Raw genomic sequence first — 72,089 nt, forward strand, 5'->3', positions numbered from 1 at the left:
TAAACTTCCTTCTCCTCTCACCCATCAATTGGGGCCATGGCCTTATTTATAGAGCTTTCTATCGCATGTTGCTATCCATGGGTATGCAGTGCGAATGAGAGGCCTTCAACGTGATTGATGTTTTGTGGATCAGCACTTATGTCATCCTCTTGTTTGTAAAGTGTAGCAAGTGGCTTGCATGTGGGGAGGAAATGTCATGAGTTCAGTGGGGTGGCGAGTCTCAGGTTGTCCCCCCTTCTTATAAGTGACAGCAAGCAGCTTACATGTGGCAACTTGCAAACAAAATATGGGTATGCATGGTCCTCATATCCTAGTGGTTGCACCATGTAGACCTCCTCCTGTAAATCACCATGTAAAAATGCATTCTTTACATCCATTTGATGTAGCCATAGCAATGATTGCTCTCACACAATTGCCACCCTCCTGTAAATCACCATGTAAAAATTCATTCTTTACATTCATTTGATGTAGCCATAGCAATGACTACTCTTACGATTGCCATCCTGAAAGTCTCCTCATAGTCAATGACATCCTAGAAACTGGGATAAAAATCTCCTCTTAGTCATTGCCATAATGCCATAGGTTTATGTATATCCTTTGGCTACCAATCTTGCGTTGTACCTGCAAACCCACCTAGATTTCCATCTAGGTTCTACTTTACTTTATAGACCCACTTGCATCCAATTGCCTTCTTCTCCTTAGGCAAAGGCACCAACTCCCATGTCTCATTTACATCCAATGTAGCCATCTCTTTGCCCATGGCATCTTACCAACGCTTATGTCCAATTGCCTCCTCAAAAACATGTGTTCTTTATCTCTTGTATGGATTTGACCATATATGCACAATGATGTGTTGTATACCCATGATGTGCCCACTAGATATCTAACCCTCATAGACCTGTGTACACCTCGATCACTTCTAGGTGTTCTCAACACTGCTTTGGCTCTTTGTGTACACACCAAGTGTAACAACAATCGGGATCCCAAACTCCTCATTTTTAAGGTTCTGCTGTTCTAAGCCACTATCCTCATCAACAAAGCAATGACCTATTGAAACATCGGGCGTTATCAAAGTCTGATCCACCTTCTCTTTTCCATATGTGATACATGTGAATTTGTAAAAATTTTAACACATAGTATCACTAAATGATGCAGCATAATCCCTCGCATTTTGCCTCAACCTTCCTGACCAAGGTTGACAATAGACCCATAGCTGGTCCACTAAGCATATGTAAGTTTGTGTTGTCATTCTCTACAACCATATTGTTGTTTACATTAGCCTCTATGGAATCCTTTACTAGTGTGTACCAGCTACTCATCTCATCAAACACAAGGTCCCTACTCACTTGCATAGAATGCAGGGAAGAGGGAGAGCTTTAGTTCCTTGTAAGGAAACACACATAAACGAGAGCAAGACACAAGAGAGAGATGGTGGCTGAATTCTCTTCTCTATAACCATTAACATAAGAAGTTAAGAGTACATACTATAAGGGGGAAAGTACTCTCCTACTATAATATACAATGGTCGGTCCATAGTGTGAACCCAACTATATGAGTTGGCACTATAGCTATGCTATAACTCTAGTACTCCAAACTGGCTATCACATAGCCTATAATCCATTAGCCAAATATTAACCATAATCTCACCAACCGTGCTAGTGGCATAAGTGTGGAAGCTATCACGTGTCCGTAGCACTAGTTGAGCTCAATATCTTAACACTCCCCCTCTAGCTCAACCCCTGACACATTGCACTCCAAGTAAGCTTCTAAACATGTGGAGCTTCTCAATTCCCAATGGATTCGTGAAGATGTCAGCCACCTGATCCTCTACGCTGACATATATTAGATCTATATCACCAAGTAGCCCTCAATGTGTATGGTATACTAGAATTGTATACTACCCATATTGTCAGAATAAATGATAAACAGCCCTGTCCATGGGCTCAGCCATATCACCAAGTAGCTTTTGAAACCAAGCTACCTCACAAGTTGCCATCAGTCCCCTTGTGCTCTGCCTTTGTACTCAACAAGGAAACTATCGGTTGTACATCCATCTGATGTAGAGACCAACCCTTTTGCTCTGTAACCATACAAGAAATGTGGCTGCATCATCTATACTCCATGCAAGAAAGCGTTCTCTACATCCATCTGATGTAGAGACCAACCCTTTTGCTCTGTAACCATACAAGAAATGTGGCTACATCATCTATACTCCATGCAAATCACCATGCAAGAAAGCATTCTTTACATAGGTCTCCAAGCTCTAAAACTCCTTGAGAAGCAATTCCACCGCGCCTCCCGCGAGTGTTATCACACCACTGCGTTGCACTACTGGTACTCGTCCCTCCTCTTATCTCACTTCACTCACACACACTCACTAGAATGTATTAGGAAGAGAGCCTTTATAGCAAGAGCAAGACTCAATTGCATAATGGAAGAGTATGTCGTATTATGAGAGAAATTCACTTATATACATAGCCATAAGTGTTCACACTCACTTACTGTGGCCGATCGGGCACTTTAGGCTCATAAGAGGCCTAATGCTATTACAATGACTACTCTCATAGTATATCCATGAAGTACATCACTTAGGACTTCATCCTATCTTGCTACCACATGCTCTTGAAGCGAAAATCACCATAAATACTCCTTCACACCATTACGAGCACCTGTCCAAGTTGTAGCTTAGACACTATTACTTCATATCTTAAATGTATGACCCTTTGGTGTATCTATCATGACTCCTTGATGTAAGATAACGGCGGTAGATCTTGTTAACCCTAGAATTGGGCTAACATCCCCCCCTTCCTGATGGCGATCGCGTCCCATGAGATCACGTTGAAGACCTTTGTGTGGGGAGAATGGACAAGCTTTGTTGATAACTTTGATGTTGAGTGACGTTCCTCCGGAAGGAATAAGAAAAGCTAGTTAGTGAATGAAGAGGTTGGTGGTTTATTGGAAATTCCTAACGGGGTGGGGGAGGCGGGGTTTGTTGCGAATGATTACATTTTCATATTTATGTGAGCCCTTTTTTTTTTCTTAGTTTGTTTTTGACAATCATAAGCAAGGTTATATGTGATTTTTGTTAGTGGGGATACTAAGAGATGTTAATAATGGGAGAGAAGAGAGGGAAGGATCCAGAGGAACGTAGACTTAATCATCAGAACGAGATGGTGATTCTCAGTTCCTCATTTGATTCATTGAAGGTGACATTCATCATTTGAAGACATTGGCCTTCAATGATGTCCCTTTGTGGCAGGATTCTTGTCAAATGTTATTGAGTAGAACTTGTTCTTGTCTTCTTTTGCCCATGTGCTTTTTCTGTTTTAATGAATATTTAAGTGCTCTTATGAAGTAGATATACATGAAATACAAGAATTGAGTCATATAGACTCTTATTGAACTGCTCTGGTGTTGAAGTAGCCATTTGTTGGTGAGGATTGAAAGAGTTACGTCGACTTCCGAGGCTAATATAGATATCTTCACTACGGATTGTAGATCATTGATTTGTGAAGATGATAGCGTTGTTTGGGGAGGTATTTAATTTGAAGAAAAATTTCAGGCGATGGGTTGTACCATTGACCAAGCTTTCGCCCACCACGGCCCGGCCCATCTAGAGATGTACCTGGAAGTTGATGGGGTGAGGTTTTGGTGCAAATGTTCTCCAGTGCATGAGTATAGATATGTACTCATGGAGAAGCTACTATAATAATTTAGCCAAAAGAATAGTAAGAAATAAGCTTAACAAATATATAATGACAAAGATCGTCTAGAAGGTGTTAATGCATGAGATGGCTTAATCCGTGATATGGCGTAAATCGTGACAGTGCAAGTTCTTAAGTCATCAAACTCTAAACTCGTGCAAGACCTGAACTCATGAGATTGCAGGTTTGTTGGCCGTGAAGGGATATTTCGTGAAATGGCCTAATCCCGTGAGATTATAGGTTTTTAGCCGCCGTGAAGGGATATTCTGTGAAATGGCCCAAATGCGTGAAATGGTGTTTATGTGAAAGTGCAGGCCGTGAGATGAAATTCCGTGAGATGGAATTCCGTGAAATGGTGTTTCCGTGAAAATGCAGGCCGTGAACTGGAATTCCGTGATGAAGGGTAATTCCGTGAGATGGAATTCTATGAAGGGTAATTCCGTGAGATGGAATTCCATGAAGGGTAATTCTGTGAGATGGAATTCCGTGAAGTGTAATTCCGTGAAGTGGAATTCCATGAAGTTGCAGGTTTTGATTTCGTGAAGTTTCAGGTTTTGACCTCGACGGTTTTTGATTTTTTATGGGTCAGTTAGGGCATGACTTGTGAGCAACAGCTTCTTGTGCACTTATTTTTCACATCCAGAGGGGTGACAAGATCTTTGTTATTTTGTCCTTGATCCGCTCATAAGTCTCCGTTGCAGACGTGGGTATTGATTCTTGAATTTGTTGCTCAAATGTTGTCAAGGCAGAAGGTAGGACTACTTGTTGTTTGCTTGAACACTTGCTACAAGCTCTTGTGTTGGTGCTGAATGCACGAGAGTGGTTGAGTGATTTTCTTGTTGTTGTGTGGGCCTCTATTCTTGTCAAACTTTAGGTGAAGCTATTGGGGTTAAAGTCAGTGTGGGTCTTTCTTCACATTGTTTGATTTTGGCAACCATATGATGGGATTTCCATCATAGTATTCTTGTTATTGAAGCACATGCATAGACACCCATCTTTGATGAACATTAGAAACAGATGGAGGATGTGCTTGGTGCTGAGGCTTCCTTCTTTGTGCAAGCTTAGGGGACTTTGTGATGCGCTTGGGAATCCAAGCTTCGTTAGTATTTATTTGGTAGTACCCTTGTGCTTGCAGTAGTGTTTTTGGTACCCACACTTGTTGACTTGGTGGAGTTCTTTGAGGAACTCGCATAGGCTTTGGTGGACGGTGTTGTGGAGTACTTTTCTTTTTGCTTGGCCTCTGAGTGTTGCGTTGAGGAAGAGGCTTTGACTGTCGAGGCACCCAAATTTGATTGGCACCTTCATAGTAGCCTTGAGCTACAAGTAGCTACTTTTCCACCCACCTCTTGATACCATTAAGATACCTTGATCTTGGCTGTCTTGTTGGAGTTTTCCTTTGGGTTGATGTGGAAGGTTTGGGACTCTCCTTGACTTCGGTTGGCGCAGAGGCTACAGGTTTGAGACTCAGGGGCATTATTGACGATGAGGCTAGAGTCTCTTGTGGAGTGGATCTCGATGACGAGGCCTTCAAGCATGTGGTTGTCTCCTTTGGTGAGGTTTGTCTTCTCGATGAAGAGGCATAGATGGTTGCGTGGGAGGAAACTTCTTCAAGAATGGTTGTTGATTGCGAGGTTTTGGCATTGAACTTCGTTTTGGTGAGAATGGGGTTGAAGTCGTAGATGCTTTATCGGAGTCGGTCGTAGATGCTTTATCGGAGTCGGTCGTAGATGCTTTTTATCGGAGTCAGTCGTAGATGCTTTATCGGAGTCGGTCGTAGATGCAGATGGTAGGTCATTGTGTAGAGGGGACTTCTGTGGAAGAGGCTTGTAACTTTTGCGTTCAGCATCATAGAAATCCATTAAAGTTGGATCATCTTCCTTGCAATATGGTATTGTCAACTTTTTATCGTTGACCATCATAATGACTCTATCACCAGCAAAGCACAGTGGTGCTTGGGCAGCAATAGTCCATTTATGCCCTAAGATCAAATTTGCTTCCAACACATACTCAACCACAAAAAACTTACAAGTAAGGGGGTTAGTTTCAATATACATTGTATGTTCAAAGTACCCCAAACTTACAAGTAAGGGGGTTAGTTTCAATATACATTGTATGTTCAAAGTACCCCAAACTTACAAGTAAGGGGGTTAGTTTCAATATACATTGTATGTTCAAAGTACCCCAAACATGATTATTTTTTTTGTGTAAAGGAAATTCTTTGAGGATATGCCATGTGTTGGTTGACCTAACAAATGCATAGCTCGAGGGTCATGAGATTGTGTTCTCATGTTGGATAAAGCTATGCTTGAGATGTGGTGATTTTATTTGAAATTTCCAATCCAACCAGAATCCTATGGATCCTTTCAATAAGATATGTTGGAAGTTCCAGCTCCTCTATGGTCTCGTTCTCCCGTAAAAGCAATTGTACAATGTCTGCACAGGAGTGTTCAAGGTGACTGTTTGCATGGATTCATCTATTGAATACAAGGATTCACCTATCCAAGTTCCACCAAGGACAACATCATACTCAAGAGAATCTAGGGTAACATGGAATGTAAATTCCATATCGCCACCGATTGTTTGAGTAGTATAGCTAAAGTAACCTGGAACTTCAATGTTTTGTCCATTGGCTCCTCTTGCAAGACTATTGTCTGTAGGGATGAGTTGAGGTTTTTCCAATGACGCCGAAGTGTCTATTGTCATGATGTTCTAACTAGCTCGAGAGAGCTAATCAATGCACATTTGCGCTTAACATCATTGCTTGTAGGGAAATCCAACCATACCATGATAGAATCTTCCAAAGGAAGTAATACTTCTCTCTCCGCTCGCTGAAGCTCCCGTTTCCACCCTGCTCTGCGCACCCTCGCTCCCCCCCCCTCCTCGCGCCCTTTTTTCCTTCCGCCCCTCGCTTGCTCCCCTCTGCTCGCCGCTGCGCCCCCCCTCTCCTTCCTCGCTGCTGCGTCGCCCCCCCTCCTTCCTCGCCGCTGTGCCCCCCTCCACTTCGCCGTTTCGCCCCCCTCCCCTCTTCGCCATTTCGCCTTACCCCCCCGCTGCCGCCTGTTCGCCTTCCCCCACCGCTGCTGCCTGTTCCCCCCCCGCTGCCTGTTCGCCATCCCCCCCGTTGCCGCCTGTTCGTCATCCCCCCCCCGCTGCCGCCTGTTCGCCCCCCCGCCTCTTCGCCTCCTCACGCCCGTCTCCATTCAGCAGCGCCCCGCCCCCCTCCTTCTCGGGTTTTTTTTTTTTTTTTCGCCGCCCCCCCCCCTCCCTCCTCTGTCGTGCCGCTTTTCACCCCTTGGGGGTTTTGGTTTTTTTTTCCCTCTTCGTCATCCGTCTTTCCGCCTCTTGGTGTGCAGCCCGCTTCCTGCAGGTTTTTCGCTTTCGCCTCGCCTTCGCTTGAGCTTCAGACTCTGATGGAGACTCCTCCCGCCTCGCCTCAGAGGGACTCTTCCGCAGCCCCCTCGCCCGCCCCCGAGGTCATCCCCATCAGGCTTTCTCTTTCGCCGGAAGAGGAAGCGAGCCTCACCGCGCAGAGGTGGAACGCCTTCAGGCTCACTCCACCATCTGCCGTATAGTCGGCACTCGCCCCAGCAGAGGGGAGATCAGGGATCTACTTCAGGCTCGCCTTCTTGCAGATGTGGGCAAGATCCTTGATGTACAGCTCTTGGGCCGGGGACATTATCAGATCGAGTTCGAGGCCGCCCAAAGCGTTGCCACGGTCCTTGCCATGAGTCCTCTGGATATCAGGGGTGCTCGGGCTTTCTTCAGGCCTTGGCAGCATGGATTTGACCCAGCTGCGGCGGAGCAGGGAGAGCGCCTCTTCCATATTACAGTTTGTTTCCCTGGTCTCCGCCGGGAGTATCTTCCGCTCCTCTCCAGGCTCGGAGCATTGGTGGGCTCGGTTCTTGAGACGGGCCCCTCAGCAGCTTCAGTGGTGGCCAGAGCAGCTGGGCTACCTTCGGTCAGAGTGTTGGTATCTGACATCTCCTCCCTTCCTAAGGTCATTCAGCTACCTAGGATAGGGGGGGGGTGGATAGATCAGAGAGTGGAGTTCTCGGGGCTCCCGAATCAGTGCTTCATTTGCAGACAGGTCGGTCATTTGGCCAAGGCCTGCCCTCGCAGGAGACCTCGGCCCTCACCACAGCAGCAGGCCACGGATGGCCCGCCCACAGATTCGACTCGGCAGGCTGCCTCAGGGACACCTGCTCAGGCCACAGAGACCTCGGAGTGGCAGCCTGGACAGGGGCGCCGTCGAGGGAGACAGCCACAGCAGCACGCCCAGGTACCGCTGCAGCAGCAGCCACAGTCTCAGCCTCACTGGGTTCCCGTGAGGAACAGATTTGCTCCCCTTCAGGAGGAGACCCCTGCAGCGACCGAGGACCAGGAGATGCCAGCTCCCCCTCCTTCACCTCCCCCACACCCATCCCCTCCCACCGCCTCGCTTCCACCTTCGCCTCCTCCCGCCCCCGCCGCTCCGGTCTCGGCAGCGGCTCCCTCTCCTCCTCCCTCGCCTCCCCCTCCTCCCCCTCCGCCCGCCTCGCCTTCCCGGGAGGTCCTGGCAGCTCCCTGGCGCTCACCTGCAGTCCGGAGGGCGCTGAGCACTGACCTCGCTCGAGCATCACAGAGGAGACCTATGCCGATTAGGGCCTCACGGATTTCATCTATCCGCAGTCGGCTGAGCCGCCTCGGCATTCGACAGCGCTCGGCGGCGTTTGATTATACCTTCACACGGCTTTTTGGAGCAGAGGGCCCCCATGAGCCAGCACCCATCCGAGTGCATGTAGTGATACCTCCGGCCCGCGGGGAGGAGGCACTAGACTCATCGGTGGCCTTCTCGTTCCCTCTATGTGGACCTTGTGACCGGGAGTGGACTCTAGAGCTCGCTCTCAGCACGTTGAAGACTCAGGCAGTTGAGTTTTCTCATCACATGAGCGATTTGGAGGTTACAGATGTGCTAGGCCGACTTTGGGAGTTGGCTCATTTTGTCTTGGATCCCGGGGGTGTGGATACATCCGGGATTCGGCATTTGGTCGTGCGCATAGTTGCAGATTTGGCACGCGACCCAGGATATGTGAGTATTCACGAGGTTACTATGTCAGAGCAGGAGGCAGTCGCCATGGGTCACAGCCACCACTGGCGCGCCTGATCCGGGATTCTTGCAGTACACCGGGTGGGCAGACTCGCAGCCGTTCGGATGGGGACTACTCTCCATCCAAGCCGCTTGCGAAGGCCCGCCGTACGGCTGAGACAGCATCCACCTCAGTAGGACATCCATGAGGATCATCTCATGGAATGTACAGGGCCTTGGCGGAGCACACTTTATACGCTATCGAGGCTGCTTGAGGCAGGAGCTACAGAGATGCCTGGTTGGTGGCAGCATTGACATTCTGATGATGCAGGAGCACCACTTGGGTGAGAGCAGGATCCGGAGATATGGTTCGGTGATGCCTGGTAGATGGGACACTTTCTGGTCTACAGGGTTTGGTCCTTTGGGTGGACAGGGAGGAGTATGCATGGTTATTGCAGATGCATGGCGGCAGGCCATTGTGGATCGAGGGATCATTGTGCCTGGTAGAGCACAGTATGTCATTCTGAGGATGCATGATGAGCTATTGGGTGTGCTCAACATCTATGCGCCCAATCATGCTAGTGCCAGAGCAGAGTTCTGGACTCAGGTTACGGATGCATTGCCAGAGGCCGCACATTGGTGTGTTGGGGGAGACTTCAACATGCTTGAGGACCCGGCAGATAGGGTGGGAGGCAGTCATGTTACAGTGCACGGCACGGAGCTTGCAGCTTGGGACCGGTTTTGTATGACACTGAGGATCACTGATGCATGGCAGCATGGGGCTTTCTCCCGGTCTCAGGACAGTCTTAGTTTCTCTCGGTCGGATCGCCGGCAGGGAGGGACTAATCTATCTCGGATTGATCGCTTTTATGTGGGCGATTGGTGGGGGGAGCGAGGGGGCTCCGTCGGCATTCTTGCTGGCACCTCATTTTCAGATCATGCGCCAGTTATACTGACTTTGGAGGAGGGGACACGGGAGCCCAGCTTGCAGTTGAGGATCCCAGAGAGGGTACTTGCAGACCCCAGTCTCGCTGAGGACATTGAGAGGATCTGGCATGATAGTCAGTGCTCTGACCAGGATGCAGCGGGCCAGTGTGCCCAGGGACTCATTGATCTTAGCTCTTTTCTACACGCTGCAGCTTTGACACGACTGGGAGAGATTCGCGAGCGGGAGCAACGGCTGAGACGCAGCCTTGCTTCGCTACAGCGCCTTCAGGAGCAGCAGCCTGCATGTGAGTGGGTGGCGTCCCAGCTGAGCCAGGCACGCCAGGAGGTTAGAGAGGCAGAGGAGCAGAGACATGAGTTTTACTATCGTCGTCAGGCCTCTCAGTGGACGCAGCTTGGTGATAGAGTGACTGGGGAGTTTTTTGAGATCACTGGACCCCGTCATGCGCGAGCAGGGGTTCGCCAGCTTGGTAGACCGGATGGATCGATAGCTACTGAGCTCGGGGAGATCAGAGCCATTGCCACTGCTTTTTATCGTGACTTGCTTTCAGCGGAGCCAGCCACTAAGGATCGAGATGTATGCAGACAGACTGTGTGGGCCCATGTGCAGAGGAGGGTCACAGACCATATGCGCACAGTTCTAGGTGCGCCTCTGTCAGAGATTGAGCTTGCCGAGCCTTGAGGGTCCTGCCGCCGCCGCGACATAGTTGCCCAGGGGAGGACGGATTGACGCCGGCCTTTTTTATGCGCTATTGGGACCTTTTGGGGCCAGGCCTCCGCAGGGGCTTTCAGCATGTTTTGGACACTGGGGTGATGCCGCAGAGCTTTTCAGAGGGCTTGATCTATCTTATCCCCAAGGGGGAGGGAGTATCGGATGACATTCGGCATTGGAGGCCTATTACGATCCTCAATACTGTATACAAGGTCTTGGCAAAGGCCTTGAGTTTGAGGATCCAGCCCTTCCTGGGGGAGTTGATTCATGCTACTCAGACAGGATTTGTCAAGGAGCGCAGTATCCTTGACAACATCTTTACTTTCTGGGAGGCGACGGCCCGAGCTAGGTTTCTTGGCGAGGACTTGGTCGTGATGCTTCTCGATTTTGAGAAGGCATACGATAGAGTTGATTGGGGATTCTTAGAGGGCACTATGCTACGCCTGGGCTTTGAGCCAGGATGGATCAGAGGGGTGGCAGCTTTGTATTCCACAGCTCGCAGCCAGGTGCTGATTGCAGGAGGTCGGGGGCCGAGTTTTGAGCTGACCAGATCAGTCCGTCAGGGGTGTCCTCTCGCCCCTTTCCTTTTTCTCTTCTTTGCGGAGGCTATGAGTATGTAATTGACGGCAGAGGAGGTTGGTTTGAGAGGACTTCAGCTCCCAGTCCGGGGGGAGGATTTGCTTGATGCTGAGTTTGCAGACGACACGGGCTTATTTTTGCATGGCCAAGAGGCCAATCTTATTCGGGCAGAGCAGTCGCTCCAGGTTTTTAGTGCAGCTTCGGGAGCATTGATCAATTGGCGCAAGACAGTGGCCTTTTGGATCAGTAGTGCTCCCACTCCGGCATGGAGTCCGGACCCCGGTTTTAGATGGATTCCTCCCGGCACAGCAGTGCGGTATTTGGGATGCCAGATTGGCCTCGATTTGTCACCTGAGCAGCAGATTGCCCCGCTTCTTCTGAGCATTCGGAAGAAGCTATTGTATTGGAGTAGAGCTCGACTATCCTTGGCTGGGAGGGTGATGGTGGCAAATCAGGTGCTGTTAGCGACTATGTGGTACATTACGTCTTGCTGGATTTTCTCGAGCTCTTGCATCAGCCAGGTACAGAGGCTGATCAGGAACTTTCTGTGGTCTGGGCGGGACGGTCAGCCAGCTCGGGCAAAGGTTGCATGGGCAGTTATTACACTTCCGCTGGCTCAGGGCGGTTTGGGCATTATAGATCCAGTCGATCAGAGTAGAGCCTTATTGGGGAAGCTTATTGTTCGGGGGTTGCTTCCAGGCGCTGACCCTTGGAAAGAGCTCCTCTTGCAGCGACTGCAGGCCCGGGCGCCTCCTGCAGGGGGTACTTGGGCATCAGAGATTCGCTGGATATTCATAGAGATGAGGAGGACAGGCCTCAGTAGAGGATGGGAGGACAGATTTGCTTTGAGTATCCTGAGAGCTTGGGAGCTGCTGAGACCGGGGCTCTCTCAGCGGCCTCCGTCTTGTGTTGAGGAGCGGGCCAGGCAGCCGCTCATCTGGAGCCCAGCGGTTCGTACAGAGCAGGGTCATATGCTGGGTTCTCGGCCTCGTCTAGCCTGGGGACCTTTAGCGGCAGGCCCAGCTCGTAGTTTTGGAGACTGGCAGGCTTTCTGCAGTCTACCAGAGGAGACCCAGGTGGAGAGGCTGAGTCACTTCAGAGGGGGGTTGATTATGAGGGATGATATTCAGGAGGCACTTACAGAGGAGTGGTTCACACCTCTCGAGCCAGTGGCCCCACGGTGGATGGGTGCCTTCACACAGTTGGAGATCCTGATTGCTGTCAGAGCTAGCACTGAGGATGGCAGATGCCTCTATTATGAGATTCAGGATGAGGGCCGACTCCAGAGAGTGGAGGTGAAGTCGCCTTTGGTTGCAGAGTGCACCTTTCAGAGGATTCGGGTAGTGGCTGCCGCTTCTCGGAAGTGGCATATTGACCCCGACCCTGCTGACGTGCTCCCGGATTGGCGTATATGGGCATATGCAGCGCGCCCCTTGGCCCGGCTACAGTGGGACCCCGGAGAGTACGAGTGGCATGATCCTTATGCATCCCTTGAGGCCACAGAGATCACATTTTTTCAGTATACTGTTCGGCTGGGACGGCATATTTTGACGGCGAGGAGGATGGTTTCTCCAGCGGGCGGCAGCGGGGCATTGGCGATTGCAGGGACTATCACAGGAGTTCCTGGAGGAGTTCTGGGCTCGGCTCTGGGCTAGTCGACAGGCCCGCAGGATCTCGGCTTTTCAGTGGCTGGTCGCCCACAGGGGCTCAGTTGGCACTTGGCTTGTTTACAGCGGTCTTCCGGCGGCCTGCGTCCGATGCGGCCACCCTATGGAGACACAGAGACATTGCCTTTGGGACTGCCCTCAGGCACAGCAGATTTGGCTGCGGATGCTGCGTATTCTAGCCCCCCTCTCTCCAGAGGGTATGTTTACGTGGGGTGCCGCTGCTTGGTCGACTTCGTCAGGGCCTGCTATGGGCTATGAGATGGAGCAGGGCAGTCAGGCCATCAGATTTATTAGGGGCCAGCCTCGCCTGGTTCCGGCACCGGATTTCTCGTCCGCCAGCTGGACACAGGAGAGGGATTTACGATGGGAGCTCCTCAGCAGCCTCACCATCTGGTTCACCTGGAGGGCCCGGTGCTTCACGGCCTTTGAGGGGAGATTAGAGCCACCAGCAGAGACTGTTCGGGGGATTTGGCAGGAGTTGATCCACACCCTGCGAGGACAGTACGACCGCATCCGGATGAGGCGATTTTACGGCGCCAGGCCTTTCATACCACTTGGCGCTGTGGCCCTTTCTACACCCTACACACGGGATCCCCCCGCTGGCATTACAGGCCACCTGTTTGGCTCTTTCCCCCCCCCATTGTATGATTTAGCCGCTCAGTCCTTTAGGCTGATGCTTGTATTTTGCAGCACCTAGGGAGAGTCTCCCGGGCTGCCATGATGTATTCACTGCTCTTCTCTCTGTTAGGAGCAGGAGAGATCTCTTTTGTAGCCCTACGGGCGTTTTTTACATAACTAATGAAAGGATCTTTTCTCGGAAAAAAAAAAGAATCTTCCAAAGGAACCATGGATGTTTCAGTTTTTGTTTTAGCTTCGTATCCCATTTCTGTTTCATATTCCCATTCACTTTTATCCTCATTTTGACTCTCAGCTATTTCAAGAGTACTAAATATATACACTCGCACACTTGGCCCTCTGACAATTCTAAATGAGGTCTGTTTGGAAGCTTGCAAATCCTCACAATCTTGTTCTATGGAGTTCTTTATGTCTTGGTATAACTCATGTTAAGCCCTTAAAGGTGCAAGTGCTGATGTTATGCTAGCTTCACCATGAGAGAAGAGCATTCCTCCAAATGAGGTTTTGAGAGAATGCTTTAATCTTGTAAGGGAATTATCGAATTTCTCACGTGCTTTCTCAAGCGTATAGTTCGTGCAGTCTGTCTCAAAATGAATCTTCTGTATAGAGAGTATGTCTTCCTCTTGAAAGGGGAAGCAGTACTCCTCTGGGCTTTGTATTTTGGTTGCTATTTTAGGATTGGAATTATGAGGCTCAATCACAACTGGTGACCCTCTAAGACACTCAACCAAGCTAAGCATACTCTCTTGAGCTTGTTTTTTGCGTTCCATATGTCATATGATCATGATTCTCAATTTGGGGTGGTTGGGTGGGTTCTAGTTTCTTAATTGGTCTATGAGGTGTATTGACTGAAGAGTCAGAACATGCTTCATCCTCACTTAATGACGTACTAGAACTTGTTTCATATTCTGACTTTCTTTGGATCGTTAGGTTTTTTTTATGTTTGCCCATGCGATATCGATTTTTCTTTTGGGCTTTTGTACAATGTGTCGCACATATGGGTTTTGAGGTTTGTGTGGTGGTTTTTGAGGTGGGTGCTTCTGCATCATGTATACCTTTTGGCTCTTTTGGGTTTATGTCCCCTTTTGGTTTTATGTCCTCTACAGGCTCCTTTTCCCTGTCTTTTTAATTTAACCTTGATTTCGATAGTTTGTTGTCCCTTGTCTTTCTTGGGTTAAGAAGGTTTTGCTTTTACTTTTGGTTTCTGCTTTAAAACATGTTCTTTTACCCATGTTGAGGTATTGTCTTTTGCGTTCTTCCCGTTTTGCACCTTAAGATGTTAAGAGTTATATTTTGTGAGACAAGTTACATTATAGCAACTCGTCTTGGGAAATCTTGGAACATGTGATCAATGCCACATCGTTCACACATGGGTCGCAAAGTGTTAGTGACTATGGGCATGGAAGTATTCCAAACTATGCAGTCTGCCGCCTTGTGAGGTCCAGGACAATAGAGACACTGAAGTGTTCGATTAACTGCTTCTTGAGTAGTTTCTATCCTTTAGAATGTTTATGTTTGGTGCATGGGAGATGGAGGTTTTGAGTCAATTGTGGATGAAGCAAAACACTTTTTAGTATCATGGTCAAAGGTTTTACAATATATGCAATATAGAAAAACATGTGCCTTGTATGCACAATGGGAACTGGGATGGTTGTAATACATTCAACAGAAGGCATTTCGTTCCTCTCACTTGTAGAGGCATTAAGAATGTTTGGTGTTGAAGGAGTCCATCCTCTCTTAGAGATGTCGATTGAACGGTTTTAAGCAAGGCTGCACATAGAATCATGGGAATGTCAATTCCGAAATCGATCTTTCTTTTGCCATTGCTTCACTTTGGTTTAGATGAGAAACACCTCTAGCATGATTATCTTCCAGCATGTTGTCATCTAAACGTATTGCTTCTTTATAACATTGATCGAATGTTTCCAGATTGGATACAATGATCAAGTTGTGTAAGCTGTTATTCTTTAAGCCCATCATGAAACATCTCTTCAATTGAAAATTGTTTAATTTTTTCCATGACACACATCGTGAGTCCAAGAGTTTTATCCAAAGGATAAAGTCTCTAATGGATTCATTCGGTTGACGCTCAATTGAATAGAGTTCTGTTGCTGCACTCCACCAATCAGCTTGTTAGGAAAAGCCATGTATAAAGGCTGATTTCAAGGTTTTGAAGTTGGTCTTGATCATCAACATCAATGTGATGAACTATCGACTAGCTTTTCCCTCTAAGCATAGGTTCAACGCATGTACCTTGGTGAGATAGTTGGGATTTCCAAAGGCTTCACATCTTTGTTTAAACATTTGAATGAATTGAACAAGGTCTGTTGTTCTATCGTATTTGCCCATAATTTTAGAAATTTGTACGGCCGTATTTTTGTATGAGTCACTAGGGCCGTATGTGAGTGCTCTTGTTGGGAGTGACTCACTGAGTCCTTGGGCTACCCCCTTCCTTGACTAGTCAGTATGTAAGGTGTGGGCATCTAGGAAAGGGTTGGTACCTATAGGATTTGTGGGAATGTTAGGTAAGGGACCAAAGCCCGGTGGGATCGAAGCAATAGGGGGGTGTAAAACCCGATGACACACTTGTTATAGGCATGGCCAATGGTATTGAGAGGTGCATTTGCGGCATAGATCACAATGGCTCGAAGATGTCAGCCATTGGGTTTGTGATTCTTGGCAATCCCTCTATCGTTGCCATGTCTGATTGCATAAATGCTTCTTAATGAGCAAACACAGTTTTTTTTTTGTTAAATTCTCTCACAGCCCGTTATAGCCTCAAGAGGCCTGGCGTTCTCTTCGTTGGGTAAAATGGGTGTCCGTTCACCCTAATTAGCTTAGACAGTATATTGTATTATGGAACACCCAATGGAGGGTATCATGGTCCTCCGTCACAACCTACATGATAAAATTGAAAGTGATTTCTTTAATGACAAAGTTCATGAAACCAAAAATAAAAGGAATAAATTCATACCTCAAATGACCCAAGACACCAAATATTGTTCTCTGATTGCACACTAAAATATCTGGGATCTTTTTTTTCTGTATGAGGGAGTTGTAGTATTTTTGGAGTACTACAACTTTGTATCCCTGAATCATCCGTGATTTTGTCGTTTAGACCCTAAAAAGTAGCCCGAATATGTATCGTCGTTGTTTTCGTGCTAATTTTATGTTTTTTCGTGGTTTTTGGGCTGTTTTATTTTTGAGTCAAATTTTGAAGCTGCTGGTCAGAGGCCAAAATGATCGATTTTGACTTCAGACAAGCAGTCCAAAGTTGAAGAGCTGGATGTCAACTTTTCGATGATCCCTAGACCACCTTCATCGGATATACGGTTTAGGAGATACAGGCCTCCAAACAGGGATGTTTTCTAGAGTCTTTTTTTTGGGCCCTACGAACTTCACACGTGAAGCGGACTTCATGGATTTTATAATTTATTTATTTTTTTGGTCGCGTGAATGAAGGGTCTCACGCCGTGAACCCTTATCGGTTCACGTCGTGAACTAGGGACTTCATGGAAAAGTTCAATTTGATTTTATTTTTTTGCTCGTGTGAACAAATGGTCTCACACCGTGAACCCTTGTCGGTTCACGTCATGAACCGGACTTTACAGAAAAGTTCAATTTGATTTTTATTTTTTTATTTTTTGGTCACGTGACAAAGGGTCTCACACCGTGAACCCTTATCAGTTCACGTCGTGTTCCAGACTTCACGAAAAAGTTCAATTCGATTTTTTGGGTCATGTGAACGAAGGATCTCACACCGTGAACCCTTATCGATTCACGTCGTGAAGTGGACTTCACGGAAAAGTTTAATTCTTTTTTTTTTAATCGCGTGAACGAAGGGTCTCACGCCGTGAACCCTTATCGATTCACGTCGTAAACCAGACTTCAGGAAAAAGTTTAATTCTTTTTTTTTCGGCAGGGGCTTCTAGGGCGTGAACCCTAAGGCGATGAAGTTGCAGAAATGGTTCACAATGTGAACCATTTTTTTTTGGTCTAGTGGGAAATACGAATTTCCCTTTTGGGGGGGGATATTTTTTGAATTTAAAATTAAAGAGATATAGGAATTTTTCCAAAAAGATAAGTGGGAATCAAAAAAGTCAACCTTTTTATGACACCCCTTACACCCTTCATAAATGACCCCCAAAATTGACAATTTGACGACTCATGAGCATCTACTCATTGAATGCTCATTAGCCTTAATGAGTTATGTAAAAAAAGTGATTAAAAATTAATCCAAATTAATCCTTTCACTAATCTTTCCCTCTTTTACACTAATCAAGGACTCTAATTAACCACTAATCCTTTATTAATTCACACAATTGAGCACATCATTGGATAGAGCAAGGGAATGCTAATATTTGTGCATTAACAAATATTTAAACTAATCTAAAATAGGAGATTGATTAGACTCTTAATTGTGGTCTTCTCTTTTAAGACAAAATTAACCAAAGAGTCAAATTTCTCCAATTAATAAAAAATTTGATGTAATTAGGTGTTTAGATACATTTATATGCTCTCAAAACACTCAAAAACACTAATTTCGACTACTCATATGATCAATTTAGACCCCAATTAACACATTTTCTGAATTTTATTGCCTCTTGAATAAGATTAATCACCCTTAATGACAAAAACCAATCCATTAAGAGAAATTAGTCAAATTCAAACACTAATGAGAGCTAACATTCACTAAAAATTTGCATTCTATTACGTTGTTTGATGCAAAATAAGCTTAATATAAACTATGTGTAAGCCCTAAGAATATGAAAAACCACAATAACAACAACAAAAACAACAAATTAAGCTAAACATTAAGCAAAAGGCATTCTTTTCAAAAACAAAAAAGAGAGCTATTCTACACCAAATCACATACAAATCACCATCAAATCCACATCTTTTTCACGGAAAACCATTAATCAAGATAATGGGCAATGGGTAATAAGTAGATTAGAGGAAAAACGATGTAAAAAGCCAAGGGATGTCTCCCGTTTTTAACGGTGCCAAAAATGTTATGGCTCACACCCTAAGCCTCCTTGAAACACATCCAACAAGAGATTACCTGACCGCCGCAAGTAAACCGCAACTGTCGTGAAAGGATCTTTCCAATGGCCGAGCTCGTAACCCTTGAGTTCTCCAAGCTCTAAAACTCCTTGAGAAGCAATTCCACCGTGCCTCCTGCAAAGCGTTGTCACACCGCCGCATTACTGTACGAGTACTCATCCCTCCTCTCACCTCACTTCACTCACACACACTCACTAGCATGCATTAGGGAGAGAGATTAGCAAGAGGAAGACTCAATTGCACAATGAAAGAGTATGTTGTATTATGAGAGAAATTCACTTATATACATAGCCATAAGTGTTCACACTCACTTAAACTATGATCGACCGGGCACTTTAGGCTCAAAAACTAGCAAATTCTCATTAGGCCAATGCCTCAATTTATAAGGTTTACATCCAAGCATCCAATCCCACTGATTTCTCCTTGATTCACTCCACCTCTTTTGCTTGATTCTCTCCACCTCTCCCAGAATATCTCCACACCTCCTAAATCTCCTCATGCTACCCTTTATTCTCTCCCAGTAGATGCTTCTCACCTTTTCACAAGTTCACATTTACAGATTCTCTTTTACAGCATCTTGCCAAGGGCTTGTTCCCGCACACACCCTATTCACTTATATATTTCAACACCTCCCCTCAAGTGAATACTCCTAGCACACCTGGACCCTATACCAAGTTTCCCTCTTACTTGATAGTCTGTGAGACCAGTGCCTCAAGTCCCTAAACTCATAGTCCTTGACACTGTCTCTCTCTATGTGTCCAAGGCTACTACAAAGTGCCCGTGACCTTGACTAAAGTGCTCACACATACATCTACCACATGGCCTACATCATCGTCGATGGCTCAGAGGTGGTTTTACTCTGTTGGAGCAGGTTACATTGGGTTGTGGGGTTTCACACACTCTCTCTCTCTCTCAGAAAAGATGATCTGACTCCACTTCCTTTTAGGAGCATCCATTAAGTTTGCCGATGTCGTTCCTTCTCCACTGGGTTTGCTGTAGCAGTCTCTTGCCATGTGTCCTGGCTTTCCACAGTTGTGGCAAGTGAAGGTCCTTCCTCCTACTCTGCCTCTTCCTCGTAGAGTTCCTTTCCCACTGTTCACCATCATTTCTTTCCACTGGCCAATTTCTCAAGGCCAAATAGGTAAGGGGCACCTAAACTTCAACCAGTCTGTCTATTGAGCCAAGCTGTATCCCTCCCCTTCTTCTTAGCGTTTATCCCAACCTTAAAAACAAACCCAAAAACAAACCCGCCTTCCCAACTCTTTTCTCTCTCACCCTCTTGGTTATTTTTCTTTTTTTTCTTTTATTTTATTCTTATTATTAATTATTTTTCTCTCATATTCATCGACCCTCTCTCTTCTTTTTCTATCACCAAGCAACCACCACTCTCTCTCTCTTTCCTAGCCCACCCTTCTCCCGTGCTCTCATTTGCCTCCTGCACCCCACCCTTGCAGCAGCAGAGTCAGTGTCTCTGCCCTCGCCTTCATCATGGAGGAGCACCCAACGAGCGATAGGGCCCGCACCCAGGGTTTGACTTCATCCTCGAGAGTGTCCCTCTTCTCTGGCCCGCCACCATCCCTCTTCTCCGGCCCACCTCCGACAGTCTCTTCTCAGATCCCCCTCATGCCCACCTCTCTCGTGGCCGCCATCAACATCGCGAGCACAGCTCGCGCAGCTGCTTCGACCATCGCCACCACCACCACCGAGCTGTCATCTCCACTGGCTGAGGTATCATTTCCTCGTTCGCCACCCTCTAGGTCCTCCATTATCTCTTGTTTTATCATCACACGAGCTTGCCTTAGTAGGGTTGGCTCGCTTTGACTCTTTAGATTTCACCACTGCATCGGAGGATTTATGCAGATCCTTCTTGGTGGACTTAGCCACCAAGCGCATCCCCACACTCACCACCACTGCCTACATTGGCAAGGTTTTTCAATTTCCCACCATTCCCAAGCATGCAGAAGACGGAATTGGGTATTCTGGGATTCCTGAGGAGGATTGGATCCTTAACCTCCAGGGGTCAGTCCTCCCTGGGATGATTTCTAGGCGAAAATCCCCTCATGACCCAGCATCCCCCATCATCTTCCTGGATGCCAGCACTTTGGTGTCGGCAGAATCGCTTCACTCCCCACATTTTTTCATCTATTATCTCCTCACCCGCCGCCTTGCCCCTCATCCCCAACCAGGAGTACTTCGCCTCCCCTTGTTTGATGCATCTCTCTCTTTGCACACCACTCGCCCCTTTTACTGGGCTGCACTCATCTCCACTGTTCTTTGCTCCGCCGTAGCCCATCTGACATCTACACGCACACCAACTTTATGCTATGCTGGTTCATTATTCACACACATGGCACGTTTCTTTTACACTCACTCGATGGCCCATCCTAAGCGGCGCCATCCCTCACCCGACCCTGGTTCCCCCTCATGACCTCGCACCCGAGCCCGCCTCCTTAGGGAGCAGCCATCATCACCATCCATCCCACGACCACCCTCGTCATCGACATCCATCCCATGGCCACCCTTGTCTCGTCGACATCCACTCCACCCCACCCTCATCATCATCAACACCTTGCCCACCATCGACATCCACTCCACCCCACCTTGATCATCATCAACACCTTGCCCACCATCGACATCCACTCCACCCCACCTTGATCATCATCAACACCTTGCCCACCATCGACATCCATCCCACGGCCACCCTCGTCATCGACATCCACTCCACCCCCACCCTCATCATTGACACCTTGCCCACCATCGACATCCATCCCATGGCCACCCTCGTCATTGACATCCACTCCACCCCCACCCTCGTCATTGACATCCACTCCACCCCCACCCTCATCATCGACACCTTGCCCACCATCGACATCCATCCCACGGCCACCCTCATCTCATCGACATCCACTCCACCCCCACCCTCATCATTGACATCCACTCCACCCCACCCTCGTCATCCATGGACACCTTGCCCATCATCGACATCCCCCCACTACCACCTTCATCATCGACGGCTCTATCATCAACTACTCCTTTGTCACCCTCACACCCCATTCTCCTACCATGGATCATTGCTTCCCAGGGACCGGCATCACACCACATCTCCCTGGTTTCCCCTCCATCGTCACCACTATCCTCGCCACCCTCTCCTTCTGCACCATCCAGAGCTCTTTGTGGGAATCTCTTCCGACGACGGAGGTTCCTCCCGCACTCCATCCCTCAGTTCACCCCACCTCACCCATTTTTTCAGCGTCGACTTCCCTCGTCTCACCACCTCATCCTCCACTTCACCTCGATCTCCTGTCGACTACCACCCTCATCCTCCCCTCCGACACAGTCTTTCTCGACAGCACCACTCCCAGTTCCTCTGAGCTTCACCTCCACGCACCACTCCCCGAGTTGGGCTCTTTCCGAGTCTCCCTTAGACAGTCCCAATCGACCACTCCGTTAGACTTGACGAGGCTTCCTGTAGAGTGATATCTGGTGGCTGACACATTGATGGAAACCTCTCGACAGATCACGACCATGGGACTCATTCATCAAAGAGTCCTAGGTGCCTTCACCGACGCTAACCGACACTTGCGTTGGTCGATCTATAGCAGAGCGGACTGCTCAGGAGGCTACAGCCTGGGCAGAGGATGCAGAGGAGGCCCTTCAACAGTTACACGAGACCATGGCCCAGCAGGATGGAGAGCTTCAGGAGCTTCGCGAGACGAGGAGCTATTTGAGCTGTACTTATCTCCCATCCTCGATGAGGATGCCATGGCAGCCATTCGAGAGAGCAGGAGCGTACACTTTTAGTGGAGACCCAGCATCAGCATGAGTCAGAGATGCAGGCCCTTAGGTTGGAGCGTGAGAGAGAGCTCGCCACTTTGCAGGACGCACATGAGCACGCTCTTACAGAGTTCAGTTAGCAACATGCATTTGAGTTAGCTAATCTTCGCCAACAAGGCTTCATCTACAGAGGATGACCTTGCGGATTTCCAGCGTCTCATTGAGCAGCGTCGTTCAGTTGGCCGTCCACACTCCAGATCCACCACAGGTCCACCAGGGTTTGGGACTGATGCCTCCTCCCATGCCACTCATGGCTGATTCGGTCTTTTGTCATTTATTTATTTTATTTTCTTTGTTTGCCTACGGGCATGTACTGGCCATGGCCAACTTTCATTCTGTATCTTGTATGCCTGGACTTCGTGCCGGAAGTTTTTCCCAGAGACGAAGTTATTGTTTAGATTGGTTTTTGTGCTTTTGTTGAGGTAACCTTCTGCCGGATGCTTTGCCCGGGGGATGACAGTGGTAATACAGTGCCTAGGAGCTCTAAGAAATAGCTTGCTGGATGAAGTGCTTATAGGAGCTCCCTGTTCAATCATTTTTTTCTACAGCTTGTTGGATGAAGTTGCCCAGGAGCCTAGTTGATTCATTTTTATTTATTTTGTATCTCTCCAGAAGGTTTGCCTGGAAGGATCATTATATGAGGTATGCCTGGCAGCCTGCTTACCGGATGTTTTTCCTAGAGGCTCACCTATGTTTTCTTGGCATTCACCGGGACGGTGAATTGAGTAGTAGTGGGCGACCTGTGGTGGATGGGAAGCCAGTTCCTCCACACTCCACTGACCGCTCTGACCGCCGCCGTCACTCTGTCGGTGCCCTCCGACTGCTCCGACCACTCTCCCCCGCCGATGGCTCCGACCGCCGCCGGTGCCCTCCGATGACTCCAATCGCCGTCATCGCCGGTGCCCTCTGACCGCCAGTGCTCTTCGACCCATCTGACCGCTGGTCCCCTTCGACATCTCATACATGCATGGCCAACTCCGATGGCACTCATGGAGGCCACTCATGGAGGCAACACCCCTCTCCCTTTCCCAAGGCAGGGAGAGATCCTCTTCGAGATCCTCTTGAGCACCACCCGAGGAGGAGGACACCCAAGGAGGAGTTAAGGGGAGCACTCTTTCGGCAGCATACAGATAGTCTAGGATATACTCTCACAGGAGAGGACACTCTCTCGTGTATCACCTTCAGTTCTAGCACAATCCTTCTATCGGAGCAAAGTCTCCCTTGTATCATCCCTTTTTGGGTATTTTGATTGTAGTGTTGCGCTCTGTTTCGGTGTTTTGTCTATCTCTTTGTGTGAGCGAGGTGAGTGAGGTGTGAGTGGTCTGTGTGGTGTGAGTGAGAGGCCTGTAGGGGTACTGCGGTGCTAGGTGGTGGTCGGAGAGCATGGTAGACAGTGTAGAGCCTAGGTCTTGCATGTCTAGCCATGAGGTCGACTCATCCTTGGCGGGTATACTTCCCTAAGAGGATCCACGCTCCCTTCTCCCCCAACCATAGTGTTTGTGGCAGTTGTCTTCAAGTTCCCTAGCAAGGACCGACAGAGTCATCCACACAGACGCAATATCTTTATGAGTGCAATTAGGGATTAATTAAGCTTTAATTTGACGTTCATTCTAAGAATGTGTGTGTGTGTGTGTGAGAGAGAGAGAGAGAGAGAGAGAGAGAGAGAGAGAGAGAGATTCATTTTGTTTCATGTGGGAGATAAAACACACAAAAATCATAAAAACCAATGTTTTTGCTTGGCTTGATCCTTGATTGAAGCCATAAGGATAGCCATTTGATGGTATCCATCAAAAGACACGGCTTCGCCAGGAGAGAGAGATCCAAAAACTACACCAGGGTAGCCTTCGAGAACTACTCTTGTGGAAGGCATTACAAATTGTGCTCTATAAATGGAGGTAAATGGATGAGAACTACGTGGATCATTGCGGTGGAGATATTCTCAAAACACCTATAATAAATGCTAATCAAAATATATCTATACCAAATACAAATTTTAGTTTAAAAATACAAATTAAATAATAAACCTCACCCTTGCATTTCTTTTTTTCGACACCTTTGATCCCCCACACCTTCCCCCACACCTTCCACATTTGGGACAGGCAGCGACCGAAAAATGCAGCCCAAAATGTGAAATAGCACCATGTATAATGGATCATCGAAAGACCTACACGGTCCTCGTCACCTCGGGTTAAAAAAGTCCATGGTGTTCTTCTCTTCGCGTGATACACTCGAGAGAGTTCACCTGACCCTCTCTGCGTTTTGCGAACCCTAATTAGTGTAGCTCTCAATGACCCACATCAGAATTTCAGGTCCTCGATTGCTCTTGTGATCCCCTCTCCCCATTTCTGTGGATTCTTACCGCTCTTTTGTCGGGCATCTGGCAATGCAAGATTCCGTGAAGGCCCACCTGGCCCTTGCCCTCGTGCAGCTCAGCTATGGCGGCTACCATGTCATCAGCAAACTTGCCCTCTCTGTTGGCATCAATCAGCTCGTTTTCTGCATCTTCCGAGACCTCATTGCCCTGGCTGTCCTCGCTCCCTTGGCATACTTTAAAGAAAGGTAAGCACTTTACTTCTCATCATACAGCCCAATTATGGCCTTAACCCTCTGTAAAGGAACACTCAATAATCTTCTACTCATGATTGGTTTAATGGGTTTGATCAAGTTTAATCCCTGCTGTATGATGTTGGGGTTATGATAGGTTTAATGGGTTTGATAGAGTTAATCCTTTCTGTACGATTGATGGTTTCCTCTCAAAATTTAGCCCTTGTATGACATATCCATTAATCATTAATCTCATGGCTATCAAATCAATTCCCTGTGTATGACTCATGGGGTTCAATATTCATGTAGTAGGATGACTGTATCGTAGTCTCGTAGAAGAGTGGTGCAATGCAGAGGGTTAAATTGCTTCAACCCCTAGAGCCATTCTGACCTTCCTGACAGTGGTTCAATCAAGGTGATGTGCGTCTTGGCCCACCCTTGATAGATATAGGGTTTAATTTGTTTACTCCCCTACGAATGAGTAGCTATGCCCATTTCACAGGTAGGATGGCCTTGGTCTGGTAGACAAACCTTTTGATTTGGCGAAATGCACATGGTTGTGGATGGTGAGATGTATGCCACAGCTGATCATGTGCCAATAAGCTGCCTTGCAGGACCACATGTGAGCTTTTTGGCACATGTTTAACGGCCAATTTGGACATTTTTGTGTGTGCAACTCATTCATGAATGTTTTGTTCTTGCTTGCAGGAGGATTCGCCCACCATTGACACGTCAAGTTCTGTTTTCATTTATTTTCTTAGGTTTCACTGGGTGGGTACACGGTTTTTTCTGATCATAGGTGTGCTTTCTCTATAGACTTGTCATGAAGCTTTTAATGAACCTTTGAATTTGCTTAGGATTTTTGCAAACCAGCTGCTTTTTCTGATCGGGCTCAACCTCACTTCTCCAGCTTACGCTGCAGCACTGCAGCCAGGAATCCCTGTCTTCACATTCTTACTGGCTGTCTGTATGGGGTTAGTATATTTAGCGTCCTTATTAAACTGACTAATGTTTTTGCAAATTTCCCAAGGACATGTTCTTGGCATGCTTGTGTTGTGAAACAAAGGCCTTTGGTTTGATCAAACAGTACCGAGCATGTTGACTGGAATGGGTGGTCTGGCATGGCAAAGATCGGGGGTACTGTCGTGTGTATCTTTGGGGCAATCTTGATGTCAATATACAAGGGCCCAGTAATATGGGGTGATGGCTTTCTCGATATGCACATGCAAGGTGCTGTTTTTGGCAAGCCTTCACCAGAGCCAGTAGGCTGGCTTGCTGAGGGGTTGCTGGACCTTGGGTTAGACACGTGGCACATTGGTGTCGTATGTCTGATAGGCAATTGCATCTGTATGGCCTTATACATTGCATTTCAGGTTAGTGCATTTAATAGTGTAACCCTATTGCATTTTATGTGACAATGAAGGCCTTGTCACAAGAAGAATCAAGACACATGTCTATGTGAAGGGTTTTAATTTTCAGTTTGTGTATATGCAGGCACCCTTGCTGGCAAGATACCCGGCAGGTCTGTCTGTGACGGCTTACTCTTATTTGTTTGGTGCAGCATTCATGTCTGTATCCGGATTCTTTGGTGCAAGTGACTGGACTGATTGGGTTTTGACTCGATCCGAGTTTTTCTCAGTTCTTTATGCTGTATGTATGCCTTCAATGCTTTGTCTTCTAGTTTTTGAGATATTTGATTTTGCATGTTGCTCAAAGTATGTTACCTTGGATTGCATCCAAACTTGGCATAATATCACAGGGCTTTGTAGCTTCGGCTCTCAATTATGGGCTTCTGACGTGGTCCAACAAGGTTTTGGGACCTGCTCTAGTGGCCCTATACATGCCTCTTCAGCCACTGTTCTCTTCGGTTCTTGCTCGTATTTTTCTCAAAAGTTCTCTTTACCTGGGAAGGTATGTGTGTCTTGCACTTTCTCGAATGCCAATGATCATAATGTTGTTACCTTTGCTCTTTACCTTTGCAAAAGTCATAGAAAAACTCAGCATGGTGGTCTACATGTGAAGATGTTGAACTTCAAGACATTGTTTTTAATTTTAGACTATGGCAAAAAGTCAAACCCTTGCCTTGGAACAAGAAGCAGTATGGGTTGTATTCAAACACTTGGCTGCTAATAGGCTCAAGTTGCTGAATACTACTTGAAATGCAGAGATTATTATTTTTCTGGCACCTATCAACAGCTTTCTTTGTGGATCCATAAGTGGGGTCCAGACACACAGAAATTTATCTTGGAGATTGATTTGGGTTATCGACTGTACAATGTCGCCAACCTAAAGTTAGCTGTGATCATGGAAAAAAAAGTATTAGTCAAAGAACATAGAATGTCTGGGCAACGTTGTTATCTCCTGGGTGAATATCTTTCTGGGCTTAATCATCTCAGTTTGTATCTACCCAGTGTGAAATTTGTAATATTGCTCACCTAGGATGGGAGCTCTCCATATTATCGAAGAATGTTCTGGATAAGTAGACACCAGGTAGAAGGTCGGGACTTGGGATGCTCGAGGTTGGGGACGTCAGGGCCTCAGAACGGATCCAGCCCTCTCTATTGCCCCCCCCCTCCCAACCCGTGCTTGTGTGGGGGTTGAGGATCATTTGTGTGGATGGAAACCTCTGAAGTGAACAGGTGTACACCAAAAAAATATGTACGAGAGGTCTAAGAAGGGTCTCGCTAGATTACCTTTCAGAGTGCTGCCGGCCTCTCTGTGAAACGATGAAGCGTGAGTAATTACATGTCCAAGCATCTCTGATCCTCATACCGAATGATTCGGGAGAGGGGGCGAAATCCGTCTGGGAAAAGACAATGGAAGCTTGCTTGGATCTCATAGTAGCCTGAGCATCTAACCAGGTAGTGCTTCTCGTCCTCAACCTCCGCAATGGTGCATACTCTACACGCACATTCCCTCAATTGTGTGGCGAGTTGCTATCCGCATGGCATGTGTAACTAGGCTTGTGAATCTTGGAGCTTACTTAGCTATTAAGTACAATCAAACCATAGCAAAAACATGTGCCAATTAAATACTGTGGGCTCCACAATCCAGTCGATGCACTGCTGGAGAGTCCTCCCAAAAAAGCAATTGGTAGAAGGGTCTTGAATAGCACGCAAAGCATTGCAGTAGTCCTTGGGCCTCTACCAACCGGGTAGGATCCCTCCGGCAAACCAAGCCAAGATGCTAATTTTGTAAGAAAGGGACCGTGCCGCCAGATCCTAAGAAAGGCCTCCCGACGCTTCCTCATGCTGTTTGAGTTGCCGTGAAGCTGCCCCCATTGACCGCAGAGTATGAATGAGGTCGAGCCAGATGCTCCGGATAGACTTCGCTGGCGGTAATGTAAAATACAACACAAACAACAGCAAGGACAATGTGGCACTTTAATGTTCAAGAAAGCCACAATTCATCATCATACGGGTACTACGCACTTCAGGTGTGCAAATCGGGATTTATAGTTTACATAGACATGAAAACCCCTTTTGCTCCCTCTTCATCGACAAGAACCAGTCCCAGTGCTCTTGGTTCCTGTTGAACTTCCTCCTCATATAGGATGGCCTATAACAGCCTTGCTAGCTTGTAACCTACCTTCTCCAATCCTCATAATGTGTCTGCTCCCCCTACTTGCTGATGGTTCTCACTAGGGCCCAAAGGTGTCAACAACCACAACCCTCGGAGCCTCAATTTGTAGAGTCTTGATTTCAGCCTACTGCTATGGAGGACAAAACCCACCAGCCTGGCAATCTAGCTCCAGCGGATTGGCAGAAGGCTTTGTAGCAGATGCAGCAACAGTTTCAACAACAACTTCAAGAGTCCATGGCCACATTGGCTTCTCAGATCCAACAATCGCCATTCTCATACCAGTTCTGTACCAGCAGTTGACATTACACCATCAATACTAGACAATATGAAGACAACATTCCCCTTGAGGTGGAAGGTGATGATCTTAAGACTCTTTATCGTCTTTTGCAAGCTAGTAAAACAAAGAAATTGGAAGTTAAACCCCCGGAGTCCTATGGAGGACAACACAATAAGCGTACACCTGAACAATGGCTTTACAAACTTCGCCTGTATTTTGACTCAATGGTTCTTATCGATGCGAAGAAGATTACATTTGCTGCAGCCTTACTTAAGGATACTGCATTACTTTGGTGGCAACGGCGACAACATGTTGGAAAAATGGTTACGACGTGGGAAAAATTTGAGCGGGTCGTTCGTAAGCATTTCATTCCTGCCAATACGGATTTTCAAGCCTGAACTCGTTTACGCCACTTAGAACAAACTGGTTCTTTGGCTTCTTATATCTCGCAGGTTGCCAACGGACGAGCTTCATGCCTTCATTGAAGGTTTAAACCCCACACTTCGTACCGATGTGCAAAAGTACAACCCTGTCGACCTTGCTAGTGCTATTCATTATGCTGAGCGTGTAGCGGATCTGAATCCGAAAGGTTATTATGGCAATGGTTCACGTATGGCTCGTGAAGGTTCTCAACAATCCTCATCGGCGGACAACTTTCAATTCCGACCCAACTCCCCTTGGCAACATTCGCAGCAACCTTGCCGACAAGAAGGGTCATCTTTTAATCATTCTCAACGTCAGCAGTTCCTTCAACCAGTGCATCTGATTGTGGACGGGACTTTGGACGTGACCAATCTCGCACTCCTCGTCCTGCAATAGCCTCACCTCCTCAAAACCGTAATGTGGAATCTTCAACTTCAGAAGACTGCTCTGATAATTCAACTTCAGAAGACTGTGACTTGATCTCTTTTCATTACCCTTAATTATTCTTAATTACTCTTAATCATTGAAGGGACACCAGTGAAGGGTCACAACCTGTCACATGGGTCATCACCAAAGGACACATCTCTTCAAAGAGACACATCTATTGATCAAAGGACACATCTCTACGTTCAAAGGACATAACTATTCATTCAAGAGTCACACTCTTTCATCAGGGATGTGCCTCTTCGTTTGTACCTCTTCAGGCCCTTTTTAACAAGGCCTTGTGTCTCAATGCAAACAACACAACTTTTCGCTCTTTGCCTCATGTTTACTCAAGTATTTAAGCATTAAGATATTTTAATCATGTTTAATTGAGCTAAAAGCTTAACATTGGTCCTAGCCGGTCTCCTATCACTACCAGCCCATAGAAAGTTCCGGATCAAACGCTGGACTTGACCAATACATGCCTGGGAGAAAGACCAACAGGAGGTAATGCACCACATGGTGGCAAGAAGAATCTGGGTTGCTACCATTACCCAACTAGCTTGGGAAAGCCTGGCTGAACTCCGGTATAACAGCATTCTTCCGAATGCACAGAAGAAGGGGGGCGAGCTGCTCTTCAGGGGAGATGTCGATGCCAACCTGGCATCCCAGATAGCGAATTGGGTTCCCCTGTGAGACCCATTGAAAGCCTCAATTGGATGCCAAGTCGGGGCAGGCAATGAGCCAACCCAAAATCCACACGATTTGTGCCAGTTGATCTGCTGCATGCGCGGAAGCCTTGCTCTACTGATCCACAACCCTAAGCCTGATTAAGAACAAGATGTTGATTTAACCATAGTTAAGACAGTGGAGAGAGAAGAAGAGAGAGATTGGTGTTAGGGTTTTTCTTGTATTTAATATGGTACAAAAAGGTTGCTTCATGAATGTACATGGCTTAGGCCTTTGGTCAGCCTCGAAGGGGTTGACCTCTGGCCTTGCATAATCTTCAGACTTCTACTAACTTTGGTGAATGCAAATATGATGAATGAACTGATTGCTATGCTGAATTAAGAATGATGCTTATATATATGTTGAGAGGGGCTGGTCGGCCAGCTGATGTGGCTGTTGGCCTGCTGCTGGACACTAAATAGGCATTAAAAGTGCCAAAATTGCCGCGCTTACTGCCATTAAATGCTGCGTATTATTACTGCTGTCCCATATGACTGCTGGCCATTGCCTAAAGCTGCCGGCTGGCTGTCTAGGTCTCCCATGGGCTGCTGACTGCAGGCTGAGTTCCCTGATGGCTGCCAACAGGGTTCCCAAACCCTCTTCATGATGCTTATGATGATGATGGTAATGGTGATGCTGATGATGATGATGATGTTGATGTTGCTACCGAGGCTACTTCAGTTGAGACTGATGTTGACAATGTTGATGATGACATCGATGATGTCCTACATGCTGTCCTAACTGACGTACTAATCAAGTATTAATACTGTTCATGTTGAGGATTAGCCATGGCACGGGCATGCACGTGACATCCCATCTACTAAACTTGATGGCTGTCAACAGGGTTCCCAAACCCTCTTCGTGATGCTTATGATGGTGATGGTGATGGTGATGCTGATGCTGATGTTGCTACCGATGCTACTTTAGTTGAGACTGATGTTGACAATGTTGATGATGACATTGATGATGTTCTACATGCTGTCCTAACTGATGGACTAATCAAGGATTAATACTGTTCATGTTGAGGATTAGCCATGGCATGGGCGTGCATGTGACATACCCTCCTACTAAACTTGATGACCGGGTGCACACTCTGTCATCCTTCCTTCCTAGACTTCTGACCTTAAACTTCCATTTTTGACTTTGATATTTTTGTTTGAACACCTGCTACTCTTGATCTCCCCTTCCAAGTCTTGCTGCTTGTTGCCAGGCCTCTGGAACTGATTTGAGAGCTTAATGATGTACTAGTTATGTGTACATACCCTCAGGGAATGCTTCCTTTGGCTTCGCTTGTTGTAGACTACTCTGTCTGCTACCTTGCTGCATTCTTTTGTTGGAACTGTGCACCTTTCTTGGGACTTATGCTTAGTGGGTTGAGCCTGAATGCTCTGATACCAATGTTGCATGCACGGAAGCCTTGCTGTATTGATCCATAGCCCTAAGCTTGATTAAGAACAAGATGCTGATTTAAACATAATTAAGACAGAGGAGAGAAGAAGAAGAGAGAAAGTTTGGTGTTAGGGTTTTTCTTATATTTAATATGGTACAAAAAGGTTGCTTAATGAATGTACATGGCTTAGGCCCTTGGTCAGCCCCAAAGGGGTTGATCTCTGGCCCTACATAATCTTCTAATGACTTTGGTGAATGCTAATATGATGAATGAACTGATTGCTATACTGAATTATGAATGATGCTTATATATATGTTGAGAGGGGCTAGTCGGCTAGTTGATGTGGCTGTCAGCCTGCTGTGCTGCTGGACACTAAATAGGCATTAAAAATGCCAAAATTGCTGGGCTTATTGCCATTAAATGCTGCGTATTATTACTGCTGTCCCATATGACTGCTGGCCATTGCCTATAGCGTCGGCTGGCTGTCTAGGTCCCCCATGGGTTGCTGGCTTGCAGGCTGAGTCTCTTGATGGCTGTCGACAGGGTTCCCAAACCCTCTTCATGATGCTTATGATGATGATGGTAATGGTGATACTGATGATGATGTCGATGTTGCTACTGATGCTGATGTTGATGCTGATGCTACTTTATATGAGATTGATGTTGACAATATTGATGATGTAACTATTTGGCCCTCCTAGCTCTATTTCACATGATGAAACCCGTGCCTGGACACCAAACAGGTGGAAGAAGACATGGGGACAGGGTCCATAAGGCTTGATTAGGAAAAAGCACCATTCTTGGTCAAAAAGCAAGAAAAAACAAAAAGTCAAACAAGGTTGACTGTGAGCCAAGGGCACCATTGGAAAGAGGAGACTGAGCCAAACCAAAAAGCTAAAAGCCGCTTTTTCACAAAGTAGCAAAAAGCAAGGCCTTGAAGCTAGAAAAGCAAAGAACTTTTGACTAAAGTATTTTGTTATTAAAAAGACCAAAAGCAAAGCAAAAGCATCACTTTTTGACAAAAAGCAAGGCTTCCCCAAGTATAAAAGAAGCATGAGCCTTTCTTGAGCATCGAGTTGAAGAAGAACCACTTCATCGTGTTGCCATCTTTGTTGAAGCGTGGAGATCATCTTCTCCATCATCATCTACTTGATCATGAACCAAATCATGGAGTTTCTCATCACTATCTGTTGATATCAGAGTGCCTTCATCGACTGTAGTACCACGTCATCATTTGTCCGTACGACTTTACGGATCCGTATAACTGTACAGAGCTGTACGAACATGTCGGATTGAAAATTTCAAAAACCGTAAAAATTTTAGAAACCCTAAAAACTGCTTCAAAAACTGCTTTTTGAAGGTTTTAATCGCTAAAAAACCATTAAAATAGGAATAGGTTTTATATTAGTTTTCTTGCCAGAAAGAGCGTTTCCATGGTTTTCTTCATTGATGAGGCTATAGGAGTTATGGAAATTACTCATGGGATGAGCGAGTGATTCTTGGATTTGGACCTGGACCTGGACCTGGATCTGGACTTGGACTTGAATCAGGATCTGGGTCTGGATTTGGGCTTGGGCTTGGACTTGGATTTGGATTCATTGGATTTGGATTTGGATTCATTTTACTTGGATTCATTGGATTTGGTTTTGAATATTGAACTTGGTACTAGCCCGGTGAGAGATACTTGTGGGTCATCCTCGTGGTATGCTCGGCATCGGAGATCTTGTGCCTCGACATCAACATCGACTTGGATATCCTACATCGGCATATCTATTTGTTTTGTATTCATTGATTGTATTGATCCTGACCAGCGTGCCCGTGGATTGCTCCTGAAATAAATTCTTGAAAAGGGGGCGGGGCCTGTTCCCCACTCAGTGTGGTGTATTGTGCAAGATCCCTATTCCCTTCTCTCTCTCTCTTTCTCCCCTCTCTCTATATCTTTATCTCTTGGGCACGTGGTTGAGTTTGTCACTACACGCCCCGCTGGGCTTACAGTGGTATCAGAGCAGGATTTCTCTTGAAGAACTTTCTTGGGGTGACAGAGCTATGTCGAGAGCAGAGGGAGACCAAGGGCCTAATGAAGGGAACAATTATGAGGCCGATCCAGGACTTCAAGATGGGAACCAGGGTCATCGATTGCTCATAAGACCGCGGCCATGTCATCAAAAGAGTACCATGATTTTCAGCAATTCAGATGTTTGCTCCAAGATGAGGAATCCTTAGCTTGGAGAACCAAGAGGGAGCATGACAAAAGAAGGGCTCAAATGTTTGAAGATTTCATCAAGGATCGAGCCACTGAAACGAAGGAGCGACTATGAGGACACTTTTGTACCGACAGCTAGGATGACCACGATTCAGACAGTTCTTGCCCTTGCCTCTTCTCAGCAGTGGCTGGTGTATGAGATGGATGTGAAATCTGCGTTCTTGAATGGTGACTTGCAGGAGGAGATGTATGTTGAGCAACCTCCAGTCTTTGAGGTTCCGGGATCAAAAGGTATGGTTTACCGATTACGGAAGGTCTTGTATAGTCTTAAACTGTCATGTGCATCATAGATGCCATGGACATTCTCAGGGCTAGATCCAGAAGAGGCAGCCAGATAAAGAGTAGAACCGAGATGAAGGAGTACAGAGCACTTGTGGTGGCAGAGTAGACTGGCATGGAGAACAAGCTGAAGATCAGAAGTGTGTCGGCTGCTGCAGGACATTGGTGCTGGCTGCATAGAAAGGACTGTCGGCTGCTCTGGAGGTGGTCGGCTGAACCAGCATCAGGCGCATCAAGATCAAGGCATCAGGAGCATCAAGATCAAGGAGGACCACCGAGTCGGCTGAATTAATAAGCATTTAATGCATTAATACTGGCCGACCAGCAGTCGGCCAGTTTACCCTTTGTCCAAGGGACCTATAAAAAGGCCCAAGTACTCATTGTTTTAGGCATTATCTCCCACTAGGGGATTGGATCATTAGAGGTCCCATAGGGGACAGATTTTAGGGTTAACCACCTTTTTATGAAGGCAGCCAAGGGCTGCAAGATATGTACCCTTTTTGTACCATAGTATATACTGAAATTCCAGCACTTCTCACTCTCTCTCTCTACTCTCTCTCTACCTGCGTTTTTGCATCAGATGGTGCGTTTTTGCATCAGAAGGTTTCCAAGAGTGTTTAGGGCTGAAAGAAGACTACCCAGAGCTTCCGCACGTTACATGTTTTCCAAGAGTGTTTAGGGCTGAAAGAAGACTCCCAGAGCTTCCGCGTGTTACATTGGTATCAGAGCATCAGGCTCAGCAAAGCTAAACACTGATTCAATCCCAGATGATGGTGTGCAGGTCCAAGGTACAGGAAAGTACACAGATTCAAAGCCCAAGGCAAGAACACAGATCGGCAAGAACTCCCAGGAGGTTTGTTGGAGGTGTTCCACAGTGCCAGATGGGGATGGCAGTTCCATGAGCCAAATAGGTTCTCAGGTAACGGTCCCAAGGGAGGTTGATCCTCCAAGGGTGATGTGAGAGTGCCAGACTCAGTTCCAGGAATGAAGACCAAGATGGTGTTCAGAGCCAGGGCAGGAATGGATTGTGGACTAGAGGAAGACCAGATGCATAGATCTTCATCAGAGACAGAGTGGTTTGGAGAACAGACCGGATTTTCAGAGAAAAAGGTTTGCCAGGGATGGAAGATGACAGAGGGACTTCGGGACAGGATTGGGATGATGACAGTCATCCAAGAGTAGGTTGGATTCCCGTCATCAAGTTTAGCAGAGGGGGATGTCATGTGCATCATAGATGCCATGGACATTGTCACCAGCCTGGACATTTCCCTGTATGAAAGGGGTCTGGTGGACTCCGGAATGCCTAAATATTTGGAAAAGTACAAGCTTTGGGAATGGGGGATTATCCTAGAATACAAAGGACCACACTCCTAAAATTTAGGAGAGTTGCTATTTTTGGCCCAACTCCGATGGAAATTCTGTTCGCGTCATTACATCTGGAATTAAGCAGATACCAAGAGTTGACAAAGTGCCTATGACAGAATGTCTACCGGTTGGGATATTTTTAGAGATAAAGTTTATGGAAGGACCCATCTCTTAGATTGGGACATGTGGCAAGAAAGTGGATCAAAGTGAGACAAGTGGCCTGACACTTGTTAGAAAATGGATCAAAGTGAGACAAGTGGCCTCACACTTGTCACTTCAGCTATTGTGTGGCTCTCCACTTGTCATTGTAGCCTTCTCTTGCCATTTAGCTCATGGGAGGCCCAAATCTATAAATTGGAGCCCTCTCTCTTCATTAATAGAGGCTCTCTTGCTGCACACTAGCCTCTACCACCGTTGAAGGCTTCCCTAATGATGGCTACTCTCTTTCTCTCTCTCTTGAAGGCTGCCCATGAAGAATACCGGCAGTTGGGGACTGTTTTGGAGGCTTCCATCGCGAAGAAATACTGAAGGCAAGGGTATTCAATCATTTATTATGATTTCTAGCCATTGTATGTGTTGTACCAGCCTCTGTACTTGCTGTACTTGCTGTACCAGCCACCGTACCGACTGTACCAGCCTCTGTACTTGCTGTACCAGCCTCTGTACTTGCTGTACCTGCTGTACCAGCCACCGTACCGGCTGTACCAGCCACTATACTTGCTGTACCAGCTTCTGTACTTGCTGTACCAGCTGTACCAGCCACCGTACCGGCTGTACCAGCCATTGTACCTGCTGTACCGGCTGAATGGAGAGTTGTACTTGCTGTACTAGCTCTATTGCATGAAGACCCGTGGTTTTTTGGGAAGAATCAGTACCCACACGGAGGTATATGGATAATATTGTTGGCTCGGCATTTCTACAGCCTATGTTCCGGCTTGGTTGCCTCGTGTTGGGCTGTGTTATGGCATTTGTATTTGGATAATCCGGCATCTCCCGTGGGGAGAGTAAGGCCCTCAAAGCTTGTACATGATATTATTCTCCTTGGGTAATAAAATACTCCAAGGGGGGGGTCGGCCCATTCCGGCCTCTATGTGGTGTCACATGTGCAAGATCCATTTTCAGCATTTGTGGATGTTTTGTCCAGCTTTATATTTTATGCAAAGTGATGATGGATATGTGTTAAGGCTGTGGCCATGTTTAAATGTTTTAATATGCATTGATGGTATCAACAAGTGTGTCAAAGGCCCTAGTCCCCCGGGCACCGCCGCTGCGAGTTACATTGGTATCAGAGCATAGGCTTTCTTGGAAGCGGAGGCTTCCTTCTATCAATAAGGAAGAGAAAAGATCTCGAGTGGGGACCACACTTACCATCATCGCTATTAAGCATGGCCAGCTGCTTCATAGCTTATGAAGCAAGAGCATGAGCAGTAGACAGCTTGTTGATCTAAGGATTTATGAATTCACAGAATTTTATCGTGGAAGTGTGAAGTTGGCTTTATGTGCACACGTTTAGCACTCTTTCCATATGGATATTGTGGATTATATTATCAAGCTTACAGGCAAGCTATATGGAGATATATGTCAGGATATCTTAAGGATATGGTGACGAGATATTTCTTTTGGCTTCATGACCAACCTGGCAAAGAAAAGCTAAGTATACTTTGAGTTTGCAAAGTTGGTGCTTTGGCTATTTACTATGAAGTGTTAATGTTCACTAACCCTTGTATAGCTATGCAAGGAGAAAGGTGTTGTTGTTTGCCTTGAGATGGTTTCAGGGAAACATTGTTTATGGCTCCCTTTAATGGGATGAATTCTTTTCATGGCTCCCTTTATTGGGACGGAATATATCTATGGAGATTTCTTTCTTGGACGAGATTTATATAGATATTGGGCTTAAAAGGCAATTTCTATGGACGAATCTGTCCGAGTTTATAGAGAAGAAATCTTTGGTTATCTCATGGATATGATGCTTTTATGGATAAAGTCCACCTCTACTCCAAGGTGTGTGGTTAGCACGGAGTATGTGGTAAGAGTTTTGGTATACAAGGATTATGGTATACAGGTGTATGGATTCCTGGACTTCTTTTCTAGGAATTTGGATCCATCCTCAGGTTTATAGATTATGTTTATGGCTCCCTTTTACTGGGATGGATTATTCTTTTTGGCTCCCTTTATTTGGGATGCATTGGACTTATGGAACTCATGATTCACATACCCTGTGTAGTGTTCTCTTGTCCTACGTGCTCTCTTGAAGATTGTTTCTACCATGTGAGGGTGGAACAATAGAGAGCAGATGGAAGGGAACATGGGCACTTCAAAGGGTAGTGACAAGCACAACATACCCTGTGTAGTGTTCTCTTGTCCTACGTGCTCTCTTGAAGATTGTTTCTACCATGTGTGGGTGGAACAATAGAGAGCAGATGGAAGGGAACATGGGCACTTGAGAGGGTAGTGTGAGTTGGTGGCCGAAATGCCTATAAACTATGTGTAGCAGAAATGCGTATGGAACACCAGGTTATCTATGCCTGCGAGTGATTGTTTTCAGGACTCCTTGTTTAGCCGCCCTGTGTAGTATTTCTCTTGACCTAAGTGCTCTTCAAGATGTTGCTACCTTGCTTGGTAGAACATAGAGCCAATGGTAGAGAATATGGGCACTGAAGTCGGGCCGGGCGTCAAGGCAGCTCCTTGGTGATCTACATGGATTATGATATCTGGACTTATGGGACTGTTTTGTCTCGCCCATTTACTTGGGACATGGATTATGATATCTGGACTTATGGGACTGTTTTGTCTCGCCCATTTACTTGGGACATGGATTATGATATCTAGATTTATGGGACTGATTTGTCTCGCCCATTTATCTTGGGACATGATTATGATATTTGGACTTATGGGACTGTTTTTGTCTCGCCCATTTATCATGGGACATGATTTTGATATTGGTATTATGGAGACTTATTTAGTCTCGCCCATTTCTTTGGGACATGGATTCTTCAGTTATATTGGATTTTTGAGACTGTCTCGTCTCGCCCAATCGATGGGACATGATTATATCTTGAATATATGGCTTGAAGCTTAAAGTTGCGGACAACTTTTAAGAAGTTGGGGAGGATGTCACCAGCCTGGACATTTCCCTGTATGAAAGGGGTCTGGTGGACTCTGGAATGCCTAAATATTTGGAAAAGTACAAGCTTTGGGAATGGGGGATTATCCTAGAATACAAAGGACCACACTCCTAAAATTTAGGAGAGTTGCTATTTTTGGCCCAACTCCGATGGAAATTCTGTTCGCGTCATTACATCTGGAATTAAGCAGATACCAAGAGTTGACAAAGTGCCTATGACAGAATGTCTACCGGTTGGGATATTTTTAGAGATAAAGTTTATGGAAGGACCCATCTCTTAGATTGGGACATGTGGCAAGAAAGTGGATCAAAGTGAGACAAGTGGCCTGACACTTGTTAGAAAATGGATCAAAGTGAGACAAGTGGCCTCACACTTGTCACTTCAGCTATTGTGTGGCTCTCCACTTGTCATTGTAGCCTTCTCTTGCCATTTTAGCTCATGGGAGGCCCAAATCTATAAATTGGAGCCCTCTCTCTTCATTAATAGAGGCTCTCTTGCTGCACACTAGCCTCTACCACCGTTGAAGGCTTCCCTAATGATGGCTACTCTCTTTCTCTCTCTCTTGAAGGCTGCCCATGAAGAATACCGGCAGTTGGGGACTGTTTTGGAGGCTTCCATCGCGAAGAAATACTGAAGGCAAGGGTATTCAATCATTTATTATGATTTCTAGCCATTGTATGTGTTGTACCAGCCTCTGTACTTGCTGTACTTGCTGTACCAGCCACCGTACCGGCTGTACCAGCCTCTGTACTTGCTGTACCAGCCTCTGTACTTGCTGTACCTGCTGTACCAGCCACCGTACCGGCTGTACCAGCCACTATACTTGCTGTACCAGCTTCTGTACTTGCTGTACCAGCTGTACCAGCCACCGTACCGGCTGTACCAGCCATTGTACCTGCTGTACCGGCTGAATGGAGAGTTGTACTTGCTGTACTAGCTCTATTGCATGAAGACCCGTGGTTTTTTGGGAAGAATCAGTACCCACACGGAGGTATATGGATAATATTGTTGGCTCGGCATTTCTACAGCCTATGTTCCGGCTTGGTTGCCTCGTGTTGGGCTGTGTTATGGCATTTGTATTTGGATAATCCGGCATCTCCCGTGGGGAGAGTAAGGCCCTCAAAGCTTGTACATGATATTATTCTCCTTGGGTAATAAAATACTCCAAGGGGGGGGTCGGCCCATTCCGGCCTCTATGTGGTGTCACATGTGCAAGATCCATTTTCAGCATTTGTGGATGTTTTGTCCAGCTTTATATTTTATGCAAAGTGATGATGGATATGTGTTAAGGCTGTGGCCATGTTTAAATGTTTTAATATGCATTGATGGTATCAACAAGTGTGTCAAAGGCCCTAGTCCCCCGGGCACCGCCGCTGCGAGTTACAGACATTCTCAGGGCTAGATCCAGAAGAGGCAGCCAGATAAAGAGTAGAACCGAGATGAAGGAGTACAGAGCACTTGTGGCAGAGTAGACTGGCATGGAGAACAAGCTGAAGATCAGAAGTGTGTCGGCTGCTGCAGGACATTGGTGCTGGCTGCATAGAAAGGACTGTCGGCCGCTCTGGAGGTGGTCGGCTGAACCAGCATCAGGCGCATCAAGATCAAGGCATCAGGAGCATCAAGATCAAGGAGGACCACCGAGTCGGCTGAATTAATAAGCATTTAATGCATTAATACTGGCCGACCAGCAGTCGGCCAGTTTACCCTTTGTCCAAGGGACCTATAAAAAGGCCCAAGTACTCATTGTTTTAGGCATTCTCTCCCACTAGGGGATTGGATCATTAGAGGTCCCATAGGGGACAGATTTTAGGGTTAACCACCTTTTTATGAAGGCAGCCAAGGGCTGCAAGATATGTACCCTTTTTGTACCATAGTATATACTGAAATTCCAGCACTTCTCACTCTCTCTCTCTACTCTCTCTCTACCTGCGTTTTTGCATCAGATGGTGCGTTTTTGCATCAGAAGGTTTCCAAGAGTGTTTAGGGCTGAAAGAAGACTACCCAGAGCTTCCGCACGTTACATGTTTTCCAAGAGTGTTTAGGGCTGAAAGAAGACTCCCAGAGCTTCCGCGTGTTACATAAACAGGCTCCCAGGGCTTGTAACCAGACGATTGATTCTTTCTTTCTGAGAAAGGGTTTCTAGAGATCAGTTGTAGATCCAAACTTGTATCTCTTTTGAGATCGCGGTATGGTCACATTGATTATCCTCTATGTGGATGATGTTATTCTCAGTGGCGGTCATGTGGAGCACATAGCTGTTATGAAGGCTGCCTTGTTACAGGAGTTTGAGATGACGGATTTAGGCTAACTTCATTTCTTTTTAGGATTGGAGATTTGGCAGACCTAGAGGGGGTTCTTTGTTTCTCTCAGAGCAGCGGTATGTTCATGAGTTGCTGGAGGCCTTTGGAATGAAGAACTGCAAGCCTATTTCATCTCCGATGGACCCAAATACCAAACTTATTGTACATGATCCTTGTGAGCAGGTTGATGCCTCCTTGTATTGGAAGCTTGTTGGTTCATTGATTTGGTTGCTGAACACCAAATTGGACTTGAGTTTTCCATTGGGGCTCTTGAGCTCATTTTTGCAAACACCTTTGAAGACTCATTGGGACGCAGGATTGCCGATCAAGTGTAAGAACACTCCCCGAAGTCGAATGTCGTGTATCCAGCTTGGAGAAGGTATGAAAAACCTTATAACCAACCAAGATCAAATCTTGTAGATAAACAATCCTGGGAGAAGCAAACTGCTCCTCACTAGAACCCTCAAAAGAAAGAGTCAATTTGCTCCAACTCTGTACCAAGAGTAGCCAAATGCTGTACAAAAGCATGGTTGGCATCGCAAGATGTAAAGACTTTGTAGAAAAGATGGAGTCCAACTGCTCAAACTCTGTACCATGAGTTGCCCAATGCTGTACATAAGTACACGCCACTGAGGTGGGCATCGCAAGATGAAAGGACTCCACATCCTCCTCTAAAAAGAACGCAGGAGGGAGAGGAGGGAGCATCCAACACTGAAGATCACTGGCACTTTGATACCATGATAGAATGTGCAGCGGAAGAAGGGAAAGTGGAAACACAGGAGAGAGAATGAGAGAGAGAGATGGAGAGGAAACACAGGTGAGAACCTGCTCTCAATATCATCATCCAAAGAAATACATGTCCTGAGCAAGAAGGGAGAAAACCTCGTATGCAAGGGACTGCAGCAAACAATGTTAAGCAAGCAGTGAAGAATGAGGGAGGCAAGCCAGCTATATATATGCCCATATGAAGGCAGTCGACTTGGGAATAAATCCTCCACGACTGGGAAAAATACCCAAGACTCCATAAAATGGGGAATAATATGGGAAAACATATGTGAAGGGTGACTAGCCCCTCAAGCTAACATGGTCAGTCCTAGAGGCTAAAATAGGACACCAAACAGGAAGCTAGCAAGGGATGATATCTAACACCCCCTCTCAGCACCGGATGCTAAGTGAACTCCAAGAAGCTAGAGATACCGTCCTCGATCAAAGATGAAAGACTGCAGAAACAGGTACCAAGAAAGCTCAACAAGTAATCTCCTCAGCAACTTGGCTACAAAAGCAACAGAACAAGCTGCCAAGTACACCGCTCCTCTGGAAGAAAGCAACCATGTAGGCTACGATGTGTTGCTCCAAATAATGGTTCCAAACCCAAGTGTAAGAACACTCCCCAAAGTCCAATGTCGTGTATCCAGCCTGGAGAAAGTATGAAAAACCTCATAACCAACCAAGATCAAATCCTGTAGATAAACAATCCTGGGAGAAGCAAACTGCTCCTCACTGGAACCCTCAAAAGAAATAGAGTCAATTTGCTTCAACTCTGTACCAAGAGTAGCCAAATGCTTTACAAAAGCATCCTCTGAAAAGGTTGGCATCGCAAGATGTAAAGACTCTTTAGAAAAGATGGAGTCCATCTGCTCAAACTCCGTACCATGAGTTGCCCAATGCTGTACATAAGTACACGAACGCCACTGAGGTGGGCATCGCAAGATGAAAGGACTCCACATCCCCCTCTAAAAAAAATGTCGCCGGATTGGTACAAGCCCAACCTGATTCGGATCCAAATCCAAAAAACTCTAGAAGTACCACTGTGCCCCAGGCACGGTTAGCAACAAAAGATCCAAAGCATCCCACTGGGTCCAAAAAACCATTTTCCAAAACAACAAACCTGCAGAACTGGCAGGGGGAGGGGCATCCTCATAAGCATCACAAAGAGAGGCAGAGGTAGACTCCTCACAATGAGGAAGGGAAGCAGGAATATAAACTGCAGTGGTAACAAAGTCCTCGAAAGCATCACTCAGAGCAGAAGAGTGTTTCGTAAGTAGAATCAGATCCCAAGAATCAGCAACAAATAAATGATCCATGTGAAAGGATCACACCTCACAGGCAAAACACCCTTCTTGTTCTGCAAACACTGCAAAGAACACAGGCTCGGACAAAATAAACTCTGCTCAGGATCTCTGAAAAGATCACTGCTCTTCTCCAAAATCTGTAAACTTCTGTCACAGAAGAAAGTCTCCACAGAAACAAAACAGCTCTGAAACTGATCCTCAAGTGAAGTAGCTAGAGATGGCTGCCCTCAGAGTGTAGAAAACTCCCTTGGGAAGCAAAACGCAGCCAAAACACTGCTGTCTAGCAAAAAACAGCGCTCCACTGCCAACAGAAGGCAAGGAACATGAAGAAACCGGGAAACCGTGTAAGCGAGGAACAAAACATAGGTATAGATGCTCCAAAATCAGCAAAACGTTGACTGAAATCAGAATTTCAGTAACCTCCTCAAGTACCAAACTGCCTCCAAAGCCACAATCCAAACAAAACACCCCCTCTGCAAGTGATTTGTGTCCATTGGAGAAGAAAACGCAGCCAAACAAGGGCTACAAACTTGAAAATTCAGGCCAACCAGTGTCCACACCTCCAATGAGGAAAAACGCTGAAGAGAAGGTACCTTCGGGTCCAACAGATGAAGCCTAAGTGAAGGTAGAGCTACCAGCAAGATCTATTTAGAAAAACGCAGCAACCATGGCTGCAAATCTGTAAACTCCGAGGTATTCGGAGCAATAGAAAGGGCTGAATTTGGAAACGTAGAAGAAATAGGGTACCACCAATCCTCAGATCAGCAAACAGCATCAGAAAGCCTGTAGGAGAAGAAAACGCAGCACATCCATGTCCTCCACTTCAATACCCAAAGCAGCTGCCATCTGTGTGGATTTAGTGAGAGCTTCTCCGTGAGCCACCAATGGGCAGCAGTGCCTTTCATGAACATGCTTACATGCCGGATCATGGATTTTTGAGTGAAATCCTCATCACTGAAAGCAATATCAAACTGGGCAATAAAAGCAAGTGCCTTTGATGCATCATATTCCCCATGATATGTGTCAAACTTCACAGATTTGTCTCCGGCTTTGAAGTCATGAGACTTTGATGCATGTGTGCGCATCTCAACATGTTTTCCCCCATGTTTGTCCATTGGGACAGCCCCTCTGACTAGCATCATTTTTGGACCAAAAGGTGATGCATAAGGCATAGATACATGTGCCCTGTAAGCATGAGGCATGGTTGGCCCCTCAACATGCATTGATACATTTTCAGCCATAACTTCTCCCTCACGAGCACACTCGAAGGCATGAGTGGCATGAGAGATACGCGGAATACCTGCACCAACAGAAAATTGCAGCCCATGTTGCATGTGTTGTGCATGCACATTTTCAGCCGGCAATGGCATTTGACATACATTTTGACCACTGCCATAAACATTGTATCCTTCACGGGTTACATAAGGTATTCCTGCATGGTGTGAAGTCACTGATTGTTCCTCTCCCATACCTCTTAGACATAAGTTCTTGTTCGGGCACTTGTGGGGATTCCAAGACATGTGGGATGGTTTCCTTTTCTGCATAGGCATCCTCGGTACGAGCCAAGTATGCACGTGCTGCATCCCTCGGTTGCATGTGCAACTCTTGAGCAATCATTGCCATTGCATGATCCATATAAGATTCAGCTTTCTTGGCCTTCAAACGGTCATGTAACAATGGATCCTCATGGCGATACAGATTCAATTCTTCTTTTTGTGCATGGAGAAGAGTCTGCATACGAGTAAGTTCAGCCCTCAAGACTATAGACTCTTCTTCCTGCATCTTCTCTTTGCCACGGGACGGTTATCCCACATATTCATGTTCCCTATTGTGCAGCACATGAGTTTGCTCATCCTGTAAAGCATTGGAAGTATGCATTTCATTGTCCCTGTCTCTTGTGTTAGCATCTCCAACATTCATTGTATGGCTGTCCATAATGTTCTAAGTGTAGAGATAGCTAGTGTTTACGGTGATCGTCTCTCACGATAGAAGTGAAAGAGAACTGTATGCTCTGATACCAATGTAACTTGGTGGAACACAATGCTAATCAATACACTTAAATACACTAAGATTTGATGGACACTTGCTCAAAATACAAGAAGTAAATTGCTGAATTGACAAGAGACACACAATGAGCCGGAACGGCCGACCCCTCCCTCAAATAAAGTATATTGATCTTGGGAGAATCAAGTACATAGTGTCATGGGCATTTCTGACGAGATTTCCATACCAATGCGTATGAATACAGTATTGCAAACAAGTGGTTGTCGATGTAGACTTGCAACCACACTACCCTCTCAAGTGCCCATGCTCCCTACCATCTGCTCTCTATTGTTCCACCAACACATGGTAGCAACAATCTGCAAGAGAGCACGTAGGACAAGAGAACACTACACAGGGTATGTGATCTTGTAATCCGGTTTCTCCCTCCTGCTACTTGCTCCCATATTTAAGCATAAAAGCTTACCAATAGCAAGTAGAGTCGATGGCAGCGGAAGTCTTCACGATGGAAGTCCTTGGAGTGTTGAGATCTTTGATTTGTCGCCTTTCTTCGCGACAAAGTCTTCAAGAGGATAAAGGGAACCTTGGGAAAGCTTCCCCTATGGTTCAACTTAAAAAAGGAAGGTTGAAAATAGGGTTTTCAGCAAAAAGACTAGAAATTACAACAAAAATGAGAGCTGTTTTGCTGAATTTCAGTCATTGGGAGTGAGTAGGAGAGTGATTAGCATTTGGAAACACTCTTGGAAGCTTGGAAAACACCCTAGCAAGTTGGTTATGGCTATGGAGAGCTTGGAAATGGAGAGAAATGGTGAAAAAACATAGTTTTCAGCCTCCAAAAATTTTCATGAAGAGAAAACACGAATTTTCTCTTAATAAGTAAGTGAATTGGGGTCCAATCAGGTGAAGGGACATGGGGAGATGCCCATTTATGAGTAAAAGGGGAGGATCAGGTCCTGGACATTGAGTCTTGTCCGCCTCGGGACTTCAGTGAGTGTGAACTTGGAAGCGGTCATAATTTATAAGTGACTTTTGGGTGCCCAAACTTTAATGAAGTGGAAACACACTCACTTATAAATATTGACCAAGTCCTAAGGGCTATTTGAGCCTAGATTGGGTAATACTTACCACCTGTTCACATGCCCCACAACCATGTCAGCAGATAGTTTCACACGCACGGTTCACGGGCGGGCGTCCCCTTACCCGGAACTACACATTGGTCAAGCAAGCATGAAAACAGCATGCAATTTCAATTGCAAGCAAGCACATAAAGATGCTATGCAATGCAGCATTGGTATGGATAATCCCCGTTCATGAGACTATACCAAAATAGACGTGCTCCAAGCAAGTACACGAGGTACCAGACCCAATGGAACACCAATCCACCAAGCATTTCCGGGCATGTACACGGAGGCACAAGTCCCAACAGAAAGCCAAGTCTACAGTATCACATCAGTGGCATCAATCCCCGGCATAAACAACTGCCATGGACACCAGTCCAATGTACATACATGATAAGAAAGCATGGGTGGACCAATTGGGTGGCCAAATGGTGACAAATACTATGTCGGCCAGCAATAGATGCTCAAACATGTAAAAGGCACCTCATTAAATGCAGTTTTCCTCAAGTCATGAGCAGGGCAACAGCCTTTGAGCAAACCGACTAGCATATGGTGGGCATTGTATAAGCGATGGGCTGCCTAGAGAATAAATCATCTCATTATCTCTGTAACTGCTGAAGTCCAAGGGCTAGAGACAAGCCAAGAAGGGGCCAAGCAAGGTGGAAAGTGTAGATCAAGGAACTATCTTGAAGCCTTTTATAGAAACAAGGCATTACAAAATGAAAAACACACATAGGATTATTGTATTAAATTTTGGGGGACGTCCCGGGCATAGAACCTAGGACACACACATAAGCATAAAATAAAGATTTATGTTGGAAGTTTTAAAAACTTCCCGGGCATATGTTTTCGGCCAACAAGTCCATGCGACTGCTTCTTCCATGGCGAGTAGGAACTTCAATTTGATGTAAGAGGCTTCAATTTGGAAAAGCCCCAAATTTTGGATATTGTTGTGGCCTTAATTTGATGTAGAGGACTCAATTTTTGAAAAGCCCCAAAAATTTGTGTATGCATAAGCTCTAATTTGATGAATTTTATCAGATTTTTGAAAAGCCCTAATTTTTGTTGATAAGGTTTTGTAGGTATAGGTGGCTGCTGTGGATGTTGACGGTGGCGTCGTGCTGATGGCATGCTGAGGTGGGGTGCTGACGTGGATCTGCAGGTATAGGTGGAGCAGATGCGCGAAGATGATGTCAATGGGAGGGCAGCGCAAAGCGGCGCACAGGTGGTGTCGTGCTGATGGTGTGTTGAGGCGGGGTGCTGACATGGATCTGCAGGTATAGGTGGAGCAGATGCATGAAGATGATGTCAATGGGAGGGCAGCGCAAAGCGGCACACAGGTGGCACTGGTCATACACAACAGTGCCGGGCGGAGAGTGCAGGGCAGCAAGTCGATGGCGGGCTGCAGATGCTGCAGAGACAGCTTAGGCCAGCGCAAAGGCAATGGTGGAGGTGGGACAATTGATAGACGCAGGAGCTGGATGGCGATGAGCAGGTCTGATGGAGAGGATTGTCGGTAGCAGGGTGGTAATGGGTTAGTGCATGCGGGTGCCTAGAACAAAGGGATCATTTATGGGAGGTCGTCAGTGGTGCATCAACAAACGACTAGCGGCAAGCTGAAACTCAAAAAAGCAGAGAAACCCTGAAGATGCTCTTATACCAATTGTTAGGTTAGGGTTAGGGTTTACATAGGTCCAAGCCTAAGCTCTGGGGGATCAAAGAGATCCATGGTGTGTGTGTGTGTGCCCGAGAGAGAGAGAGAGAGAGAGAGAGAGAGAGAGAGAGAGAGAGTTGCATGACTCAATGATGTGATTAGATTGATAGAAGTGATGTTCACTCACCAAGTACAATGCTTTTGTAGGCTTGCAGCCTTATCTTTTGACCCTTACAAATGTCACACACTTTAAAGTGTATGCCACATGGCACACTTATCTTATCCACTTATAAGAGTGTTCACACACTACTAGAACAGTAACCCTTTTAGGGGCGCAGTAAGCTGAAACTCAAAAAAGCAGAGAAACCCTAAACATACTATGAAAGCAATTGTTAGGTTAGGGTTAGGGTTAACCTAGTCTAAGCCTAAGCTATGGAGAGAAAGAAAGAGAGAAAGAAGCGTCTACTAAAGACCCAATGGGCCTATGAGACCAAAGTGATACAATAATGTCCATGGCATATCTCATCATGGAATGGAAAATAAAACAGAATGAAAACATAAATATAGCTGTGAGAGAGAGAGAGAGAGAGAGAGAGTTGTATTAACGTCTTCAAACGGCCAAAAATGACCTACAAGACCAAAAGGTTACATCATATCTATGAGGTACATCATCCTGGGTACAAAATAGTAATAAAGAAAGATAACAAAAATCTAGAACTATAAAATCTGATCTAGGTACATGAGCAAAGAGCTTTCATATCACCCTAATACAACCCTCAAGGGACGCTGTGACATGGTGCTCAAGGTGGTAAAACTGAGCTGGCACGAGAAGGTCCTGTGATGATGGGTGATGATGGCCCGGATCCTCCTCTGGTGGCGTGGCCGTGGGCGTCGGCCATGGGGTCTAGGGCGTTGAGCTCTGCATAACTCAGTGGCTCTGTCGAGTGTCACACCTCTCGGCTGAGCTCCTGCACTAGCCTGTGGTTCGGGTATGATGGGTGGATCGGCCCTCGGAGTGCTGGTATGAAATAAGTTGGTGAGAGCTCTCTGTGCTGGTCCTCAAGCAAGTACAGTTGATCTGGATCTCACTAAGTGTCACGATTGTGACTAACTCTCTTAATCTCTCCTTAATTACTCATTAATCTTTTATTCACTGAAAGGACACCTGTGAAGGGACACCCCTCTATCTAGCCCTTCGTGGTTGTATTTAGCCCATTGAAGCTGGTTTTTTGTTAACTAATAGAAGGATCTTTTGCCCGGGAAAAAAAAAAGGATATCATGTAAGTAGTGATGTGTGGCAAAGTGAGACCTATTAGGGACACTTGGCATCATGTTCGGCATATGGCATTTGTGGTGGCAGCATATGCTTCACCTTTGTAAAGGGGGGTCTCTCCTATAAAAAGGACCAATTTCCATAATGCAAATATGCTTTTCCACGATGCTTGTGTATCTCCCCTAATCCCCTCATTAATCCCCTTGTTAATTCTGCTGATTATCTTGCTGATCAACACCATTCTCTTTCTCTCTCTCTCTCTCTCTCTCTCTCTCTCCATCAGCTGTGCTCCTTGCTCACTCAGCTGGAAGCAACAGCCACCCTCTCTTATAAATAACTATGAAGCAGCCTTCTACTTCAGTAGTTGAGCAGCTTATTGAAGTCCATGTGTGCATCTGAAGGCTGGAATCAGCAGAAGGCAGCCAGCACTCGAGGAGCAGCAGCGATCTTCATCAACTTGGGCTCTTCTCCCTTATTGTTGATTGATTATGTTTTCCCAGACAGCATTGTACATATTTTATTTTATAATCAAGCTTCAGCTCTATGGAGTCGGGATTTACATCACAATTAGCATAAATACTTGTCTGTGATTGTGGTTGCGAACTCTCCTGCCGTTCATTCCTCTTTGTTAACATCTTCAGAGGACCAGTACTCTTACAGTAAGCTGCCAAATTCTGCTAGGATGATGTCGTGTGGAATTGAGAGTTTGCTTGGAGAACATCATGATCTGCAATCTTGCGATCTTGCCCCAATCCTCTCTCAAGATCAGGACTGCAAAAGCATATAGCTGCAGGATAAAACATTGAGCTAGTACTCTTTACTTGTGGGTCTTTCAATGAGCTTGGAAATATTGTCTTCCTAATTGTTCCAAAGAGCCAGAAAAAAGCAAGCCCAAGTGATAACAACTTTCATTAGATCCTCTGTATCAAGGTGGAAAAGTACGGTAAGGTACACATTCAGGTACGGGTTGAGATTTTGAGGTACGTTAAATACGTAAGGTCCGTAAAAACTTAAAAAAATATACTATATAGCTTACATATATATACAGAAAAATGAATGAAAAAACAATTCATTTCTGAACATTCAACTATGGGCGGTGAAAAATCGATAACTACGGGAGGATCTTGGGCCAAAGGTCAGTCGCGGGGGGGGGGGGGGGGGGCGGGGGACTTGCCACGTACGTTAAGGTACAGTACAATACAATACCGTACTGTACACACTAAAACGTGCCTTATAATAAGGTACATCGTACTTATGCAACCTTGCTCTTTATGCATGAAGGTTGTCCACAACTTTCACCCGGTTTTCTCTATACCTGCAAGTATGTTTTTGCATGAATTCCATTTTTTTGGGGGGAGAAAGAAAGATATATTAAGCGTCTACTGAAGACCCAATGGGCCTATGAGACCAAAGTGATACAATAATGTCCATGGCATATCTCATCATGGAATGGAAAATAAAACAGAAAGAAAACATAAACATAGCTATCTCACTGGGGTGATACAAAGCTGTCCATGGAAACTCATCATGGAATACTAAGAACATAGAAACATGAGAGCAACATCAGCTCCGAGTAGATGGTATACCACTCTCCAAAATATCAGGCATGGGGCTAATGAGTATGGCCGAGAGAGAGAGAGAGAGAGAGAGAGAGAGAGAGAGAGAGAGTCTGTGTAGGAAGCTAAAACCTGTGTGATATTTTGCAATTATATATGCAGTGTTCTTGGGGGTACTCTCATTATTGCTGGACTTTATTGCGTCACTTGGGGCCGAATGAAAGCTGAAGGACTCATGCCTACTAGTTCTCATCGCCGAAGCCCAAGGGCGCCCGAACCGGAGAATGGAGACTCAGATATAAATGTGAAAGATCCTTTGATTAAGGTGCCTTATCAAAGGAACCATGTGCATTTAGCAGGCTCTACAGTGCCCTTATCTAGAGCAAAAGCAGATAAGTTGTAGAAGTGTTTTGGTGGAGTCGGTTTTTGCAGTGAGAAAGGTTGGGGGAAGTGTGCGAGGGTGGAGGGTGCGGTGATGGTGTGTGTAGACTGCATATGGCTCCCATTTTGGAATGTGTAAGGGAAACCGTGCCATGATGTGGTTTTGGTTCTGCTAGCATGCTGTGGAATCAGTTGGTTAGCTGAGCTAATTTGAGGCCCTAATTGAGGAGGCAGAGTTCCAAATGCTAATGTGACCGTGTCCTGTATTACTGGTGTTTTTCTCCATTTGGTAGTTGAAGAGTTTTTCCACATTGGCTACTTGCTGAATATAGAGATTTAATGGATTTATGGTATGGCAGGAAGCTCTAGAGTCCACCTGTCGGGGGGTGACAAATGTATCCATTCATGATAATACAAGGTGTAGCTTTCTTTGGCAAGGCTATAGGTGTATATAGTGTTAAAACTCGCAAGTGGCTTATAAAATGACCCATTTAATCAACGAAATTCTTTTGCCCACGTGTTAATTTCTAGCTCGGACTTGCCAACCTGCTTTCAGGAAACAAGCATCTAGGCTCTCTACGCTGGCAAGGAGCAGGGAACAGACCGGGCTACTTTTTATGAATGAAGAGGATTGACTGGTTTCATGGAAAGACTGGTTTGACCTTCTTTCCGCTCTTGCGGGTGGTTGGACGGCATGCTACCATGGAATGTATGAATCTGCATTTGATCGGAGTTAGGAAGTGCAAGGTCTACTTGTGCACCATATCACATTAGTCATGCAATGTCTCAGCTGCGGATGCATGATGGGTTTTGGGCAGGGCAGGGAAGGGCATGGCAGGAGTACTTCATAGAAACACAGTTTATTAGAATTTTGGCACCCCTTTTCTGATACTTAATTATAGACTAAATAAAGAAAAAGTTGTGTATGCATGCCCTCGCGTGCACACACGCACATCACACATTTAGTTTCCCTCTTCCTGCCAGGCATTATTTACTCTTAAGAAAACTCACTTTTCACTGTGAACGATGTTATCATCAGTACTACATTGTGCACGCTACCATACAAGCTCAAATGCCAGCATTTAACTCTAGATTTCTTTCTCGAAAAACTCATAGCTTTGGCTACCCTTGTTGTATCTTCCCAAAAACAGCTCCCCACTGACCCTGTTAATATATCACGTGGCCCTAAAGGTGCTGACACCAGTACGGGTAATCCCCTTTCATGGCGACTAGCCTAAGCCGTTTTAGCTTTGTATTCCCTCTTGCAAAGAAACTGTACTGTTTAACTACTACTTCCAATAGTAGTATGCCTTGCTTTTAAACCTCTTCTAATACTCCCAATAGCAGTATGCCTTGCTTTTAAACCTCTTCAACCTCTTCTCCCTTTTGGGCAAGGCCCCCTCTGGTTAAAAGCCTGAATAACGCCTCGTCTTGATGGTGATGATCCCTGTTGAAGGTTAAATTAGGGCATTACTTGGCTTAGGCACTGCAAATAGACCGACCCCATCTGGCCGGGATCCAGACCACTACCTCATGGCCATTGAAGAACCTCTGAGGTTAACTTGATGGATCTGTTTACATGATGGAGCTGTGAAACAAACCTTGGCATTTTGAATCTGTGGATCACAACTCTCATCTTGTCCTACACATGCCATGGCATCACAACTATGCCTGGAGCGTAGATGTTATTTTTTTAACTCCGAAAAAATTGTTAACCAATGCAGCTTGAGCGTGCTATGGCTTCACAAGTATTGCTAACCATGTTTTATTGATCATATTTTACTTAAATAAATGAACGTGTTAAATGATTTGCAGTTTAAGCTTGGGATTCGATCCTTTTGATTGCTCATTGATGTACATAATGAAATTAGAGGAGTCTGATTCCAATTGGGTTTGTATTAACAAGTTTATTTGATCATAGTGCCTTAATTCTATGAAGAGTCTTGTCTTTTTAGTGTCCTAATCATCATCCCACTACTCTTGTGAGTGAATCTTCTTTCTAGTAAGGTAAATCATACCCTAGCTTACATCAGCAGCACTGGAGCCACATACAAGGGCAAAGAAATACATGATGTCAGAAAGGAGTTACTAAAAATAGACCTTGTTCTTGGCAACTCATTGTTTGATACACATGCAAATTGTGGCTGACTTGCAAATGTACAGGAAGTGTTTTGTCAAGCTTTTGGTCCATGAGGTAGTCTCATGGGCTGCACATGTTGTAGGATATGTGAAACATAAGAGTGGTGAGGAATCACTTAAGGGTTTCAACTAGATGCAACTTGAGGATGCGATCGAACCATTTTTGTGGAACATATTTTTGATGGAGAGAGCAATAGGGAATAAAGGCATGATGGTTCCCAAGACATACATAGTGGTGTTTCTGCCATTGGGTTAAAAGCAAATTCATGGAGAGCATTTGCATTACCTCATGGGTATGTTTGTGACAATTTTAGCATGGGAAAATTACTTTTGGGAGTAATTTGGTTATGTTTCACACTTTCACAAAGCGTCACACTAGTTGAGGGCCCGTGGTTTCAATCAATTCTAATTGGAGTGGTTGGAGCAAGTCAATGGCAATGCATTGGTTGATATGTAAGCCAAATGTGGGTCACTTGCCATAGCATAGAAAGTGTTTGAAACGTTATCTAGCAGGATGTGATGAACACGAACATGTTGAGGAAGCACTCATGCGTTTTCAACGGATGCAACTGGAGGGTGTATTCTTGGGTGTTTGCACTCATTTGCAGCTTAAAGCTTGTGGTAACATAGAAGCCATGGACAATGGCCAAGAAATATATTCTGAGATTGAAAGATAGGGCTTGTTGGAAAGAGATGATGATGTTGGCAATACCTTGGTTTTGTGACTTAGTACTCAAGCCCAATTTTTGAACACGAAACATTATCATACGTGCCAGTGCTAGGGAGTAGGACAAGACCAAGAGTCGATTTAACCACTCTAGTAGCTTCTGATTCTAGCTCGAAAGTAGACCACGAACGGAGGATACCAGATCAAGATTGTGGAGCATTAGCCCAAATAAGCGTTCAAACTCGGATATGGCCGAATGAGACCATGAGGGGAGTCATCGAAAGGCCCCAAGCCGGAAGATCAATGGGAGAGAGAAGATCCATAAGCAAATAAGTTGGGGGCCATGCTAGCAACACAGGAACTAGTGAAGCGTACGTCTTGCAACATTATGGCTTCCACACAATTAACCAAGCTCTAATTGTCATTAACACCAGTGGGATACCCTAATTGTCATTAACTACTGGTAGGCTCTTCGCTCTCCGTTCGTGATCGTGTAGTCTCTCGAGTGGGATACTTGTAGTGGGATACCCTATGGCACATACGACCAACATGCTCCCAAAACCTTTACCCAAATCATCAATTAGAGTGTCACACTATGGGTATGTAGGACCGTCTTACGCACCAATACCTCCCAAAGCTGAACGGAGATATTTAGCCCTAATTGGAACAAGCAGTTGAGCCTACAGAACTTAGAGCACGAGTTCATATTCCTAATGAAAGAAGAAAGACCCAGTTCAGGAGCCTCCAGCCCTTGAACCATTTCATGTTATGGCTCACCACACTAACCCCCCTTGAAACACATCGAACAAGAGATTACCTAGTGAGCCGCAACTGTCATGAGGATCTTTCCAATGGCCGAGCTCGTAACCCTTGAGGTCTCCAAGCTCTGCAACTCCTTGAGAAGCAATTCCACCGCACCTCCCACGAGCATTGTCACACCGTCGCCTTGCACTACGGGTGCTCCTCTCTCCACTCACCTCACATCACTCAGCACAACTTTAAGACCACAAATTTGAAATGGACAACTTAATACAACTTGAAATTGAAATGAAATGAAATGGAAAGATGGACACCAACACTGGGGCCGGAACTGGTCGACCCCCCCCTCAATATATGATATATTTATTGGGAGTATTTAACAAATACAATGCTCCATGGGTTCCAGGAACCAGATGATGTCCATGTACATATGAAAACAGTACCAAACAAATATGCTCGAAGTCGACGTTTGAAGTAGATACTCGAAGCAGAACGACCACTAGCGTGGTCCAGTCTCTACGGTCCTGTGCTTTCACTGGACTCCGCGGAGAGCGTCTCACTGGTGTTCCGAGACCACGCACAAACTGGCGCTCACTCACTAGCATGCATTAGAGAGAGAGAGAAATTAGCAAGAGGATTAGTAAGAGCAAGACTCAATTGCATAATGGGAGAGTATGTTGTATTATGAAAGAAATTCACTTATATACATGGCCATAAGTGTTCACACTCACTTAAACTGTGGCCGGCCGAGCACTTTAGGCTCATACGAGGCCTAATGCTATTACAATGACTACTCTCATAATATATCCATGAAGTACATATATCCATGAAGTACATCACTTCGGACTTCATCCGACATGCTACCACATGCTCTTGAAGTGGGAATCGCCACATAAATACTGTGTCACACCATTACGACGAGCAACCGTCCAAGTTGTAGCTTTGGACACCATTGCTTCGTATCTTGAATGTATGATCCTTTGGTGTATCTACCTTGACTCCTTGATGTAAGATAATGGTGGAAGCTCTTGTTAACCCTAGGAATGGGTTAACACACAAACCACACATTACTTGACTCAATTGTGGAACCACCAATGAAGAATCATGAAATACCTCTAATCGGCTCTAGATCAGCTTGGACTTGTCATACAAGCTCTTGAGCGTGTTTCAGCCTCTACTTTTCCAACATTGGATTGGGGTAATCCTTAAGTTTTTTGGGAAGATTTTCATAATTAATGGGTTTCCTGCCTATGTTAAGAGCTTGGTTAGGTGGGAGATCATTTGTCATTTCTCCATAGGAGGCAACTTTTGAACTCTTGTCTGAACCACTTTCAATTGTAAACGACATCGTCATCTTTAACAATTGATCGTGCATTTTGTTTTTGTGTGCTCTTGGACTATTTCTTTTTATGACCCATGGTTTCTGATGCATTAGGTTTTTGTTGGTTTTCTATTGTTTTTGGTGCTTGGGCTTCATCATTCTTAGCATTTTTCTTTGAAGTTGAGGCTTCAGCTTTTGTTTTTTAGCAGCCTTGGATGTTTTCTTGGTTACTACCCTTGATTTAGCTTGGAGCCTAGTTATTGCATTAAGTGGAACCATATGAATGATTCCACCTTGCCAGCTCAACAAATTAAGGCTCGTTTTAACGGTGTAATCTCTGACATTAGGGTGGCTATCACACTATTAAAAAGAATGCGGGAGAGAGAGGGAGAGCTTGAGTTCATTGCAAGCAAACACACACACACACACACACACACACACACACACACACATAAGAGAGTGCAAGACACAAGAGAGAGACGGATGGTTGCAAGCTTGAGTTCGTGGCAAGCAAACACACACACACAAGAGAGTGCATGACACAATCTTCTTCTCTTCTCTACAACCATACAACTAAAAGATAAGAGGACATACATAAAGGCAAAGTACTCTCCTATAATAACATACAATGGTTGGTCCATAGTGTGAATCCAACTATATGAGCTGGTGCTATAACTATGCCATAACTCTAGTACTCTAAAGTGGTACTGCAACTTTCCACTTTTAATGTCATTCTTCTTTTTAAAGAAGTCCTTTTCCATGTGCTCGGGTTTGCCACAATAATAGCACTCTATGTTATTTGCACTCTAATTTCTTTCCCAACCACCTCGGCGTCTTTGGTTCACCCTGCCTCTAGACTAGCCTCTTCCACCCATGTATGATTGCTCCTGCCTGCTACAAATCATTGGACTGTTGTTGTCCAAAATTCTTGTTGGCCACCACCTTGGCCTTGACAACAACCTCTACCTCTGCCTCTACTAGAATTAGAGTAGAAGGCATGTTCTGATGTGTTCTTACTTTATGAAGAAGAGTTCTCACCAAAAGACCTTTCTTCTATGATCAACATAGACACTAAGTCCCAAAAGTTAGGAATATTCTCTCTGATTACAATGGAGGTATCCAAGGGATTCAACAATGCCCTTGATCTTTAAAGAATATTCATTGATAGATATGCTTTTCTTTTCCATAGTATGTACCTCTTGATTTAGCTGCAATATCCTTGCCTTTGTGTTGGTCTGGAACATCTGCACAAGATTCTACCACGCAACTATTGGAGTGTTGACATCATGTATGTGTCCTATCATTTGTTGAGAAATGTGGTGCCGAAGAGCACAAGCAAGGTAGGGAGTGAGTCACATGAACAAGAGAAGAAGCATGCACATTAGATAAAGGAATATACCAAGGGTCTAATATCAAAGGGTGATTTGTATGGTCACTTGTAAAAGGTGAAGTCAATGGTCAAAAGGTGACACATGGAAGCACAAGGTTGCACATGTAATGTGAGCATTAATGAACACATAGTTGGCACTAGGGTGCACAAAAAGCATGGATTGGAGTCTTTCCCAAGACTATAAATATGGGTGTATGGAACTTGATTATTGCAATGAGATTATGTGATTTTTTGTGAGCATACCATTTTGTTAACCTCTTGTTTACTTTCTTAATCGTCTTATTATTCTCCTCAATCATGTCTTTGATCACTTGCTTTAAGCCTCCTTAGATCCACATTCTTAACATGGTATCAGAGCTAGGTCGAGGCTCTTCATTAGCTAGATTAGGAATTTATTAGCAAGTAATTAGAAAGTGGATTAGAGTTCACTCTTCTCTCCCTCTCCTCTTAGATTAGGGCCTGTTTATGTGGTCAAGGTGCACTTGGTTGTGACACTCAGCAATGCGGTGCAGGTCCTTTCAATTAAAACATTGAAGAGGTGGCTTGCATGCCATATTATTGAGATTTAGTGCTCTTTGTTGTATCATAGCTTCAAACAAAGAACCGTAGTCAACCTCTTGAGTCGATTCCGGATCTCCCTATGGATCCTATTGATTGTATGGATGTTAATAAGTATGAACACCCCCTATTATTTTGGCTTTAGTTTGGGTGTGAACACCCCTTAGCATTATTAGTATCAGCTTAGGCTAATGAGTTGTGGGATTTGGTCTCATTAAAAGATGTCATATCAAGAAGTGGTTACAAGAGGGCTAGTGGGGAGTTAGGATCTTGTGGCGGTTATGGGAGCCCAATAGTCACATGGGTATCCCAAGAGTCACATGGTGGCTATATAAAGCCCCTCTTGTATACAAATTTGAGGGGGGAATACACTATGATGTTTTGCTTGTGTCTTCATCTTGTTCTTGATCAATGTCTCTTACTCTATGCTCATGTGTACATGTGTACTCCATGGCTATGTGTGTAGAAGCATGTGTTTTCCACCATGTTAGCAAGCCTATGTTAACACTTTGGCATGCCCGGTGGAGAGAAGATTCTCACTTCTTTGTGCCCACATTCCCTTGATTGGAAAAAGAGATTAGTGATTTCTTTTTCATCTCTTGATTTTTTTTAATTCAACCTTCCTGAGTCCTCTATGATGCTCATTTTGTGTTAGTATAGTAATTTCTACAAGATGAAATTAATGCATAGATTATTTGGGGGAGGGTTTTGATTTTGGAAAGGTCTTCTTGTTAATTTCAAAGCTATTGAAAAGCTTTTCTAGATGAAGGGGACAGCAGGCGCATGGGTAGCAAAATCATTACAACAACGAGCACAACAAGGCGAGTGCAATAATGGTGGGCAGCCCACACACTTTTCTTTCTTTGTCCCACCTCTAAATAGGCACCACAAAAGTAGGCCCAGTTCATTAACCGAACAAGAAGGCATGGCAAAGAGTGCAACATTTTTTTAAAAAAAAACTATCAACTACATGTACAAAGCATCTCTGCCAACAACAAGCACCATTGCTGTAAGCGGCAGGACATGACTCAACATGGAATTCCATCGGCTATATCTCTCTCACACCTCATACGTGGTGGGGATGTAGTAGCACAAGGGGAAGCAGCTGGCTGTAAACGACACGACATAAAAATAGTAGCAGCTTGATTAAAAAAGCCGACGCAGTGAGCCCAACTACAACAGTTTGTGAAGGCTTTTGACCAATAGAAACCCACATAAGGGGACTTTTCTCTCTCCCAAAGTGCAAGTGGAGATCCTAGTCGCACACGGGAATTTCATCCGGTTACACACACACCATACTAACCACACACACTCGAGTACCACAAGTTGTTATGGGCTACCACACCTCCAAGAGGGAACTCAATGTATTCATCTAAAGGACGAGCAATAGAACACAACTGTCATAGGGCACTTACCAATGCTTCAAACTTGAGTCCCTTGAGGCCTCCAAGCTCCACCTCCACGTTGTCACCATAGAGTCTCTAAGTGAAGAGGTTGTTCACTCTGTCATTCAAGTTTGGACAAGCAAGGGTGTCTCCAAACAAGAACGATGTCTGCAGAGGTAGCGGGGATAAGTTAAAAAAACTACAGAGTTCATCACAGCCTACTTGGAGCTTACCAAGGTATATCTAATCAGTATTTTTTTCTTAGGAAAGGAAATTTGGCTCCTTAAATATACAGTCGCATAAGGCAATCACTCTCTCTTAATCTCCCAAACAAGCATGAATCATACAAGCATAGAAGAGGCACAAATGCTACAATGCTGTCTCTCAATATCTCTCAAGACAGAAAGAAGAGCTTTCCATAGCACAAAGGGGGATTGTGTCTTTTCATTATGAGAAAATGCCTTATATACATTTGGCCCTTATTCACACTTAGGCACCAAAAACTTACTTAACTAGGCCTTGGGTGGCCAATATCTCATAACGTAAAACTTTTATAGTGCCTTTTAATGACACTTATTAATGTCCTCAATTGGAGGAGCATACTTGTTAATCCAAAATGGGATTAACATCCCCCCTACTACTTGATGTAGGTTTTGTCCTCATCAGAACCTGTTACCAAGGTCTAAAGACTTGGTCACCAAACTCATGATGGTAGAAGTTTCGACGTGACTAAAGCTTTCTGAGGGTTCGTCTGAATGTTAAGTGTGAACGCCAGAACCCTGTGTACACCATGTAGAAATTTCAAAAATCGAACATTGGCCATGATTGTTGGGTCCGGGATATGGCGCCATGCTTGTATCCAAGCGAGCATCTGTTTCCTTTGCTCACGTATGTCTATAGGTTGCTGGCATGAAGATTGTGATATTGTAATAGACATGGGAGTCGTGCTGCTTGGCCTCCTAAAACTCTAGTGAATTTCATCTTCTCTTTAGTGGTATGTATAATGGGTCAACTCACTCAGTTGGTGGCGCGCACATATAGAGTTAGATGTATTATGGAATTGTTAAGTTTTCTTTCCTCCAGTCTAATTGTATTCCAAAATCTTCTAATTTGGGATTTGCATCATCTGTGATAATAGTGGCATAGTTGCCTCTTTTGTGTACTGGGTCAGCGAAAGCAATAACTGATCATGAAGGTGACAATTTTGATCTCCAGCAAGTTTGCCAATTGGGGATTGGCTAATTTGGTGTGCCGCGCCACATTAGACCACAATGTACCCTCTCCAGCCAAAGGGAGTAATTCATCTAAATCTGGGCAAGGCGCTCGTAGAGGATATGGTACATAAGGTTGTTTTGTTGGTGTGACCTTGAAGTAGGCTTCTGGTAGAATCCTTCGAGTTGGCTCAAATGGTGTTACTTGCATTAGTACCTTGAACATCAGCTTAGGCTTTTAACAATGGATTGCCAACTCGAATGAAGCCTTTATATTCTGCACCAAACAATGACTCCAAAATTGTATCATGAGTAAAAGCTTCAATATTGTCTTGGGGCACAGTATAGCGTACCTCCTGAGAGGTCGCCGTTGGGGAGACGGGTGAGGTTCCAGTATCTCCGCGGGGGGCGAGAGGGTTACTGGGAAAATCTATCTGCTGAGAGGAGTGAAAGTGGAGAATATGCAGTCGACCTGAGATTTGTTAGTAGGTGGAGCATTAGGATAGGGATTAAGTAGTTTACTAGCAACATTAGAATATACGGGGTAAGTGGAGATGAAAGATGAAGATGATGGTTCTTCCTGACCATGACTTGTGCTGGGGGGTGGGTGGCTAGGTTTGTGAGATTTCATAAACTCTTGAAGGTCAAGGATATCCTTAGGATTTATGGTAGGATATTCAGTGGCATCAAAAGTGTAGAGTACATTAGTTAACATGGATTCTAAGTGTTTGTAGATATTAGAGTATAGTTTTAGAATTCCAAAAGGGTGATATAAGGTAGACTCACATAAGATTAAATGTTGGTGAGTATTGTAGACTTCGAGCCACCCATGGCTTATAATCCATTGATAGCTTTGTGCTACTACCTCGTAGTTGGCCGGTGTCTCAAGAATGTCATCTGGAACAAATAGGTCTAATTTTTCAACACTGTTGTCTAGAATTTGTATCATTCACTCATTTAATGCATGTTTGAATGACTAAGCATGAAGAAAAAATAGAAGGTATCAATCTTGCACTCATAATCCTAAAAAGTTCACGCCATGAGCCAATCTTAGAAAGTTCACATTGTGAGCAAATCTTAAAAAGTTCATGCAGTGAGCCAATCCTAAAAAGTTCACGCCGTGAAACAATCGAAAAGTTCATGCCGTGAATTGGTCTAAAATGCTTCACGTCATGAAACGGTCACTTCTGAAACGGTCACTTCTCACACGGGTCAATCGCAAGATGCCATGTAGCATTCTTCATTAAGGCAATCGTCGCCTAGTCTGAAGACTATGCTATAAATTCAAAAATATTTCTTTTTTCGTCATTTTGCATTGTGTGTTCCAATGCAATTCGCTCTCCATCTCGATCGTGCATCGCATTCTCCATCTCCTCCAACTCGAATTGACATTCGCACATTAAGGTGGGAGCTTGGTCCCTTCATTGTTTTCTTTTCTTATCTTTTTTGCTTTTATCTTTCTTTGATCTTTCATCCTTGATTATAATTGATCAATATCATGCACTCTAAAAAGCATCAGCCGTATCATTACATGATTTCTACATTGTTCTAAAAACTCTGCTATGCGGTATACTCACTTTGGATAAAAACAAAAACATAAAAACGTAAACATCATAAAAACTTGCAGTTTCATGGAACTGCCACGAAACTGTAGTTTCACGGAACAATACAAGACCTGCAACTTCACGCTTCCAAAAAAAAACTCACGTAATAAAATCTCACGGGATTCCATCTCACGGAACTGCCGTCTCATGGAACTCCCTTTCACGTGACAACATCTCACGGGATTCCATCTCACGGAACTCCCTTTCACGTGACTAACTCTCACGGGATTCCATCTCACGGGACTCCCTTTCACGTAACATCATCTCATGGAACTCCCTTTCACGTAACATCATCTCATGGAACTCCCTTTCACGTGACTAACTCTCACGGGGTTCTGTCTCACGAAACTCTCTTTCATGTGACAAAATCTCACGGGATTCCATCTCATCACAGAACTCCCTTTCACGTGACTAACTCTCACAGGATTCTGTCTCACATAACTCCCTTTCACGTAACAACATCTCATGGGATTTTGTCTCACAACGGAACTCCCTTTCATGTGACAAACTCGCACGGGAATCCCTCCTAAGGACCTGCAGGTTCACGGGACTACCAAACTCTTGCACCTTCATGCCACAACATTCACCTATTTAATTAACACACCTTGTTTATTGCTCCTACACTAACACTTCTCATCTCAACTAGCCATTTTACCATTTTTTTTTTAAAGGAAGAAGAAGAAGAAGAAAAGAAAAGACAAGAAAAGGAGTGGTACCTACCCCACCAGTCTAGAGAGACTGGTTTTCTTTTCATGTACAGATGTGTCGGCCTCAAACACCGAAGCCGTAGAGACCCCCGCAGTCACCCAAGCCAATGCTATAGGCTCCCTGGTGAGTCAAAAGAAGAAACGAGTGCGAGGACCAAAGATGAACTACTTGGGCCCATATGCCTAAGCCTTCCATGGGGCCATCATCAGCAAGGAGATCCATAACGGCCCATGGAAAGGTAGCATTGCAATATCACAGCACGGAGTGCCTCTAAATTGTAGAAGAGGCAGAGGTAAAAGAAAAGCTGGAGAAAGTGGGCCTAAGAAGAATGGCGCAGATTCTCCCAACAAAGAACATCGACACGGAGCTGTGTGTGGAGTACAAAAAGACTTATGACAAAGCCACCAAGCGAGGCACAATCACACAAAGGCCGACGGTACAATAGAGTAGGTCTTAATCACAGAAGAAGGCATCCGTGAAGCTCTGCATCTCCCAGTAGGAGTCAAGGTACATGCCCATGCCTTTGACAAAATGCCTTTGGATGCTATGCTGAAGAAGAGTTCGTATAACTCCAATGGGGCAGAGTATGAGATATCCGGGATAAGGTCATGGGGAAAGCATGCAGAGCTATGTCGCTGATCATGCAGGTGAAGCTAGTGGACCGCTACAGCAGGGTCCCACTGAACAAGATTGCTAAAGTCCATGAAGAGAAGGAAGAGGACTGGACATATTACATACATAGGGAAATGGAAAACTATCTCAAGGCCCATTAGTCCAAAATATGCAACCCTTACCTACTGACACAGGTCCTCGACTAGGTGGCAAAAGGCCTCTTCCAGAACGTGAATCAGTAGAGCAGATGAATTTACATTACTGCTAGAGAAACCAGCACTGACAGCTGAAGAGATACAAGAGGGCCAAGCTGTTCTAGTGGAAACACAAGCCATAATGAAAGAGATAAAGAAAGGGAGGAAGAAGAAGACGGAATAGAAGATGAGGGGCGACATCCCAGACGTGGCTGTAGAATCACAAAGGCTAGACGCTGAGCTGGCACAAGAAATAAGATCATACTAGGAAGTACTAACACTGCAAGAAGCCACAGTTAGTCAGGCCACTCAAGAGAAAACACAAGAGATTACTCCTCCTCCCTTGAGCCCGGCACAACTTATCTTCACAAACCTGTCCCCACTCAACCTTGGTGGACACACCTACAGAGATAGAACCAGAACCAATAACATCAATACTGGTGCTAGTTGAGGAATCACAAGAAATTGAGACAACAACGGTCCCAGTGCAAGATCCAACAGACCAAATGCATATAGGTAAAAGACCAAGTAGTGAAGAGCCATCAAGCCTGAGCAAAAGAAGGCGTCCGGAGGATGAAGAAAGACTACCCCAGCTGTCCTTCCTATAGAATGTCGATTATGAACGGTTCATGCAAGAAACTATGGAGGGTTTGGATGAACTATTAAACCTACCACATGCTGGACTAGAAGGGGCTGGAAGCACAAGTGCATCACTATGGGAGCAAGAGCAAAAAGTATGGCATTGCCACCTCCTCACTACACACATGCTGCATGATCGTAATGCTACACTTTGGAAGTAGGTTAACGAGTCAAACACACAAGTATAGACTTTAAAGGAACATTTGGTAGCAGTAGAGGCCACACATAGGGATGTCATAATGAAGAGTTTGAAGGCCACTGAGGAACAAGAGACCAAATACAAGTCACTAGAAAAGCAATAATTTGGTTCTAAGACAAACTATTGTTTCAGAGAATCAAAGAGAATACGGACCTTAAGGAAAAGCTGGAACAGGCTAAGGAGCAACTCGAGAAGGAGGTTACCCCCACAACCAGGAGCTTACAGCCATTCATGCCCAGCACTTGTACAAGAACTCCCAGCACAAGCCCGTGGCAAAAGATATCCTCAAGTCTGAATGAAGCCGAAAGTAGGGCCACTCACTTACAACAACAGGAAAGAGAACAAACAAACAAGGCACACACAAAAAAAGTGAGAGCCCTTAACAATGCCATAAGTGCTAGTCAAATTGAGATGCAAAGAATGGTGATAGCACACCAAGAGGCAATGGCACAAGTCACGCAGTAGTTACAAGACAATCAGGGGCTGCTGGTTGCCGAAAGGCTCTAGAGAATCACAGAAGCTCAAGAAAGAGAGGCTATTGCCAGATGTGCCCAAGAGGAAGCAACCCGACGATTCGAGGAGTTGGATGCTACAAGGATGGTCTACGAAACCGCAATATCAAGCCTCCTCACAGCACCAATGACTCCCATCTATAAGAGTTGGAACAACGCTAGTTGTTGGCAATACAGGACCGAAGTCAACGGCAGGAGCCTCTCTCTTACTTTATTTTTGTCTACACTAACCCTCTCTTTATTTCAATACAATATAAATATGTCTGAGGACCTAGGCCTAGGTGAACTAACCCTCATTAAGCAGAATACTGAACGCGATGCTGACCCACTATTATAATGTGAATTTTACGGGGAGATATAGTATTAACTAATCCACAGGATATCTACTTTTATCCATTACATCCTATTGTGTTAAACCTTCGTAGTTGGTGTTGGGTACTACAAAACTCTGTTTACCTTGTATCCATTGGGCAACAAATGGATACCTTCATCTTTTATTGCCATGAAAACCAAGGTGACACCTTGGTGCTTCCGGGTAGGTGTTGCTGTCTGCTGCAGGCATTTTAGTTCCATGTGGGAGTTTTTGATTCTTTGTTCCACGCAAGTGAACAACGTTATTATTGGGTCCTGTGGTTGGGGGCTTTTATCCGTGTCCCTTTGTTGAACTTCTTTGTTTCTACTTTTAGGGTCCTTGTCAGCTCCTTGATCAAAGTGGTTTTACTGACATTGCTTTGGCAACCCTCAACCCATCTTGTTGAGTTGTCTTCTTTCTCCATACCAATGTTTGTGTAGTTTGAGCATTGGTTTTAGTTATTGGGAGTTGGTGCTGCATGCTTTTACTACCCTTTCCTTTGTTATCGGAACAGTTTGTGAGACGGTGGCCACTAAGCGGGGTTTGGGCACCCACACTGTCGTATTGCCTTGGTAGTATCCTTGCACCCGTTAGTTAATCCGTTCGGACCCATTGCTTTTACGAATGCCTTTTGGGGGTGTTGGTATGTCTGGAGTACTGCCAACTTGCTGGTAAAGGCCAATTCTGATTTTTGGCCCCTTTTTGAATCTTTCTTATTGTTTCCGTATTAACCTGCTTCTCCTCCTTCTGGGGCTGGTTTCTGAGTTGAACCTTGGGCACCCATTGTCGTGTACCACCCTGTGAACCTTGGGCACCCATTGTTGTGTACCCTGTGACTTTGTTTTGTTTTATGAGTTGATGTCATCGTGCTGGGTGTCGCTATCTCCTCAATCATGGCCTGTTTCCCTGTGTTTGTCAGGCTCCATAAAGGTACGGACATGACATTGTCTCCCCCATTCAGTAGGGCTACCCTCTTATACCATTGGATATTACATTTACTGGCGCACGCAAATTCGGGATCGTCCCAGGATCATTTCCTCTTCCCTGGAATGTGTAGGCATGACGAACACCTTTCCAGCCAAGGAATTATTTCTGATGGAAATGTTCACACTTAAAAATCCCTCATCTTTCGTATTATTAAGTGCACACTGTGTACTTATGCATTGGTGGGTCCAAGGTGCAGTCTATCTAAGGCTACCCATGTCTCATATGAGATCAGGTTATGACTTGATCACGTATCTATTAGTGCAATGCTCGTTGCATGGCATTTAGCCGTAGAGAGTTCCACCCTGAGTCATGCTGGCTCAATGTTCAGTTGCTCTTCATCCACCCAAGAGAGTCAAGGAAGCCATGTTGACATGTAACATTCTCTTTTGGAGTAATTGTTTAGCTTTGGCCTCCCTTGCCTTAGCCTCTTGTTGAGCTTGCTGGATTTTTTCCTTTGCGAGCTATTTTTGTTGTTTTAAGAGATGTTCTTACAAGAGCATCTCTTAGGTCAGTGGTCCAAAATATTTTTTGAGATGTTCTTACAAGAGCATCTCTTGGGTCAGTGGTCCAAAATATTTTTTGAGTTTGCTTCCATTGACGTAATCCTCCATATGTATGGCGTCAATTGTCCTAATTCTAACTGACCTCTGAGGTGTGATCTCATAAACTCTGAAGGGTCCTAGGCCTTTGTATTTGAGTTTCTTTTTCCTAGTGCTTCCTACACCATACATGAGGACAAGGTCCCCCGTTTCCAGTACTTTTTGTTTTAGATTGTTGTCGAACCAATTCTTTTTGCGTAGTTCCTCGACCATGAGTCCATGCAATGCAATTAGCCTGGTCTTATCAAGCTTCTTTAAATCGATTAGCCTTTTAGCTAATGCATTCTCTGTCAGACGTTCTTGCACTACAATCCTTGAGCTCAGAAGAACTAGGTATTCCATAGGCATTACTGCCTCAACACCATAAGCTAGACGGAAGGGAGTGTATCCTGTCGCTACCTTATTATGCCCATAGGGCCGCTGTCAGCTTATGTTCCCAGTCCATTTGACTTGCTCGATAGACTACTAAGAATCCAACAAGTAAAAATAAAATGTGAGCCACAATCACTAACTAATTATAATAGGTAGCCGAATCTCGAGATAATTTGCTCATATAAGAATTTTTTTGTTGTTCGTGCATCAACTAGCTTCGAGGCTCTCGCTTCTGCCCATTTGGTGAAATAGTCCATGGCCACGATCACATATCGGGCTTGTGATGGATGTGCCGCTGGACTAATAGGTCCAACAAAATCTGCTTCCCACTTTTCGAAGGGTTGTCTTACAATAATAGAAGTGAGTGGCATCTTGTCCCTTTGTTGTGGGACAGCAAAACACTGACATTCTTCGCACCTTTTGACAAATTCTATGGCATCTCTGAACAATGTAGGCCACCATAATCCTGCTTGAAGTACCTTGCTAGCCGTGATCTCTCCAACAAAATGCCCTTTGGCTATCCACACGAATGAGCTTCATATAATATCAGACGAACTCATCTTCTCTCACACATCTTCTTAGGACATTGTCTTTACCTAGCTTATATAGTTCTCCCGTAATTAATTGATAAGGTACAACAAGCTTGATAAGCCACCACACTTTATCTTTATTCAAGGGTGTGTTGTGGTGGCGAAAAACCATGAGCTAGATAATCAGATATCTCCTCGCTCCATTCAAGTACCATGTCCAGTTTGAACAAACCAGTTGTTGGTTCCCCATTTGGAATTCTTTACATATGATCGGCTAACACATGCTGTGTCCCTTTTCTTGCCGTAACTATAAAGTCAAATTCCAACAGTAATAGCAACCATCATGTGATTCTTCACGTGGTGCAAGGCTTATTCTCTACGTATAATAAGGCTTGATGGTCCACGAAGAATACAAATTTGTTGGTCAATAGGTAGTGTCGATACTTCTTGATAGCGTAAACCATGGCCAATCCTTCTTTCTCTGTGGTGGTGTAATTTACTTCTGCATCATTCCATTAACGACTAGCAAAGCAAACTAGATAGTCCAATTTGAACTCATCGGGCTAGGCTAGAACACATCCAATAGCAAAGTTTGATGCATCAATATACACATGAAATATGAGGTCCCAATTGGGGGGTCGCAGAATTAGCGCGCTAGCCAATTCCTAATTCAGTTGATCATATGCTTCCTAGCATTTCTCAGTCCATTCAAATATAATGAGTAGCTTGTACAATGGCCTGACGATTTCAGCATAGAAAATTATGAAGCGGCGATAATACCCAATATGGCCCATGAATCTTTGCACACCTTTGTAATTAGTGGGGACGGTGGCAGCTCCAATATATCAACTTGACCTTGCTATCATCCCCGTGGATATACCGTTCTTTGAGAGACAATGTGTCCCAAAATCATACCATGTCTAACACAAAATTGGCACTTTAAAGGGTTTAGGGATATACGATATAATCGACATCGCTCGAACACCTTCCTTAAGCAAGCCAGATGGTTCGTCCATCAAGAATTTGCACACAGATCATCAATGAATACCTCCAGCCACTTCCGCAAGTAGTCTTTGAAGGCTGTGCACATTAATCGTTAGAATGTTGTTGGGGCATTGGTGAGACTGAAGGATATGACTTTGTATGCAAATGTCCCCCACATTGTATTGAAAGCTTCCTTATGTTGGTCTTCTGGTGCTATTGACACCTGATTGTAACCTGAAAATTTATCCAGGAAGCTATAAGCTTCTTCACCAGCCACTCTCTCCAAAACATGTTCCGTATATAGGGTAATGGATAATGGTCTTTCCTAGTAGTTGCGTTGACCTTTTTAAGATCGACACATACCCTAAGTTTTCCATTCTTTTTTGGCACTATTATGATTGATGACAACCAATCCATGTGTTCTATCTCATAATGAGCTTATCTATTTCCTCCTTTACAATTGCTGCATACTTAGGATTCATCTGGTATGGTTTCTGCCTGGTTGGTCTTGATCCTTACATGATTGGAATCGTATGTTGCACTACCTCACGTGGTACACCCTTCATCTCCTTGTAATCCCAAGCGCGAAATAGTCCTTAAATTCCTTAAGGAGAGCAATGAGCTCATCTTCTTCAGCCAAAGTCATGTCCTTAGCAAGTATACGGGTCTTGCTTCCTCCCATGGTCCCGCAATATCAACTTCCTTGACTTCCGCACGCCGGGCCATCGTATGATGTGGATAGCCCATCCTCCTTAACCCTTGATGTCGTCAGTCAAACCACTTTTCGTTCGTCAAACAATGTAGGTTTTGAAGTGGTGTGGTACTGAGAGCAAGTTTGGTTTATTCTCATTCTCACTTTTTGTTTTAGCCATGACTTTTCTAGCCTCACGTTCGGCTTCTGCCAAAGCTTTGTTCCATTTTCGACGCCCCAGCTTTCGTAAGCTTAGGTGTTTCTAGCTCTTGAAGGGTGACTTCCTCCTCGTGTTTTCCCTCCAGCAATATCTTACTCAATTCCTCACCCAAATCCTTGGAAAACTCATCGTGTACCTTAGTGGCCTCAAGGAATCTCAGCCACACTGGGCAACCATGGGTTTTCTTCGCAATAGGGTATTTCTTCGGGCAATATATCATTTCTATTTTTGCCGTCTTCTAAGGCGTTGAGCGTTGGTACAACCTTGTGTTACGGTCCCTTCTATGATAGAGGCCTCCTCTTCCGATTCTTCATCAATCGTTTGCCAATTAACCATACAGACAAAGGTCGTAGGTCTAGTTCCCGATTCCACATATATTGGGTCCCCCTAGGTTGTATCACATCTATGGTAGCTAGCACATGCATCCATTTTTCACTGAAGGCCGGAGGAGGAAGTGATGCATACATTTCCGTTTCTTTTTCCTTAGAACTCTCCACCATGGGTTGGCATATTTGTACAGATGTGGACCACTCCATTGTTGTGATTGAACAATTGCCCTTCCATGGGGTGTGCTTTCCACATTCTCAGATCTATCTTTAAAATTTGTGAATCCCTACGTACATACACATGATCTAATGCCCAATCATGCACCAATTTGGACTCCCTCATGCACCAATTTGGACTCCCTCTCATGAAGGGTCTCCCCAATATTATGATATATGAGTCGGGTTGGCACAGGAAGTCCATTACCATAAATGTATGATGGTAGCGAAACATAAAGAGTTTGAGTTTCACATTCTCCAAAACTCCAATGGGTTTTGAAGATGTTCCGTCAGCCATTTTAACGATTAGATCTGCCCTTTTTAGATCGGGTTTTCCCTAGTTCTCACAGCAACGTTTTGTGATGATGTTAACCCCCCGCCCCACCATCTAGGATAGCCAGTGCCTGGTACCCGCCGTCATGATGAATCAAGATTGTAGCATTTGTGTCATCACTTTCATAATAACGTCCCAATTGATTAATTGGTATCTTGACGACTTCGGTTTTCCTTATGTGTCTTAGGGTTCTTTCTACCAAAGGTGGCAGAACTTCCTCTGTAGTATCGGCGGTTGCGCCTTCTACCCACTCCTTTATGTCTGTCCATAGCATTGGTGAACTGCGTAGCAGATGCCTAATGGCATTTGCACAGGGGTGGACAGTATAGCCATGAGACTTCCTTTGTCTATGGGTTCTCTGGTGATCGAGGGTCCTTTTCCCAAATGTGTGTTTTTCGTACTTATCCTCCCTAGGGAAGGAATAGATGGACTCACACAACACATTTTCCTCAAACATCTTGGACATTGTGTTTGCTTGAGATCCCTCTTCTGTTTCTTCTAGAATTGGAGTAGGTACGTTCAATTCCCTTTCCCTTGTTGGCTCATTTCTTGGATACATTGTATCCCCAATCCGGTTAGCCCTTAGTTTGGTTTCATGAAGCCATTGACATTCTTCTACTAAGGCGCTGGCACTCCTTTAGGGGTTGATGGTCTCTCCCTTCGCTCCTCTAGGTCAGGCTCTTTGTGGTTGATCCTTTGATCCCCTTTTTCTCTCAATTGGGTGGATCCATTGTCGATCGTATCTTCTTCGGATCCATCTTGGATTGTGACCCTGGTGTCACCCTTACCCACTTTTTTCACTCCTCTCCTGCGGCCAATTCTAATGGTCGCATCTGCCCGGTTCTTCCCCTTTCCTCCCAATTGGAACTGGGCTCGTGTCAGGACATTAAGTGGTGTAATATTTCCATGCTGCACACTAATCGGATGGTGGCCTGATTATAAGTGGAAGTCAAACCACTTGCGCGGTATGGACAATCCTTGATCAAATGATCAATACCACATTTAGTACAAGTGAGTACTGGCATGTCACTGGGTGGAGCGTCAATTGTTGGGGTTGGTGCGTATGAACCACATTCTTGTTTGGGCACTCAATGATTCGATGCGGCCCACCACAGCCAAAACATTGTAGTGGTCCTCTTCTCATGTTCGAGTTCATGTTCTTACCCTTCCACTGTACCGTGGTTTGAAACACAAGTACTAGCGTGTTATTCTGTAGGACATAGAATTAAGGTGTGACCTCTGTAGCTTCTTCATAGTACTCTCCACTAAGTTCTATTTCATGTCCCCCCATATCAATATTTTTTGATGGCTCTTCAATCAATACTTGGTTAATTTTAGCCTGTGGTGGTAGAACCAGTGGTGGTGGTAGAGGTGAAGTGTCCTGTACCTGAAACATCCCCCTAGGCAAATAGAAAGAGTTGGATTGTCCTATGGCTACAATGATTTGTCCAGGTGGTGCTGGTAAAGCCAATGGAGCTCTAGGTGCTGGTAAAGCCAATGGAGCTCTAGGTGCTGCCAAGTGTGAAATAGTTTGGAACCTTTGATATTCGCACAACATTGAAGTGTCATGATTCCCTAATTTTACATAGTGTGCACAATAGAGTAATGGCCTTGCTCTT

At 45.1% G+C, this 72,089-nt stretch overlaps 1 protein-coding gene across 5 annotated transcripts; it reads left to right on the forward strand.

Moving 5' to 3' along the window:
• The first annotated feature begins 24,367 nt into the window (after nucleotides 1-24,367).
• LOC147611924 (WAT1-related protein At4g19185-like) lies at nucleotides 24,368-51,915 on the forward strand. 5 transcript variants are annotated; one of them, XM_086783784.1, is made up of 10 exons: nucleotides 24,369-24,765; nucleotides 25,459-25,521; nucleotides 25,608-25,724; nucleotides 25,838-26,123; nucleotides 26,245-26,400; nucleotides 26,510-26,661; nucleotides 50,743-50,905; nucleotides 51,321-51,379; nucleotides 51,518-51,606; nucleotides 51,650-51,915. In XM_086783784.1, exons 1-9 carry the CDS (start codon nucleotides 24,590-24,592, stop codon nucleotides 51,594-51,596), a joined length of 1,251 nt encoding a protein of 416 aa, XP_086639910.1. In that variant the 5' UTR covers nucleotides 24,369-24,589; the 3' UTR covers nucleotides 51,597-51,606; nucleotides 51,650-51,915. The 5 variants fall into 5 exon arrangements, with proteins under 5 accessions (XP_086639913.1, XP_086639910.1, XP_086639909.1 ...); XM_086783787.1 differs by having other exon boundaries at nucleotides 24,368-24,765; nucleotides 26,245-26,404; nucleotides 51,518-51,915; XM_086783783.1 differs by having other exon boundaries at nucleotides 51,518-51,915.
• The last annotated feature ends 20,174 nt before the right edge of the window (nucleotides 51,916-72,089 follow it).

Source organism: Cibotium barometz, chromosome 46 (genome assembly GCF_041138505.1).
Source record: "Cibotium barometz isolate CiBa-2024 chromosome 46, ASM4113850v1, whole genome shotgun sequence".
Taxonomy (NCBI): Eukaryota; Viridiplantae; Streptophyta; class Polypodiopsida; order Cyatheales; family Cibotiaceae; genus Cibotium; species Cibotium barometz.

What these genes read in the sequence shown, in the direction of transcription:
- LOC147611924 (XM_086783783.1), top strand. Translation starts at nt 24,590, where the DNA reads ATGCAAGATTCCGTGAAGGCCCACCTGGCCCTTGCCCTCGTGCAGCTC. An exon ending in TTTTCTCAGTTCTTTATGCT is followed by an intron (nt 26,401 to 26,509) that starts GTATGTATGCCT and finishes ATAATATCACAG; the next exon opens with GGCTTTGTAGCTTCGGCTCT. An exon ending in TGAAAGATCCTTTGATTAAG is followed by an intron (nt 50,906 to 51,320) that starts GTGCCTTATCAA and finishes ATGGTATGGCAG; the next exon opens with GAAGCTCTAGAGTCCACCTG.